Source organism: Magnolia sinica, chromosome 1 (genome assembly GCF_029962835.1).
Source record: "Magnolia sinica isolate HGM2019 chromosome 1, MsV1, whole genome shotgun sequence".
Lineage (NCBI taxonomy): Eukaryota > Viridiplantae > Streptophyta > Magnoliopsida > Magnoliales > Magnoliaceae > Magnolia > Magnolia sinica.
Window position 1 is genome coordinate 77901732 of NC_080573.1, and position 72089 is coordinate 77973820.

The following is a 72089-nucleotide window of genomic DNA, read 5'->3' on the forward strand; positions in this document are numbered from 1 at the left end:
GTGTGATCTCAGATAATTATGTATGAAAGTAATTAAGGAAATCACATAGTCAAATGAAAGACAACAACAATCTCAAACACAGTCATTTTTATAGTGGTTCGACTACTTGTCTACTCCACTCCCGGTAACAGCACTCAACCCTTGAGTATATCAGATTTCACTAAGGAGGTTTTACAGTGGTTCACCTCAAACCTAAGGTTTTAAATCAAGTTCACCTTCAACCTTTACAACCTACACCTAGGCTGACTGTTTATGCTCCCTGAGCAAGGGTCAACACATAGCACCCCGTTTTAGGCACACTGGCCAAGGATCCACACAAGGAACCTCACTGTTTATGCTCTCATGAGCAAGGGTCAACACAACACACCCACCACGTACACTCCTGCCGGAGGCCTCCTACGAGGGCTTGAAGGGGTGAGAAACACCTTAGATCCAATCCTAAAAAGAAATGATCACAAGTGTCCTTTGGACTCTAATAACTTATAGATAAGTGGATGAGTCTCATTCGGCACGTTGTCGAAGATCTCCTCCTTTGTTGATGAAGAATCTTCTGCTTCCTTGATCCGCAACACAAATGATGTACCAATACAAGGCTTCGGGTTGGGTCAAGGTGAAGACGAAATCCTACTCTATAAAATATTTTCCTATAAGGAAGATAGAGTGATTCCAGTCATCTATGCATTCAAGGCATCCCAGCTTAATAATTTACCATTAAGGTAGTAACTGGAGGATCCTTGAATGCGGAAGTTCATTCCCCAATCCACTCTATTGAATATCAATGATGAGGGTGGATTGGAGGATGAACTCCCTTGAGAGAAAGGGCTTTGGGTAAATGATCTAAGGTTAAACGCTCAAAAGCACTCTCTTCTTTCTCTGTCAGTAACTAAAGACAAGCTCTCTATATATAAGCAAAAAGTTCCAACGGATATAAAACGTTCACATTTATGACAGAGTTTGATATCATTGAGCAGGGTCAATATCATCGAGTGTATACTCTCGATTGTATCGATTTGCTGCTCGATGACACAAACTCAAATCTCATACACTATTGAAACTTTTTGCCAACTAATCAAGGGCATCAAAACACGTGTCGATGTCATCGGATTTCGAACTCTAATATTATCGATACGAGGATCAATTCCTCGATATTTGAAAAATGAGAGAAACTGGCTTCGAAATTTTTCAGGCCAAAAGATATGATCGAGGTACACTCAATATCATCGGAATTTGAATACCGATGATATCGAAGGTAGTGTCGATGCATCGATAAATTCAAAGAATTTTTCAGTAAGCTTGCTGAACAAGTTTATGTCCACTCTCAATGTCATCGATCCTGCCTCGATATCATCGATATTTGAATATCGATTCTATCGAGTGACCCTCGATCAGAAATAAAAACCACCTGAAAAATATTGTTAAAAAGACTATGTCCAAGACCGATATCATCAAAGGCTTTCTGATATCGTCTTTGAATTCTGAGGATATCGAGGGTACTTCAATATATCGAAGGTTTCATGATTTTCCTATAAAAAAATAGGGACACAAATACTCTACTGTCGATTATATTGAGTCTACTTCGATAAACTCGAGATTCAAATATCGATGATATCGATATTGGAATCGATGCATCGATAATTCCGTCCAAATGTATATGCAGTTGTTGGACACTTTATCTCCTCATTCGATTTTATCGATTGGGTTTTTGAGGACATCGATAACACATCTCGATTTTATCGAACCTGATATCGATAAATTGACAGAGCTAGAAAACTTAGAGATTTTCTGATTTTGTAAAAAAAGTTTTCTAACCTTAAAAACCCTATGATGTTCTAATTTGTTTTAAGGGTTTTTATATACCTGGTGTTTTGGGACATGGGATGTGAAGCTTAGATTTACCTATGACGAGTTCATGCACACATCAGGTTAAGGCAGACGCTTTGATCAATCTTCCTATAAGGCTCTGCATCTAGCTGACTCAACACTCACGCTAATTGACAAACCAGGGCACTTTCAAGACTCGTATCCTAAACCGTACCATTTCGTAGATTCCCGCGGTCGTCCCGGTCGAATTCCAGCGACCCGCGATGCATAAATAGCATTTACATGAGACCCTGAGTTACACCTTTTCAACTCGAATCGGCTCGACTCGAAACTTGTGCCCTAGCGATCGCAGTTCCAACCTCACGTCTCGCGCGCCAATACGATACCCAGGTCAGGAGTTGTGAGCCCAGTTTCCAAGTTTGGTGTGTAACAGAAGTTGGTATTAGAGCATAACTTGGAATACCTGAGGATAACATCATATATCTACTGATAGTTATCCTACACTCTATGATTGTTGAGAACTTAGAATGATTAGGTCCCCGAGTTTGAATAACTTAGAAACTTTTTGATATAGCTCCCTACTGTTGAGATTGTGAGGCTACAAGGTATTCCAGTTTCGATCATTTCTAATCTAGGGTCCAAGGTTTGGTAGGGGTCACCATTCTGTTGATGAGGCGTCTTAGGAGCACGAGGTGAGATTCGAGAGCGCTATCCTCATCTCTTTGATGATTGATTATATGTTGTATTATTTATATTGTCTTCGATTTTATATGATGATGTTATGTTTCCTCTTTCATTATGAGTTATGTCTGGTTGCGATGTTAGAGTAAATTTTGAGGACAAAATTTTTATTAGAAGGGGAGAGCTGTAAAACCTGTATCCTAGACTATACCATTCCATAGACTCCCGTGGTCCTCCTGGTTGAATTCCGGTGACCTACGACGCGTAGATAGCATTTACACGCAACCCTGAGTCGCACCCTGTCAACTCGAATCGGCTCAACTCAAAACTTGTACCCTAATGACCGCGTCGTCGCTGCAGTTCTAACGCCGCGTCTCGCGCGCCGATGCAATACCCAAGTTAGGAGTTGTGAATACGGGTTCTGAGTTTGGGGTGTGACAGAAAAAAATAGGCTTACATCTTCGCTTTCCAATATGTCATATATTGTGTTAAACCTCTAACCCTTCCAGCTTCGATATTGAATGAAATGTGGAATTTGGGAGGGAACAAATGAGGGTTGGTACTCTTTCAACGGCTCATATCTGTTACAATGAAATGAAATTGCATAAGGTTAACAACTATATTTTAATACATACACTAGTTATGTGGAACAAAGAAAGAATCCTCACTTGCAATGAAAATATGCAGTCATAAATGTTTTAGGTTTTTCCTGTCCTACGTGATGCCTTGGCCGCTCCTAAAACCCCTTTAGTCATTGTATTGAATGCCAGACTACCCCAAGGATACTTGTGGAACCCTTCTAAAGAGTCAGCCAAGTCAATGTATTCTAACTTGCAGTAATACTTGGTGTTCGTCTCCCTAATGAATCACTTTACACACATTAATAAGGCAATTTACCATATCTTTGTGCCTATTAGTGTCGATGATCATATCAAACACCTTTGTTATATGTTTCTTTAATATCGAATATTGTTTCTTCAAGTGCTTCTTTCTTATGAACTTCTTACAAGTTACTATCTCAGGAATAGAAAGGTTTTCGGTCTTAAGCTCTGTTATAAGGGTAAAGTCCATCTCAATAAACTTTAAAAGTTTTCCCCATATCTCAAATAAATCTAACCTCATCCTATTATTGTCTAAACTAGTCTTCACTTTATTAAACCACCATATTAAGTGAACATTTGGCGGACACGTTTAGAATGATATCGCTTCCCTTCTTAGGAGATTCTTCAATTTCTACAAAAAAGAATGAAATACAATATATATATATATATATATATAAATAGTTCACAAGACAGTTCACAATTCACAGTTCACAAAAAAGATCACAAGTAAATAGGTCACAGTAGAAGAATATCTTGTGTAAATAGATCACAAGTAAATAGGACATAAGAAAAATCAGTTTGGTTGAACAAGTAGTCTGAGCAAAGTTCAAAACACACTTCAATTGACCAAGTAATTGGTAAATTTCCACTGAGTACAGAGATGTTTGACCGAGTACTTGGTCAAAATTTCAATGTACTCAATAAATTTTCACTAATTACAAAAATATTTAACCGAGTACTTGGTCAAAATTACAAGGTACTCAGTGAATTTTCACCGAGTACAGATATGTTCAACGTACTCAGTGAATTTTCACGTATATAGATGTTTGACTAGGTACTCTATGAATTTTCATCGAGTACATGGATGGTTGACCGAGTGTTCAGTCAAAATTACAAGGTACTTAGTGAATTTTTACCGATTACAGAGATGTTTGGTTGAGTACTTGGTCAAAATTACAAGGTACTCAATGAATTTCATTTAGTACAGAGATGTTTAACCAAGTACTTAGTCAAAATTAGGTTTAACCTAGTACTCGGTTAAAATTATAAGGTGCTCAATGAATTTTCACCGAGTACAAAGCTGTTTGAGCGAGTACTCGATTAAAATTACAGGGTACTCAGTGAATTTTCTGTTTGGTTTTTTCAAAATAAGAAAAAAAAAAGAATTTTAATTTATAAAAGAGAATCTAAAGAAAGAGTTGTGGCTTTTGGTGATTGTTGGTGACTATTCATTTGTGAATGGTGGTGCCTCTTGATAAAAGAAGCATCATTTGAATTGAAAATGGTGGAGGGATGCCATTGTTAAAAAGACACCACCATTGTTGAAAAGACATCATAGAAGAAGATGTCTTTTCATGAAAATGGTCTTAAAGCATCACTTGTGATTTTATATAAACCCATCTTTGGGTCAATCCAAAAATTACAATTACAACAATTTCCTCTCCATCTTCTTCTTGTTCTCCATTTTTCTTTTTGGATGGCTTTTGGAAAGTTATAGTTTTTGGGCACTAAACTGTAAACAGTTTTTTAAGCACTAAATTACAAACAGTTTTCAGGAGGTAAATTGTAACAGCACAGAAGTCAGGGGTGTACGTTGTAAAAGTGTGTTCGAGGTATAGTTTTTCAATTTTGTAGGCCAAAACCCACATTTATCCAGCCTTGGAGAAGATGTTTATCGTATTCTGTAGACGGATTTGTTGTAACCTTCTTGCAAATTGGTTTAATCACTAGTAGGGTGAGAATATCGCCTTAAAGATAACGACAATGTAATGTGCCTTAAACCTATCTTTAAGTGATTAATTTTCTATCTTTTCGCCTCAACCCTAACAATTTTAAGGCGATATCATGACCTCTTCTATGGATCATCCTGACTTTGTTTGAATTACGCAGTTCGACGACTTAAATTTTCTTCGATGGCAATCGAAGGTGCATCTATTCCTCACATCACTCAAGTTGGATCACGTGCTCACTCAAGATCCTCCTTCACCACCATCTAACAATGATACGGTGGAACAAATTCAAAAGAAACAAGATTGAGAGCATAACGACTACATATGCAAAAGTCATATCTTTAACTCTCTTTCTGACTTATTGTATGCTGTTTACTGTTAAAAGAAGACCGCTAAGGATTTGTGGCAGACGTTTCTCAACAAATACACATCAGAGGATGAAGGCAACAAAAAATTCCTTGTAAGTCTGTTTTTAGAATTTAAAATGTTGGATGAAAAATATATCCTTAATTAAGTACATAAGTTACAGGTCATCATCCAATAGATTATTACTGATAGCACTAACTCGACGAGTCCTTCCAAGTATCAACCATTATAACTAAACTTCCACCTAAATGGAAGGATACTAGAAAATCTTTGAAATAGAAACAAAAAAAAAAAGAAAAATGTCCTTAGAGGACCTCTTAATGTTTCTTCGAATAGAAGAAGAATCTAGACTCTGTGACAAAAAGGAAGAATAACATGAGGCCCTAAGTAATGCTAATATAGTCAAGAATAGTGTGAACTAGGAATCAGGGAAGCCATATTTCAAGAAAGATAATAAGTTTAAACCTAATAACTAAATGTTCAAAAAGAACACATTTAAGAAAGGTCCATGCTTCTTTTGCAAAATCCCTAGTCACTTTAAGAAAAACTACTGAAAATACAATAAGAAAATGCATGAAAATAAACGACAAGTCAATATGACGAAAGACATGAGTCTGACAGTTGTCGTCTCTGAAGTTAAATGGTAAATGGGGATATTGAATGGTGGGTAGATTCTAGCGCTACCAGATATGTTTGTAGAAATTACAACATGTTCAATTCCTACAAAATAATGGGAGATAATCAAGAACTATATATGGGGAATGCTTCTACATCCAAGGTTGTAAGAAAATAGAAGGTACGTCTTAATCTAACTTTCACAAAAGTCCTTACTTTAAACGATGTGTTACATGTACCGGATATTAGAAGGAATCTTATATCAACTAGTCTATTGACTAAGTTTGGATTCAGACTCCTATTTGAATATGATAAATTGATTGTGTCTAAAAATGGAGAATATGTAAGGAAGGGATATGTATCCAATGAAATGCTCAAATTGAACCTTATAAATGAAAATTTTTCTTCCGTTTATATGCTCGATTTACATGATGTTTGGCATACTAGATTAGGACATATTAGTTATCGTAGAATGGATAATATGTTTAATTTTAATCTAATTCCTAAGTATACAAAACCTAATAACAAATATAATATTCGTGTACACTCTAAAATAACTAGAAAACCATTTTCAATGGTGGAAAGAGAATCACAACTCCTAAACCTAGTTCATATTGACATATGTGAAATGCGCAGTTGAACAACAAGAGGGGAAAAGAGGTACTTCATAACCTTTATAGATGATTTCTCCTATTATACCCTAGTACACCTATTGAAGAATAAAAATGAAGCATTACAAAAATTTAAGATATATAAGGCAGAAGTAGAGAACCAGTTAGACCGAAATATTAAAATCCTAAGGTCAGATAGGGGAGGAGAATATCTATGCTTAGAATTCTCGGAGTTTTATAAAACTCATGGTATAATTCACCAAATTACAGCTCCCTGTTCACCCCAATAAAATGGGATAACAGAACGGAAAAACAGGTCTCTCATAGACATGGTAAACTTTATGCTAAATATTGCAGGTTTAAGTTCAGGATTTTGGAGAGAAGTCCTATTAACTGCCTACCATATTTTTAACAGGATACCTCACTCTAAGACTCATAAGACTCCATATGAATTATTGAAGAATATGATTCCTAACATCTCATACTTCAAGATATGGGGTTGTAAAGCCTTAGTTAGGCTTACTGATCATAAAAAACCCAAGATAGAGTTGAGATCTCTTGAGTGTATTTTCATGGGATATGCACAAAATAGTAAGGCTTATAAGTTTCTAATTGTAGAATCTAATCATGAGAACCCGGTAAATACCATAATAAAAACTCATTCTCTTCTATAACTAAAGATGCCGAGTTTTATGAAAACTCATTCTCTTCTATAATTAGAAAAGAGATAAGATCTCAAGATCCTAATACAATCAGTAGTTCTTAGATACTTGATTAAGATATCAGTAGTCTCGATAAAGAGGGCATAGAACCTAGAAGGACTAAGAGGATCAGAACAAGTATATCTTTTGGACCCGACTTCTACCTTCTACTAATAGAAGGAGATAAATATAACATAACAGAGGAAACCATATTGGTATGTAACATAAAGAATGATCTGATAACAATAGATGATGCCCTTAGAATTTAGGATGCTTCTTTTTGGAAGAAAGCTATAAATGATGAGATGAATTAGATATTGCAAAATAGAATATGAAAACTTGTTGATCTGCTCCCATGATTAAAATCAATAAGTTGTAAATGGATTTTCAAAAGAAAATTAAGACTAAATGGAACCATAAAAAGGTTTAAAGCCAGATTAGCGGCTAGAGGATTTGTACAAAAAGAATGTATTAATTTTTTTGATAATCATGCTCCAGTAGCAAGGATATCAATTATCCGAGTTTTAGTTGCTCTAACATCAATTTATAAGTTAAAAATCCATCAGATGGATATAAAAACAGTTTTTCTAAATGATGACCTCGATGAAGAGGTTTATATGGAGTAACCAGAAGGTTTTATAGTTCTAGGATAGGAAAATAAAGTATGTAAATTGATCAAGTCGCTATATGGACTTAAACAAACACCTAAGCAATGACATGAAAAATTCGATAAAGTAGTCACCTCATATGACTTTAAGATTAATAAATCTGATAAATGTATATATTCAAAATTCTCTGATAATAAAGAAGTAATTATATATCTTTATGTAGATGATATGTTAATATTTGGTACATGTTTAGAAGTTATAAATAATACTAAAAGATTTTTATTATCTAATTTTAACATAAATGATATAGTTGAAGCTAATGTGATTTTAGGTATCGAGCTTTTAAGAAGCAATAATGGTATAACTCTATCTCAATCACATTATATTGAAGAGATACTTAAAAAATTTAATCACTATTATAAGAAACCAGTTTCTACTCCTTTTGATTCTAATATCAAGTTAATTAAAAATGAAGGCCGCAATGTATCTCAGTTAGAGTATTCCAAGGTGATTGACAGTCTTATCTATGCTATGATTTCTACTCGACCTGATATTACTTTCGCAGTAGGTAAATTGAGTAGGTTTACAAGTAATTTAAGTTTAGATCATTGGAATGTTGTCTCTAGAGTACTCAGATACTTGAGGAAAATAATTAATTATGGTTTACATTTTTCTAGTTACCCTAGTGTGCTTGAAGGGTATAGCGATGCAAGTTGGGTCACTGATTTTAATGAATCCAAGTCTACCAATGGATAAGTTTTTACACTTAGAGGAGCTGTCATTTATTGGGCATCCAATAAGAAAACTTGTATATCTCACTCTACCATGGAATCTGAATTAATAACTTTGGTGGCTAGTAGTTATTAAGGGTCAAATATTGCATATTATCCCCCATTTATATCTTGATTTTATTAACATGATAATGCTTAATGATCTATTTTACTCATGTTTGTGTTGCAATGTAAATTTAAGAGCTTGAATTGAAAATGGTGCTAAGAGCATGAATTTGATGCTCAAGAATCACCAAGGCAAAGGATGAATCTTAGGAGACCAAGATTGAAGAATTCACATGCCAAAGATCCAAGAAAACTAAGGAATGAGAGAATTAAATATTTGAAGTGAAGAAAAGGAATCTTGAAATCGTTCAGAAAAAACATATTCTGAAACTCCGGTCATTTTGTGAAATTGTGCAGAGTTAGGTCTATTTTGGAAAACTGCATGGAGTGAAGTCTATTTTAGCAAACTGCGTAAATTTGAAGCGATTTTCAAAATTTTCAAATCATTTTGAAGGAGGGAGTTCTTCACTTATAAATAGGGCTTCTCAGGGTATTCTTGGGTAACATTTAAAGCATTTAAGAGTAAGATTTAGGGTTTTTAGAGAGTTTTCAATTTTATTAAATTTTATAAATTGTTTTTTTCTTTTAGATCTTTTGTATTTGCATTTATTTCTTTCTTGTTGCTTTTCTATTTTGCAATTTAGTTATGTTTTTCTAGTTCCCTCTAACCCAAGCCAGAAGGGAAGCGCATTGGTTTAATGATTTTATAAATTATGATGATTGATTGTTTTTAATGATGAGATGAATGGTGTATGCATGTTATCAATTATTTAGGTTTAGGTTTTTGATCCTCATGTGAGATCCATATGTTTTCATCATATGAGATCCATATTGATGGATAGACTTAACATGGATTAGTTAGATTTCCTAGATGGAAGATGTTCTCAACCTGCTACATTTCTTTGATTCATTATCTCATGAATATTAAATGCTTAAAATCACTGGCGCTTGGGAATATATATCAACGATGCTAATATATGATTCTCTAATCTTTTTTATCATTTATTAAAATATTTAAACTATTTTATTTTTCGATTAGGCTGACCATAGTGCTCAGATCCTAGTTGTGTTATCAAAGTCATCATGACTTATGGAACATTAACCTATGTGTAGAACTTTGAAGCTTGTGTGTTGTTTTCAAATCGATTGAATTCCATGCATACAAAATCTTCAAAATCATTTCATTTGTTTAGTTTCCATTACTTAGTTAATTTTGCATTTGATTTTCTCATTCTCATAAATCATCTCCTTGTGGGATTGACCCTATATTCACAAGATATTACTTACGAACATCTACGCTTGGAGGCAAACAATTAGTAGTAAAGAAGCATAATAGTTAAGAAACTTGTTATTAGAAATACCATTATTGGTAAGGCCTTTGTCATCGGTCTCTATCTATTATGATAGTGAAGAGATACTATCAGAGACATATAACAAGACTTATAATGAAAAATTCAGACATATTAGTCTAAAGCATAGTTTTGTGTGACAACTACTTGGTGACGGTGTTATAACAATACAGTATATGCGATCTATCAAGAATCTAACAGACCCATTCACAAAGGCACTGAGAAGGGATATTGTCAGTAGAATATCAAGAGGAATGGGACTTAAGCCAATTTTACAGACACTAGATGAGGGAAACCAAATCTAAGTCAAAAGGTTCAATGGGCAAAATATCTCACAGGAAGTGTCTGAAGCAGCACTATACGTTTTCTATCTGTCTCATTCCTAAATATATGTATAATGTTAGGTACCTATAATGATAAAAAGGAGGATGAACTGCTGCTCTTAATGAGTCATTTCAAGGGTACTATAGTTATAAGGGCATTCATAAGGACTCATATATATGAGTATTGGAAGTGGGGCCGCTTCTTGATGTTCAAGAGTTTTGGCTACTCTTATGAACTCATGAATCCAGGATAGAGCACAAGGCCAGGGCCGTTAATGTACTATAATTTTAGAACACGTGGCAATTGAAATATATGTGTGTGTAATATATTTGGTTGTATCATTTAGAATACTTAGTTCAAAACCATAGTCACTAAGGATTTTGATACAACTTTGATTTGTTTACACTAAGTAAATGTTTATGTTTATAAGACACCTTCTTTTATGCATATATTTTCCTTACATATCTTGATTTCTTTATTTTAAAAAATAATGGGGGATTGTTGGGTTTTTTCAAAATAAGAAGAAAACGAATTTTAATTTATAAAAGAGAATTTAGAGAAAGAGTTGTGGCTTTTGGTGATTGTTGGTGACCATTCATTTGTGAATGGTATTGTCTCTTGATAAAAGAAACATTATTTGAATTTGAAATGGTGGAGGGATGCCATTGTTGAAAAGACACTACTATTGTTGAAAAGACATCATGGAAGAAGATGTCTTTTTATGACAATGGTCTTAAAGCATCTCTTGTGATTTTATATAAACCCATCTTTAGGTCAATCCAAAAATCACAATTCCAACAATCTCCTCTCCATTTTCTTCTTTTTCTCCATTTTTGTTATTGGAAAGTTACAGTTTTCAGGCGTTAAACTGTAAACAGTTTTTCAAGTAGCAAATTGCAAATAGTTTTCAAGGGGTAAATTGTAACAGCACAGAAGTCAGGGTGTATGCTATAAAAGTGTCTTCGCGGTGCGGTTTTTCAGTTTTGTAGGCCGAAACCCACATTTATCCGGTTTTGAAGAAGTTGCTTATTGTATCATTGAGGCGGATTTGCTGTAACCATCTTGCAAATTGGTTTAATCAATAGTATGGTGCGAATATCACCTTAAAGATAGCGACATCGTAACGCACCTTAAGCCTATCTTTAAGTGATTAATTTTCTATCTTTCCGCCTCAACCCTAATATTTTCACAAAGTACAGAGATGTTTGATAAGTACTTTGTCAAAATTTCAAAGTACTCAGTGAATTAACCAAGTTCGTAAGACAATTCACAATTCAAGGACCGGGTGAAGACCAAATTCAACATTCAAACTCATCATTCCCATTCACCATTCAAAATCACTATTCCCATTCACCATCCACCATACCCAAATCACTATTCAACATTCGAAATCACCATTCCTATTCACCACTTTTTGGACGGAAGAGCCATCTTCTCCCTCTTCTTCCTCTTCAAAACCCTTCGTCGGAGTTGGGGATGAGATCCGTGGAGTGGAGGCAACGTCATTTGAGATTTGCAGTGGGGACTCTTGAGCTTGAGGGTATTTTCATCTAAAAAAAAAATTATCCATACAAATCAAGTTTAGCAGTGAAAAGTTGGGACTCGCTTGAGGGTATTTTCATCCGAAAAAAATTATCGGTAAAAATTAAGTTTAACAGTGAAAAGTGGATATTAGAGTTTTACTTTGAACGGTGGGTTAAAATTAAAATTCACGTGGGGAAAATTTTCTGTATACAATGGTTTACTTTCGTACGAACGGTGTGAAATCCCTGTACCTACAAGTGCCTCTTGCCGTGTAGAATCCCTCATCTACAAGTGTCTCTTGCAATGTAGAATCCCTGATCTACGGTGTGGAATTCTTATCCTCTTGCCAAGTGCCAAATCTACAATTTGACCTCTACCGATGAACGGTAAGGATGAACTGATCAGGCAGAAGGAGTGAGCGGACGTGGAATTGCTGCCAAAGCCATGCGCAGGAACTCTATGCGACGGTAAGCTAGGTGGGGCCGGACGCGGATTGCGTCCTACCCCCGCCCGTCTTTAGGCCCGAATGATGTATCTGTTTATCTAAGCCGTCCATACCTTTTCTCAGATCAGTTTAAGGCATGAGTACAAAAATGAGGCAGATCCAACGCTCAAGTGGACCACACCATAGATAACTCTTGCATTTAATGCAACCAAACTTATTATTTGGTGTGGTCCAGGATCTGCCTATTTTTTTTGCTCATGCCTTAAAATGATACGAGAAAAAAGATGAACGGCTTGGATAAACAGATACATCACGGTGGGCCTGCCCACGTAACTTCCTGTTCACGGCTAGAGATGGGCGGGGGTAGGACGGCTTCCGCGTCCAGTGAGGCCCACCGTGATGTTTGCGAGAAAGGCACCCAGCCCATCCGTTTTTCCAGATCATGTTACGACACGGCAAGAAACAAGGCATATTTAAAAATAAGGGGGCCGTACGAAAGGAAAAAAACTGGATAAGATAATGCCTACCATTGAAACCATCCTTGGTCCACCGTGATGTTTATATGCCATCTATACCGTTCACAAGGACATACCTGCTAGGATGAACCAAAAACGGAAAAATATTAGCCTGATTTAGAACTTCTGTTGCCGGCATTAATGTTTCAACAGTGAACGTCCAATCCTCACTGTCTCCTGTCATACGGACCGCTTGAGTATTAGATCTGACTCGTTTTTTGCCCCCCGTTGTAATATGATGTGGAAAAACGAATGGACGGAGTGGATTTCTCACAAACATCATGGTGGACCCCGATATATTGTCGCAGAAGTTCCTGCGAAAGACAGGCGATCCGCGCCCGGAGCGAGCAAGCATGGGCGAGCCTTTCCAACAACGCCCAGCCTCTCTCTGATTTCTCTATATATAGGGTGGCTAGCGGTGTTCTCTTCCAACAGGAGAGGAGAGAAGAAAGGAGATTTTCTCTTCTCCTACTACGAAAGCCTCGAATAAAAAGAGGGAAAATGGAGGTATCCGAAAAGATCATCATAGATACAGATCCTGGGATCGGTAAATTCTCTTCTCTTATCTTTTTCTCGATTTTTATTTTTATTTCTGCCTTTTATATTTTTAGAAAAGTTCATTCTTTCTCATCTTATTGTTGAATCTGTTTTTCAGTAGACCAATGCTTTTATGATGTACGGTTGTTAGTAATGCACACGCTGCATGTGTGCATGGTGATGGTGGGCCACCATGTGAATTGACGTTCTGACTGATTGGCAGAAGTTTAGTGGGCCATTGCCCTTTTTGGTTCGCTGATAGGAGGGATACTGCGGTCGGATCTGTTTTCCCTTTGGGCTCTGGCTTACCAACATGGTGGCTTACTAGATAAGCGGTCCTTATTACTGCATACAAGTTCCAATTGTATTGCAAGGATTCCATGAGGAGGCCCTGAGAATGGTTTGTTTGATTTGATCGAGTTATCGTGTTGCTTCGCATGCATGGCAGACATTGAAATTACTCTTGTTATTTTAAAAAAAATTGAACTTTTAGATACTAATAAGAAAATCAAAAGCGGATTCTAATTGGGTTCTTTTTGGCATCTTGCAATGCTAAAAATGTTAATGCTCCTTGCATATGCGCATCTGTGTGTGCCAAACTGGCAGATGCTTGGAAGATCTGGTCATCCATCAGGTGTGTCCTGCTGTAGTTTTTACCTGGCCCAAATATAGGCTTGTCTGCTGCTCATTAGGTGGGCTTGCAGATTCATGAACACATCCTGAGCCTAAAATTCCAATGGAAGATCACATAACTGAAACCGGACGTCTTCCCACCATAAGGAAGATCAATCTTCCCATTTACAGATTGCCAACACCAAGCTGTCCCTAAAAGAAGTTGTCTTCAAGGAGGATTCTTTCAATGTTTGCCTTCCGCTGTAGTGAAATCAAAACCTGACTCACTCAGATGCTTATTCACTTTTTCTGCTTCCTTCACTACACAATTGTGCTCGAGCCACTCCACCACCGTTACTAATGAAGCCCTGGCTTTTGACTGACCACTACCAGGCATCATTGGAATGCCGACGAAGCATTCTTAAGGACGTTCAAGTGGACATTAACTGTTGGACCTTCAGCCTCCAACCCCCTCCACACCCACCTTCCTTTGTCCAGATCCGTAGCACCAACCTCCTTTGAGCTCACTCCTTGTGTTTCCTCCTGGCTCAAATCCTTCCTAGCCACAACATCCCTGAATGATCTGGTCTTCCCTTGATTTGTTTCTCCTTCTGTCTGCTTGATTGATCCCACTAGCATTCCTCTCTCCCGTTCTACTTTCCTCCCCCATCTGGTCTTTGAGAAGCCACTGGTTCGCAACCTTCAGTCCATATTTTACTTTCTTCACTGAGAGGTGTCTTCCACCGAACCAGCTTTTGTTCAAGGTCATAACCGCCTCATCTTTCTTTATTCTAACAAATGCAAAACCACGAGCAACACCCCTCAGATGTGGAATGACCACTTCTCTTACTTTCTCCAACGAATCAAACTTCCTGATGAAATTCAACTCCAACCACCCATTTGGAAAATTCTCGACAAACAATGTTGGTAACTCCGGTAAGACACATCCGTCCCTTCCCTCCTTACCCTATCCCAATGTCTTTCCCTTTCTCTAGACCTAGACCAAGTTCCTAACTCCCCCATGTTGTCACCTACCAGATTCCCACTGTCACCTAGAGCCTTCTTCTTGTCAGCCCTAACCCATAACTCTCTCCTCCTCTTGGCTTCAAACTCCTTCCCCTCTCATTTCTTTTTCCTTAACCCTTCCTCATCTACAAATCCCACCCCAATTGGCAATCTCCCTTTTTCTACTCTTGACTCTCCTTGTCTTCTTCCTCGTCCCCCTCGATCAGCCCTCTCATCCCTCAACTATGATCTACTTGTTATCTCTCTCACCCCTTTTCGATCGCTTCCTCTCACTCCTCGCCCACCCCTCTCGCTCCATACATTTGATCTACTGACTGGGCTTCAGCGGCTTTGGATGTATTAGGAGCATTACAGACGTGCAGTCTCATCAAGCCCTCATAGGCCTCATGGGACGACGACAAAGTCACTTGAAGAAGGCTTCTTAGGAGCAGTCATCCATGGAGATTGTTTAAAAACACTTGAGACACTACTAGCCAAGGATACACTAACCCACAAAGGTAGCCCACCGAGGTCCCAACATCTATCAACTATGTGGTTTGTGCTCCCATAATGCGTACAAGTGCGGGGCCCGTCACGACCACCACGTCCTTATCAATTGTAACCACAACTGCCGCGGCCACCACGCTCACCTTCATGGCCCCTACCTTGATTACTAGGACCAAAATCACGATCACGTCCCTGTGTACCCCATATTGGAGCTCAAAATCCATGGCTAAAAGAAGAACGGTCTCCAATTGCATATTCTGATCGATCAGGAGGGATAAACGTAAAGGAGGTTGAGGCAGTGAACCTCTAACACATGGCATAAATAGGTGTCAGAAGAACGGTCTCCAACTGCCCTCCCCTTCTCGAACATTGTGGTACTCAGAGTTTAGGTCATCAAGGAATTGCATGCTTTGAGTGTCTTCATGTTGCTTTCATGCATGATCATAATCTGTTGTACAGTAGGAGGGAAGGGGTTGATAGAGATCTAGCTCATCCCATATACCCCGAAGAGCGGAAAAATACTCTTTCAGGGATCTTGAATCTTGTTGAAACTTGTCAATATCAGAGATCAATTTAAACACTCTGGATATATTCTGTTCCTCTGAATACATGTCATGGAGGGTGTCCCAGATTCTTTTGGCCAATGTCAGGAACATAACAGAGTTGCTTACAGTGGAATCCATACTATTAAGGAGCCAAGCCATGACTTGATAGTTTTCCTTGGTCCAAGTCTTGAAATTTCCATCGACGGGTCTGGGGCTTCATCCAATATGTAAGATAGTATATCTCTACCGCCTAAAAACAACTTTACGGATTGGGCCCATTGTAGATAGTTGTTACCATTCAGCTTGAATGTAGTAATCATCAAGGGATTCGATTTCGAAGATTCCACACCGGATCTAGAGGAGTTTTTGTCGTCCACATGGATCCACAAATAAGAAAATCAAGCAACAACAACTCAAGTAAGGCACACACTGTATAAGAACCTTAGATCCACCCAAATTTGAGTTCTAGATGAGGGCCTGAGCTCTAACAACTGCCTTAGGACTGAAAAACTCTCCAAGAACCAGAAATAGACTTCATTTTGATGTGAAAAACAACTCACACACCAAAAACACCCACCTAGACATAAACCGAAGTTCTGATGTATGTTTAGAATCCTTACGGCCCTAAAAATGGCCCAACCAAACCACCTTGGGCCTCATAACTCACCCAAATCTCTCCCTTAATGCAAAACAATACCTTGGGCTGCCAAATAGGGCAAAACCAACCCATCATGTGCAGAGGATTCGAAGAAATTTCCACCGATTTGAGTAAAATTGTCGAAAAATGAAGATTGGTTTTTTTATTTTTATTTTTTTGTCAGATGAAAGAAGTGGCTCCAACATACCTCAAATGACTTCAAAAAGTTCCACAAAAATCAGCACAAATCTTCTAAAATTGAGACGCATCAAACCATGTTCTTCTCGACCGAAAATAGTCCGTACGGATTGTACATTTTGATGTCAGCCGTACGGTTCCTGACGTTAGCAAGTCCTTGTAGCTCTGATCAACTCGAAAGTTGCTTTGATACCAAGTTGAGGTTAGATAATCTTAAGAGAGAATAGGAAGGAGAGAGAAGAAAGAAGAAAGGGTTTTGAAGAAAATGTGTTTTGCGTGTGTTAGGTTCAAAAAACCCAAGCACACTCTTTTATTGTAATGCTACAACACAACTACATACTCCTCAGGATAACCGAGCATTGTGCACATTCACACACCCAAAGAACCCATATATACAATGTAAAAATACACATTCACATGCACCATAAACGTACACCCTACTAACTCTCTATAGAAATATCCTCTTGTCATTTGTGACTCCTTGCGTTAGTTCGTTCATGTCCTCCTAGAAATTTCTCTTGTTTCTATCCTTCAACCCTTCTTGTAGTGCATATATGCTGATGACATTGATTATCTTTCCTTTCAACATAAGCTTTATTAATTAAATCCTATCACTTACTCTCTTAACATCTACAATTTTATACTTCAGATATTTGTCTACCACTGCCTACCCTCATTTCTATGGTTGTCATGTCCTTAGTTTTTGCCCCTTCCCAATTGGTCTCTTGTATGTAGGTTATGTTAACTCCACTTCGTTTCATCATATCCACTAGCTTTGTATAGTCTTCCTGTCAATGTTCCTACATTCCATGTTGTAAGACAAATCTTATTCTCCTAGACTAGCTTTGTTATCCACATTGTGGAAAATGGTGTGAGAACTCTTGCTTACTTCTCATTGCAATTGGCAAGGGTTGCCATGCGCCACTTGGAATTCCCTATGAAATTTCAGATTGTCAAGAATCATGGGAATAGTTATGGCTAAGTTTTAATTAGGCTGACAACTTGACGCAACCTTGTTTTATTCAGGCTTGGGACTGAAAATGAGAGAACAAACTCCCTTTGTTAGAGTTATATAAAAGTAAAATAAAATAGGAAACATTAAAATTTTTTAGAAAAATTTGGAAAAAATCAAAAACTTAAAAAAATAAAAATAAGAACACAGAGAGAAACAAATTTAGCAGAAATTGGGGGAAATTTAGATAGATTTATAGGCATTAGACAACTTACACAAGTCCAAAATGAATAGTGTATTCACAAAAGTGCAAAGTGTAAAATATAGATTCATTTGCATCATGAAACAAAATGAAGATTACAAATTATGATTTACACAACATAGGCACGCACACGTGACTACATAAGTCTAGAAGATAAGGGTCAAGATTTAAGACTATTGAATATATATATACACACACACACACACACACACACACACACACACACACACACACACACATGTGTTGATCAATACAAAAGGGAACTGTGTGCCGGCTTAAACCCATTGGCATTCCATCTCTTTATGATGTTGGTAAGGGTGATGTCCTCTCTATCATATCCAAGAGCATATTAAATTATTAATGTACCTGCTTTCTGGTTAGGAGTGAGTTGGTTCAAGTGGAAGGTTCTAAAAGGGCAAGAGGAAAGCCCAAAAGGGACATGGATGGAGGTAGTAAGAAAAGATTCGACAACCCATGGTTCAATTGAGGATTCAATCCTTGATAGAGTGGAATAGCGGAATTAGATTTGTGTACCTGAACCGAATTAGTTGGGGTGAGGCTCAACTGAAGATGATGATATTAATGTGGCAACTATTCCCTCCACCTTGGGAGTGAGACAATTTTATGAGTTGAAAACTATATCAATTTTAGAAAACAGAAACTTTTAACTCAGATTTCAAAAACCCCAAAATGGGTTTGTATGTCAGAAACTAGGGATGACAAATATGAAGACTTCGATGCGTTTTTCTTTCAATTGACGGCAACAATATTTGAAAGCACATCTTCTCTTTTACCCAACCCTTGAAAACCAAGAAAAACTGAGTGAAAGATGAGTTTTGAAAACCCACATTTCAATATATATGCTTCGGATGAGTTGCACAGTCTGATTCATCCCGATATGGTATGTATCTAGGCCGACTTGTCTCGATTTAGGCTGGCCTATCCGAGTCTAAATGAGTCAAACCAAATTGAAGTTGAGTTGGCCATTTTTACACACTGACACGCTACAACTCATGTGATACCAAGTCATAGTGGACGTTCTTTAAAGCCATCCATGCCAATCTCCAAGGACCCATCATTCAATGGTCATCCTCAACCAAGTGATGGCATGACAATGATGATCAATCTATAAACCTTCTAGGAGAGCTCTAGCCTTTTGTTCATTTTAATCCTTGATACAAATAAGCCTATAGAAAGCTAATCATTTGCTAGTTTTGTGTCCCAATTGAACTTTCATCAAAATTCGTGTTGAGGAAACTTATCGGTGGTTCTTTTCCATCTTCCCACCCATCTTCCTTTTATAACTCCAATATTGGCCACCATATTATCAACGTCTTGAAAATTTGCCTTCTAAAATTCCTTCCTTGTTTGTAATTTGCTTGCTTGACATACACCCTTGCTAATAGATACATTTACATGAAAAGTAGAGATTAGCTTGCCCCACATTCATTGTTGTCCACACATATATTTACATGCATCACACATCCCAATCTCGCAACCATCATGTACACTTGAGTGGTGATAAGTGGTGTTGCCATGAATATGAGCCTAGATAAAAAATTAGGATGGTGCACTGATCGGTGGGCCACATGTATTGAATGTGGTTGGGACCAGTGTTACGTAGATCATGGGTTGCTTTGGTACGTGATACGGGAATGAGTAGGTAGTATGCTACTTCCTGAAATACAGTGGTACGTTAGGGGTAGGATCATGTCTCATTCCAATACATACACTTTATGCAATATAATTTTATATACGAACTCATATTGCAATTTATACATGAAATGGTGAATGTTATTTTATAGTCCCCACACGTTTAGTGTTATCATTGATTGCAATAGTATCGACCGATACTATCAATATTGCAGCTCCCCAATACGAAACTGGGCTGAAGTTGTTAAACTCACTAGCATTGGTTGATACATCATGATATATCGTGATGTATCAACAAACATTGAATATTGCAATTATGTAATATCACAATTGCATAAAACCCACCGCCCACCTCCCCCCCCCCCTTCCCTTTTTGCTGTGGTTACAATCGTAAGGGGATTTCAATCAACGCTTGTCATTTGTTTTGAGAGAAAATGGGATATGGATGCAGAAATCAAGATCGAAGAGCATGTGATGCTGGAAACCCAATCGTTAGGTTTTTGCTAATGTAAATGATTTTCTCTTGTTTAAAATGTTTAGGTGGTATGAAGTTAGTAATCCATGATTCTACATGTTTTGCATGCTCAATCATGGACTTTGACTTTCAATTTTTTATTTTGGAGAAAATGAGTGAATTCAGGAAAAAAAATCGCAATTTCATCCATTTAAGTTAACTTGCAATTAGATTGTGAAAAAAATAATGTGAGAGTGCTTGGAGGCCGATCTAATCTACAGATTGATGGAACATTTGGATTTTTTTTTTTGTAAAATTATTATTATTATTAATTAAAAATTAAAATAAATAAATACATTTACTAGTATTGGTGCCTAATATTTACTTATTTATGAGTGTTTGCTTATCTTAACATTAGTCACACTCATCTATTTATTTTTAAAAAATAATTAAGGTTATAAAAAATTATAAGAAATAAAAAAAAATAATAAATGCACCATATATTGTAGGACAGATTTAGTACAACTTAATACATTGTATGGGTTAATAAATGGCATGAATATAGAAATATTAGTGACTTATATATATTTTTTTTAGTTTTTAATTTAAAAATAATTAAAAATTGTGAAAATATTTGAGAAGATATGACTTATTCGTAACATTCTTTTTTTGGCTTTTGAATGTGTTGCTTGTGTTTTCATACATATCTTCTTAGATTTATAAATGATACAAATTGAATTTGAATATAGTTGCATCACTTTTGTCTGAAAACATATTGTAGGACCCTATGCAAAAGAAACTTATTATGTGCATTTGTTTTTTTGTGATATTTTGATTTCTAATTTTGTAATGATGTCTTTTTTAAGCATCTCCTGAAGTTTCATTGAAAAACCCAACCAATTTCATAATGTTTCCCAAAATAGTGATATGTTACGTGATACATCCGATAGTTCCCATGCGATACCCAAAATGTTTCCATATCCAAAGGGTGCAATACATTTGTCGATATTGATACTGAAAGCACAAAGTGTTATATTATAAGTAAATACATGAAAGTATAAATCTTGACATATAAATTTGCATTGACTTAATCAATAATAAGAATATATAGTTATAATTTTAGGTTGCCAAAAATAGGGATCTGGATGGCAAATGATCCATAATCTGAAATGGAAGACATGGGGGTTTCTGTTTTAGGTAACATTGAATTGCCCATTCTTTTTGTATAGGGGCAGCCCACTTGGTGAGGGGAGTAAACTTGATTTGTGGTAGTCATCTTCATGGTGGACCCACCTTATGTGTTGTTTGGATGTTGCACATACCTGCTATGTTGGCAAATTGGCTGTGTTTGAATGTATGTATGAAATGGCATCCAATGGAGAAGTGGTGGGAAGAAGGTGAGAGAACGAGAGAGAGTGGTAACTATAGTTGTAATAAGCAAAAACCCTAGTCGGCTACTTTTTATAATAACATTTTCGTGTACATATCGTGTTTGGGCCCTGGACTGGGCTCAAGAGCCAAAGGCCAAGGTCCAAGGTCCAACTACTTATTGAACTCATGCTACATAACTTATTCAACTCACTAAAAAAATCTATTCAAGTAGCTACATATTTTCCTTTCTACACTCCCCCTCAAGCTAGAGCATGTATATCCAGCATGCCCAATTTGTTATTAATATACGAGCTTTGCCCATGAGGCAAAGGTTTGGTGAAGATATTCATTAATTGGATCTTTGAAGGAATGTGCTTCATCACAACTTCTTGGGAGGCAATCTTTTCCTTGATGAAGTGGCAACCCACCTTTGTGTTTTGTATGTTCATGGAATACTGGATTGCTTGCTATATGAGATGCTGCTTGGTTGTCACAGAAGAGAGTCACTAGACAACCATTAAATAATAAGAGTTTTTGGAGAAGTGACCAGACCCACAAAAGTTCACAAACAGCAAGGCCCATGGCCCTATATTCTGCCTCAACACTGAATCTGGCAACGACTGTTTGTTTCTTACTCTTCCATGTAACTAGGTTGCCTCCAACTTATCTGCAGTAACTGAAGTAGACTTTCTGTTAGTTATTGAACCAACCCAACCTTCATCGGCATAAGATTCGACCAAGAGAGGTTTATTAGATCTGTAGACAAGCCCTATTTCTGGAGCATATTTTAGATACCAGAGAATTCACAAGTCTGCATCCCAATGTTGGACCCGCGGCATAAAACAGCTTACCATGTCGATGACAAATGATATGTTAGGACTGACGAGTAATAGTTAAATAAATTAACTTGTCAACAAGTTTCCTGTATTTCTATGGATTGTCAAAGAACTCACATTTATCATTTGATAATTTGCTAGTTGTATCCATTGGGGTATCACTTGGCTTACAACCCATTGGTTCAGTTTCTTCCACCAGGTCCAGAGTATATTTCCTTTGGGACAGGTGAATCCCAGTAGACGATTGTTTTACTTCAATTCTAAGAAAATACTGAAGAGGACCAAGATCTTTGGTTTGGAATTGATTCTTGATGTGGTTTTTAGTCTGCTAAATGCTAACTTTATTGCTTCCAATGATGATTATATTGTCAATGTAGATGATCAAAACCACCATTGCTCTGTATTTCTGCTTTACAAATATCGTGTGATCAACTTGACACCTATGGAAGCCATGTTCCCCACCATAACACGACTGAATTTCTTGATCCAATCTTTGGGAGATTGTTTTAGTCCATAAGAAGCCTTTCGTAGCTTGCAGACTTTTCCTTTTTCTCCCTGAGCAACAAACCCCAGTGGTTGCTTACAGGTAGACTTTTTTGGCTAGGTCACCATTGAGGAAAGCGTTCTTGACGTCCAACTGGTATAGGGGCCATGACTTGTTAGCTGCAATAGAAATCAAAGCTTGCACCGAGTTTAGTTTGGTAACAGGAGAGAGTTTTTCATAATCCTACCTAGCATTTTTTTTTTTGAAAGCAACCAGCTGTCCTTTTTCCCCAAAGGAGAGAGACAAGAGACCATATTCCAATGCATTGCATAGCGGCAAGTTCATCTTCCATGGCTTGTCGCCACCTACGATGAGCCAATGCATTTAGGTGTGACTTAGGAACTGCCACATGGGATAAGGCCAATGTAAAAGCATAGGAGCGAGCAGTAAGATAGTGGTATGAGACACAGTTAGAAATGGGGTGCAAAGTACAGGAACATGTACCTTTCCGGAGAGCAATAGGAAGATCAAGGTTGGATGGTGGTGGCACAAGTGCAGGATCCTCAACTAAAGGTATGGCAGGTGAACGTGAAGGACATGACTCATCTCCAGTACCATGGGATGTTGAGGTTGGAGTAGACGGAAGAGGTACATCTAGAGGTCGAGGGAAAACATGGTGAAGCTCAAAACGATCCTCCCCCTCATGAGAAAAATAGGGAATATCCTCGAAAAACATGACATTAACATATATATATATATATATATATATATATATATATATATATATATATATATATATATATATATATATATATATATATAGTTCAAGGATCAAAATATGTGTATCTAGTGTTCGAGTTGTCGGTATCGCTACAAGTTTCGCTGGCCGGAGATAAAGATATAATATCGTTATCGCCGATAATATTGTCGATAACCGGAAATGCAGGGAAAACGGGGGAAACATGGAGAAAATGGTGGAATTTTTCAGTGAAACTTCAAGACATGCCTAATACACATATTTACATATTTAGGAATGAAAAAATTATAAAAAAAATGCATTAAATAACAAGTTTCCATTTAATGGGGGCCAAAAGGCATGTGTTGTCGTAAGAAATCACTCAAATAGTAATCAAAATGAGTTTATATAATACAAATGCAAACTTACAAGAATAATGAGATAAATCTGAAGTTCAAGTGAACCCACCACAGAAAACCGTGGGATCAGTCAACCCATCGTTGAAACATTTATAGGGCCCACCATGATGTATTTTTTTAGATCCAGCCTATTTAGTTGAAACATTTATAGGGCTCACCATGGTGTATTTTTTAGATCTAGCCTAATCACAAGTTAACATAGAGATAGATGAAGTGAAAACAAAAATATAAGCTTGATTGGAAACTTCTGTGGCCCCTAAGAAGTTTTGAACGGTGGATGTCACTGTTTTCTACGGTGGGGTCCACTTAAGCTTTATATCTGTCTCATTATTTTTCTCATGTCATAAAACGATCTCTCCAAATAGATGGATGGTATGGATACAACACATGCATCATGGTTGTATGGAGGTGTGCAAAGCGGAAGCGGATTGGCTGGTGTACCACACACCAGCTATTAAGCTGTTGTAGGTACGTGTCGTGCGAAGACGAGCACTAACGCTCCTCTTGTATGGACGGTTCAAAGTAGATCAAAGTTACATGGGCCTACAGTGATGTATTTATTATATCTATACCGTTCATCTATTTTTATAGATCTTTTTAGAGCATTATCCAAAAAATGAATCATATCCAAAGATCATCTGGACCACACCACAAATAGCAGCAGAGATAATGATTTTCACCGTTAAACAATTCATAGGGCCTGCCATAATGTTTATTTTCCATCCAATCTGTCCATAAGATCACAAAGTTCAGAATGAAGAGGAAAAACAAATTTCGTATTGATCCAAAACTTCTGTGACCCCAAAAAGGGTTTCAATGGTAGACGTTTAATCTCCCACTGCTTTTTTTTTTTTCCAGTGTGGTCTACTTGATAGTTAGATCTATCTTATTTTTCGTCTCAAGCCTTAACACGAGCATGCCAAATGGATGGACGGTTTGGATATAACACATACCTCATGATCAGATCCACAGAACTTGTTGACGTCAATACACCAGATATATATAACTGGTGTGAAGTACACCAGCCAATCCGGTTCTGGTAGGAAGCGGATTGCTTACTGAGTTATTCAGTACCCTTAGTGTACTGAGTAAACACTGTGGGGTCCACTATTATTTATTTATTTTATCCACTCTGTTCATCCATTTTAATACATAATTTTATGGCTTTACCACAAAACGAAAGAATATAAAATGCTCAAGTGGATCACATCACAGGAAACAATGTGATTGAACCTCTACCATTGAAAAATTCGTGGAGGCCACAAAAGCTTTTCCTCAAACTGATATTCGTGTTTTCGCTTCATCGAGGTCCGTTCAACCTTATGAACAGGTTGGATGACAAATAAACATAATCTTGGGCCCTAACAAGGTTTCAACGGTGGAAATCATTATTCCACACTGTTTCCCATGGTATGGTCCATTTGAGCTTTGGATTTACTTAAATTTTGGGATCAACCACTAAAATTAGCAGAAAAAATGGATAGAAGGTGTGGATAAATCACATACATTAACAATGGGCCCAAATGAGTTGACTCACTACCATAAAAGCGTACTAAGTAGCTCAGTACGCAGTTTGATTTAAAGCCTCGCCACTGGCCCATGCTCTGTGGTCCCACCATGATGCATATGTTTAATCCATTCCATCGGTCCATTTTTCTAGATCATTTTATGATAACAGTCCAAAAATGAGATGGATCAAAATCTCAAGTGGACCACACAATGTTGATTGAACGTATACGGTCTACCATTAAAAACTTCTTGCGGGCTATGAAAGTTTTGGATCAAGCTGATATTTCTTTTTTCCCTTTACCCAGGTATTTAAGACCTAATCAACAGCTTGGATATCAAATAAACATTACAGTGGGCCCCAGGAGGTTTTAAATGGTGGACATTTAATGACTACTGTTTTCCTATGGTGTGGTCCACCTGAATTTTAGATCTACCTATTTTTTTGTATCAAGCTCTAAAATTATATTTAAAAATTAATGGACAGAATGGATATAACAAATGCATCATGGTGGGGCCCACAGAGCACTGACCTGCACTGTCAAAACCCAAACCCCCGTTTAAAATGAAATCCCATCCCCAATTTCTGTAAAAACCCGAAAATCCTCTCTTTCCCACAAAAATCTCTAGATTTTCAACCCGAAAATCCCTCTCCCTCATCCCAATTTTTTTTTTTTTTAAACCTTTATTTTCCAACAAAATCTCGAGATTTTCATAGCCCGCAAGCCGATTTTTTCTTAAGAAGCTGCTGGAGGATTTTTCGACGGAAAAGCCAATTTTTTTTGGGTTGAATCTTACCGGAAAGTTGCCGATCCGCACTCAACAGCTGTGAAGCTCTTGAAATTCGTGTTTTCAACTAGATCCGGGTGAAAAACAGGTATTTTCTTGCGTTTTTTGTTTTTTATTTCGACGATTTTATCGCTGAAAACATCTCGTCTCTTGTTGGCTACAGTTCCCACCCTTCGAAAATATCGGCGACATTATCGACGATATCTGGCAGAGATTCGAATAAATGGGTTTTCGGTATCGCTGAGCCAGCGATACCGATATTATCGGTGACAATTCGATATTGTCGCCGATAATTTAAACACTGTGTGTATCCCTTCTGAGTGCGTGAGCATCCAAGGAAGGCACATTTTGTGGCACGTGCACCAAACTTATCAGACTGTGGGTCATGTTTTTGATAAAAAGCTGTACAACCAAAGATGTGGGGTGGCAAGGGAAAGTAACAAGCTTAGGAAAGAGAATAGAAAATGGTGTTTGGCCATGAAGAATGGATGATGGTTGCCAGTTTATTGAATAACATGATGTGAGAATAGTGTAATTCCAAAAATGCTTGGGGACATTCATGTGGGTGGTGAGAGATCTTTCTATTTCAAGGTGTATGTTCTTTCATTTTGCAATCCCATTTTGTTGAGGTGTATAGGCACATGAAGTCTGATGGATGATGTAGGCATCTCAGAGGTAAGATTTGAAGTTGTGGGACATATTCCAAGGCATTACCAAGATGAAGGTATTTGATTTCAGACCTCAGAATGGAAGATCTTAAACATGTCAAAGACCTTGGAATGATCATGCATTAAGAAGGCCCAAGTCATGCCAGAGAAGCCATCGATAAAGGTAATAAAGTTCTGCAATTTATGCACATTCGGTATTAGAATAGCTGAACTAAGGAGAATGGAGGGCAGCTATGATTACCTGATTGCAACAAATAGGTAGAACGAATATTCTTTGCTAACTTACATGCCTCACAGTTGATGGAAGTGACTTTGGATAAATGATGGAACAAGCTTTTTAAGAGAATCAACAGAGGGATGACCAAACCTGGCATGCCATTGCAAAAGTGAGATATCCTTGTCATTCCGAGCAGTAAGAGCTAGTCCAGCATCTCTTGTTTGAAAATAGTAGAGATCATGTAGTTCAGGTCCTCTAATTATAGCCTTTTGTTTTAAAATCCTGAAGAAAATGTGTAGGATAAAAGGGTGATTGAACATTTCAATGTTTTGGTTAATTGGCTGACAGATAATAGATTAAGAGGAAACTTGGGTGCATAAAGAAACACTACCTTTACTAATAACAGGAGAGAGGAAGCCATCAACAGGTGATATGGGAGGGTAGGTAATGGAGGTGTCAACAGACGTGAAAAAGGACTTTTTACTTTTCATGTGGTGGGTAGCACCATAGTCAATCACCCAAGATGCATTTAGCTTATTACCTGAGGTGGCTAGAAAAGTTGTAGAGTGAGGAGTCATGGTGTTCCTTCTCAAAAGTTCTTTGAGATCAGCTGTAGAAATAGTTGCACAATCTGTTGTGAAATCCATGAGCTGTAAGAGACATCCAATAGTGGCAACTGACAGAAATAGATAATGATTATGGAGTAGCAATTCACAATCTATCAATTGTAGTCAGTCATGGCAAAAGTAATGACTCATCTATAGTGATATAACAGGCTGATCCCAAGCAATAGCAACAGTAACAAATTAACCAGGCTGCATGTAATATGCGGGATGGCTTGGCCTTGGGCTGATATGAGCCAAATCTTACAGCACGAACTAGAGGTCCACTCACAGGTATGAAACCAGCAGTGATCTCCAACCTTCAGAAGAGGCCCACCAACATTTTTTACACATTGTTTTATGGTGGTCAGGCAGTGGATGGTGATGAGTTTAGGCCATAGGTGGACTCCAGTCCCAATGATTAACAAACAGCAGGTAAGTAACATCAATGGGTGGCCAACATGCATAAGTAGCAGAGGAGATGATCCCCTGGATCACAGTAGCAGAGATCAGTGACATCCACCAATGATTCAACAACTATTCAGTAGGAGCAATATTCATCTCCTGGAATGGAAGGAAGTCTGCAAGATTTTCCGTGAAGGAGGGGCTAACGTCAAAAACCTGAGAACAATGAACCTTGTGCTGCTCGGCAAATGGACATGGAGGTTAGGTGCAGAACCAGAGGCTTTATGTGCGCTAATTGTCAAAGGGAAGTATGGCTTTACTCAGGGGGGCTGGTGGACCAAGGATTCCTCGTCTTACAGGACCTCTCACCTGTGGAAAGGAATTCTCAGATCCAAACAGGAGGTCCTCCACAACATTAGTTTCAACCTGGGGTGTGGATCCGCCATCCACTTTTGGGAAGACTTATGGGTGGGAGATGAATTACTGAAGACCTGATTCCCTAACATCATCCGGCCCCAGTTAAGAATATATTCATCTCAGATTGTTTTTCCATCTCGGCAACTCAAATAGTTTGGGACGTGAGATGTTCAAGGAACCTCAGAGACAGCGAGCTCTCTGAGTTTACGGACCTGTTGGACTGCATTTCCAGAACGCTGCCGCAGTTATCCAAACCCGACAAGTTGCTCTGGAGGCTAGATAAGTCCAGCTCTTTCATAGTCAAATCTTTGTACTCTTTTCTATTCCCTATTCCGAACTCTTTTGTCCCAGCTTCTCCTTTCATCTGGAAATTCCCGGTGCCCCCCAAGTTCATCTGCTTTGGATGGTTAGTGGACCGCAACAGAATTTTAACGGTTAACAATTTCAGAAAGAGAGGTATGCAGCTAGTCAACATTTGCCTGTGCTGTATGCAAGATGCGGAATCGGTGGACCATCTTCTGGTGCATTGCCCATTTATTTCTCAAATCTGGATAGAGTTTTGTCAGAGGTTCTGCATCTCCTGGTGTATTCCAGACATGGCCCACAACCTTCTTGCGTCGTGGCATGGATTTAGGCTAGGAAGATCCAGATCCTCCATTTGGAAAATGGCCATTTTGGCTATCTGGTGGTCAGTTTGGCTAGAAAGGAACAAGAGATGCTTCAACAACGTTTCGGCTTCAGTTAGTGTATTCGGGGCTAGGGCCAAGAGGCTGCTTGTTGAATGGGGGGCTAATGTCAAGGGTTTGAAAAGTGATTTTTGTTTCTTAGGGTGCTAGCGTCTGTCTGCTATCTCAGCAGATAGCTGTTTTCGTTTTCTTTTCTTTCTTTCCTCTGTTTGTGTTCCTTTTTTCCTGTTTTAATGAAATTCTCTCATTGCCTCTAAAAAAAAAAACAACTATTCAGTAGTTCTGGCCCACCAATGAGATTCACTAGAGAAAGATCATATCATGAATCGGTGATCAACGTTTAGGGTTGTAATAGTCTGGCTACCATGTTTGAGCTTTGTCAACATGGAACCTTTAGCATGGCCAGTAGCCCAGAGCCCTGTGTAACGGAGGAAAGCTGATGTCTGGCTTGCAGCGTAGATTAGAGTTTTTGCCAATCTACGTTTTAACAGCCAACCCCAAATTTGGATAGGGCTAAGAAGATAATGATCATGACAATGAGATGATGATTGGATTTGAGAATATTTAGTTCTATCAAGAGGTTGTCAATGCCCATAATGGGAATGTGGTTCTTAAGTTTAAGCTTACTTTCCATTGAAGTTCAATTCAGAAGGGATATGTAATTGCAATTTGGAGTCGATTTGTAGCTGCATCCAAGTGCACTACTATTTATCTTGGTGAGTTTGGGATTTGAGATCAAAGCAGATATATGGTAGAAGCTTTTATTTGAGATTGAAATATTTGATTTCCTTTATTGTGATGTACTGGGTCTGAGAGCCTTCTGTTTTGTTTAACAGACATTGGTCTCTAAACTAAAATTTGCGAGTTCTGGCAGTAAGCCAAATATTTATAGATTTTTCTAGTTGAAGTATATTCATGGCAATTGCTTTGCTTTCTTTTGTTGTTCAGTAGCATGTTCATATCTACTGTGATGTTTTCTTTTTGTTGTTTGGTATTATAAGCATGCACAAGGGTGAGTTAATATACAATGTGAATATAGAATTTTCCCTTCATTGTCTTTTCTCTCATTGCTTACTTTTTAAAGGTGCATATGGATCAGTTCTTTCATTTATTTTTTAATCTGAGGAAATTTGCTCACATTGTTCACCATTTGTTGCTTTTTCATGTGCCTTATCACAAATGTGATTCAGACTCCATCTAGTAAGCCCACCATGGGATGGTCCAAGTGTAAAAGAGCCCATCGATCATTGATCTTGCCTTTCATACAAGGTGTTGATACATAGACCATTTTTCTAGTCCTTTGTATGGGTGAGATTGATCTCTGACAATGGGATTTCTGTGGTGGGATATACTATATGAACATTTGAATCACTCCATGTTAAGTCACACAAGACACTAGCAAAAATACAGGAGCAAGAAGGGTGAGCTATCTAGCAAAGCTTTTTCCTTGGTATAGTTTTATCGATAAATGTGGAGTTGCAGAATCATTTGCATTTTTCATTCCTGCGTTGGTTGCAGATGATAGCATGGCCATCTTGATGGCTTTTCAAATGCCAAATCTGGAGATCTTGGGTTTGACAACAATATTTGGTAATGTTAGGACAGAAGATGCCACTCGCAATGCATTGCTTCTGGTACGTAGGTATTTCTTATCTTAGTGTGCCAAAATCATGTGCTTTTTATTTTTTGAGATTTTCTAATCCGATAATTGTGTCGAAAGGAACCTCATCTAATTAACACAAACATATGCCGATGTGCCACACGGGTGTGAGATACAAGCTGTCCATCATGTGGGTCTTCCCGTATGGATGAACTGGCCCAAATTTGGACTGGTGGCGATAGATTCTGAAGCAAATGAATTGATGAAAAACTTTGTCCATGTTTTCCCAATCTGTCCATTTGTTCTAACATTAAACTGCACGACTGGCTAGATATTTTGGCCAAGGGCTCTGCACAGTGGAACCTGCTTGCTGGATGACGTGGATCTTACAGCCATTTAGGACATTGGCACATGGGTAGTGTTTAGATGGTCTGGGATTCTTTGTATATGCACGTACGATTAACAAACCTCATATTTTATGGAGATGATTTTGATTTTATGACTCTTAAATTTCTAAGGTTTCCTTTTTCATGTTTTAGGAATGTGTTCTTCATTAATTACTATTTTTAATGTGTCAAAGGATAGTGTGAGATTGCGGGGCACCCTAACATTTCAGTGGCAGAGGGAAGTCATGAACCTTTGAAGGTAAGGGGACATTATAGTCACTTACGATCCTTTGCTTAATCTATATGCATGTTCCTTCATCAAAATTGCTTAATTGGTTGATTTAGACTTCTAGGGCAGTTCTTGTTACATCAGCTTAATGTTTACTTTCGGTACTAAATTTGATTGTTTTCCATATTGCAGTTCTATATTAGGGTAACTTAGCTTCATTACCCCCTTAGACTCTAATGTTCTGTAATCTTCATGCTGATATGATTTTCTTTTTGTTTTTCTTCTCTTTTTCTATGGTTTGCAAAGAATTTGATTCAGAGTGTGAACTCATTTAACTTTTCATTTTTACTTGATTTTGTTGATTGGCAACAGTAATTTATCTAATGAGATGAAAGCATCTCATATAAAAAAGAAGAAGAAAACAGGATGATGGGAGATCATCTCTAGATATTCTAAAGTTCATTACTGCAAACTCTCCCAAGCTCTTATTATTATTATTATTTCTTTTGTTTTTGTGTTGTAGAACCCAACAGAAGTCTTTAGACTAAAAGCCCATGTGTGTAGAGTGGATAGGGTGTGTAGGAAGAGACTAGAAAGAAGAAGAAAGTAAAAGAATAATCTCACTTCACACTTCAAACTACCATCAATCTATGCCATGCCATCTACAAAATCACACACACATACACAGATATGTAACATATGTTATATTCATAAGCATAACCTACACTTAGTCTCAACCACTAAACTCTGTTAAATCCAGACCCCTATCCCTAAATCAAAATTGTCCCCTTGCGTCCTAGCATTTCAGTGATGGAGGGAAGCCATAGAACTTCAAAGATATGGGGACAAATTATGCATGGCCATTCATCGAAAGTGCATAATTAGACTTCTATGTAGTTCTTTGAGTGCCATCTTAATGTTTTCTTCAATAACTACAACCCTTAATATTTTCTTCAAGTACTTTGGTTGTATTTTGTTTTAAGTTTGGGTTCACAACTTAGATTCATAAACATCTAATGTTGTGTTTGGTAGACGTCTAAAAATGAGTTCATCTTGTTTTTAGTTAATAGTAACTATATTTTAGGGACCTTTCAAAAAAAAAAAAAAAGTAACTATATTTTAGGGATCTTGATCTCTAATAAGTGATGAGTTCATGTTAATAGTAATTATGTATTAGATCAAGATCTCTAATACATAATTTACTATTAACTAAAATGAGATGAGCTCATTTTTTGCCCAGCCAGTTCTCTAACATACATGCTGATATGATTTTTATTTTTTTTCCTATGGGTTGCAAAGGATTTGATTAATAAGATGAAATCCCTGAAATTCTTTGTTGTTTTCATTTTCTATAGGTAACGATTTATCAAATCCATGACAGCTAGGTATTTGGCCCACCATGCATGTGATTTGGCCTCAAAACCAAGCAAGCTATACCATCTGTTGCGCTGCACATATACAAAGATACCGCATATAATCATTGTTCATAGTATTGATATCGTTACATGTGTCGCTAGCTGGGGATATGGAAACATGTATTGATATCGCTAATATCATCACCGATACCCAGAAATGCATCACAGACTGAGGGAAACATGTGAAAATAGTGGAATTTCTCAATGAAACTTCAGGAGATGCTAAAGTACACATATTTGCATATTTAGGAATCAAATAATTGTTAAAAAGAGGCATAATAATAAGTTTTCTTTTAATGGGGGCCTAAAATCATGTAACGTCGACTCGGAAACATTGGGAAAATTGTGAAATTTTTCAATGATACTTCAAGAGCTGCTAAAATATACATATTTGCATATTTAAGAGTCAAATAATAGCGAAAAAGACACATATTTGCATATTTATGAATCAAAGACATGAGTTTGATTCCCCTCCTCGTGGATTACCACATGCACGTGGTTGGTAGGTGATTGCGTGCATCCATAGGGAATAGTCTCACCTTAAAAAGTGGCAGGGACACCCAGTCGTCATAAAAAAAAAGTTTCCCTTTTGATGGTGGCCTAAAAGTATGTATCGTTGGCTTAGGGAAACATTGGTAAACATGGGGAAATTGATGGGTCCATCCATGCATGCATGCACATACATTCATACAATCACATGCATGATCCATCCATCCTTCTAACCAACCATCTATCCATCCAACCATCTATGCATACATGCATGCTTACACACATATACACATATGTACATCCATCCATCATCCATGATCCATCTGTATACACAGACACAGACATGCATTTCATCATACAACCATGCACACGTAAGCAAAATTTGAAATTGATTTTTTTAATTGGCGACGTTAGGCCATATTATCAAAATAATACCGATACATTGGCTATACAAGCGACACCTGGAATTTACACAGTTGAAAATATTGGCGATATTGATACATTGGCGATACTTTGGTAATATACCGCCGATACTTCGAATTTCTGATATTACCGGTGTTATCTGTATCGCCTACCTAGTGATATTGATACTATCGCCGACACTCAGAACGATGCATATAATATCTACATACGTGGTATATTACAAAATGCCCTCAAAGTCCTAAACTGGCGAGGCTCAGGCTAGGCTGATGGGCTTTTAGACACAGCCTCAGCCCGGCTGGATAAATGACTTGAAGTTTAGGCCCAGGGCCAGCCCTCCAGACTGATATGCCAGCTAAAGCCCGGCCCCAAGCAGGCCATGCCTGAAAGCCTGACGGGCCAGCCCTGGCCATTGACAGCCAATTTCTCAGCAATTTGGACTTAACTAACAAATGAAAAGTTTTGTTCCAGTGCTTGGCCCTCTTTCCATAAAGTCGGTTTTCATTTTGAACTTTTGAATGGTCAAGCGCGAACATTGATTTAAAATCCTTTCTTTTTCTTATTCTTTTCTTTTGATGCAACTTCAAGAATCTGGCCTGTCTATTACCAACATGTTCTACATAAAACAAAAAAAATAAAATAAAATTTCTTTATTGCCCCTCTCTGCCCCTACCAGTGGGATATTGAAACATGTTAGCTTTCCCTTTGTCAAATGGTCCTATGGAGCATATAGTCATAATTCCCACCTGAAAACACACATGAATAAGATAGTCAGGAAAATTAAAACTTGTTACCAGTTTTGTTGCTATTTTGGTAGTAATGTATTTTATTATATTTTCACATCTGGAGATGTGCACATTTTCACATATCTTAGGTAGGGTATGGCATACTGCTGATTGGTGGGATTTCTGAGTTAAGGTTTGGAAACAGAGCCTGCATCAAAGCGATGTTCCATTTTCCCATGTTTCTTTTCCAAATCACATTCGAGATAGGTATGTGAAGGTCTTCAACATGTGAAGCTTGGTATGGGAAGGCTTCGAATGTGTGAAGCTTGTTAACCTTGACAAACTGAAATTTCCAAACATACCCTTTAAGATTATTTATATATATATATATATATATATATATATATATATATATGTTTGCATGTTTGTGATAATAATGCATCAATTATCGGTATTAAATATTTTTGTGGACATGTACGTCTGTCGGATTTCATGTGTGTTGTTTGACACCTTGTGACAATGTCTGGTTCACATCTTGTGATATTGATTGATGGTGCTTCTCTAACCTTTATATGGTTGTCTTATAAGTTCTTGTTATTTGTTACAAACAGGTTCCTGAATGCTTTGAAATTTTCTGTAAATATGCATTAGTTTCCAACTTAACCCCGGATATGCTATCGTTCCTTGATAAATATTTCCAGGAAATTTGCATGCTTTAGTGTTTAGGGAAGCATGAAAATTGCACAATATCTTTTGCATAAGCCTAAATTTTGAATAGTACTACTTTTTCATTTTACTGTTGCATTTTGGAATAGGGTGGAAAGCCTCGTGTTGCCGACTTTGTTCATGGTTCTGATGGATTGGGGAACATATTTCTACCATCCCCCAAGGGAAAGAAAATTGGGAAAAGTGCATCCGAATTCTTGGTCGATAAGGTGTTGGAATACCCTGGTGTTGTATCCATACTTGCATTAGGACCACTGACGAATTTGGCATTAGTAAGTTGTAACCAAGAATTTTCTTCTGTCATGTGCATTTAATGGTCCGTGCTGATTATACTTGTAACTCGAGTTACTTGAATTTGTGCAAGATTGTTCGCTGATCCATACTGTTAATCGGGTGGCCCCCTCTGTGCATGCAGATGCTTAAAAGATCTTTTAGATTGGAAGATCTAGCTCTGGCTTATTTTTCCTTCCAATGTGAACTGGACTGTTTTCACATTTACCTATTTGTAGGCTACTGATGAAGGGTGGTTCAGAATATCCTGATCTTAGAGTATTTGTGGGCAGGCCCCAATGCATGGTGTGGTGCCCATAAGATTAGCATTTTGTATCACTGTACCATGGGTCCCACATGTACGAAATCCTATTCTGCAGAAAAATGATACATATACATATACTGATGCTCAACACTCTATAACCATTTTAAACGAACTGTTTGTCTCCAATGCACTATCCATTGTAATCAGACGTAAATTTTGGATTATTTTTTTTATTTTTTTTTTAATTTTTTTGTTTCATCAGGCAATTAAAAGGGATTCATCCTTCGCTAGCAAGGTGAAGAGAATTGTCATACTTGGTGGGGCTTTCTTTGCCTCTGGAAATGTGAACCCTGCTGCCGAAGCAAATGTAAGTTTATCTTTTTAGCCTATCCTTCTTGGAGTATCAATGAAAGTAATGCTCCTACAATCTTTTATTAAAAAACCTTGGTGACACATCTGCAATTCACTTCTGATCAAGAAATATACACACACAGCATTTTGAAATTTCAATCTGTTTTTGTCTAAGACAAAGCTATAATGGTAAAAATTGAGATATTGATTTCTATTTGATATTCGATTTTCAGAAGTTTTCCTTGATTTTCATTAACACTGCATCTTGAAATAGTGTTGTCTGTGACAAAGCTGCAACGATAACAATTGATATAATGATTTTTATTGATATCTAATTTTTAGAAAAGTTCATCTCTCAAACCTTTTTTTTTTTTTTTAATTTTTAATTTTTTTTTAAAATTATAGAAAAGTTCGTCCTATGATACAGAAAAAAAGGGAAGAAAACGGAAAGTATTTAGTGTTGACATATTGCTGCTTCTTGGATGAAGTAAGAGCTTCAAACTGAACTCTTGAACTCCTCCAACTTGAATTATCACATAATGGTATGGTCCCCATGAAATTTGGCGTTAGCCACCTATCTTGTTTCTGAAGTAGAGAGCCCATTGGACACGGTGAAAGAAGAAACAAGGCCAAGGGATGGGATCACTAGGACTCATGATCTGATGGCATTACTATGATCCAATGTTTTAAATAGCGTGGCATTTGGCCCTCTATAGCGCATAAGCTACATAGCATGTAGTGTATGCTACACAATCCTTAATATTTTAAATTAAAATAATAGAAAATATGATAAAATTTGCAAAATGCATAATTTCTATGAGTTCTTGACTACGAATCTGGATCATCAACCACTTATTTCCATGCAAACTCTCTCTCTCTCTCTCTCTCTCTCTCTCTCTGCCTTTAGACATCTCTAAGTATGACCAATGTTTTAAATATTGTTATTGCGTAATATATCTCACCCTTGGGATATGGATAAATATCGGTTATTGCATGGGATAATATCGGTTGTATCGCGTAATGTATTGTTGTTGTTGGGAAACATGGGAACATAGGGAAATTGGTCAAAATTTTCAATGAAACTTCAAGGATTGTTGAAAAAGACATCAATACACACTTAGAAAGCAATACATTACAAAAATAAAAATAAAAAATACACATAATAGGGGTTTCCTTTATATGGGGGTTCTATTACATGCATTGTCCAACTAAACCGATGCAAGTATATTCAAAGTCTATTCATATAATTTATAAATGTAAGAAGACATGTATGGAACACAAGCAATATGTTCAAAAGCAAAAGAAGAATCACTAGATCAGGTTACATTCACGTTTGATTGTGTTTTGATACAAAGATTGCAAATGATTTGCAAGAAATTGAAAATTTTCGATTTTTTTCAATTTTCCGCAACTTGGCCCATCTCCCCCAAATCTCGAAATCAAAGCTCTAAATCCATGATTTTTCATGGAAAACATGAAGAATCATATATTTGTAACAATTTGACACCGATTTAATGTGATTTACAGCAAAAAAATGAATCGAAAATCGAAAATTGTTCACTGAATTGAATAGGTTGGATATATTGGCACTACCTGTGCATTTCGTATCGCATAGGTGGGATACAAGATATATCGTGGGATATATCGGCTGATATTGTCGATATTTAAAACACTGAGTATGACTTCTTATTTATTTATTGAAACATCATAAATTCATGATATAGACCAGAATTTGGATGGTCCGGATTGATCTAAGTGCTCTATCTACGATATGTACCACAATTGGATGGTCCAGATTAGTTTAATATAATGCCATCTGTCATAGGTATTAGTTATCACCATTTTAAAATAGGTGTGAAATTAACATAGAAAAAACACTTTAAAAAATGAGATTTCAGGTAGCTTATACTATCCACGCTACACACTATGCCACGCTACCAGCACTGTAGCTTACGCTACCAGGGAATTATGCTACTTGCGTATGCTATGTAGCGTTTTCGCTACGCTACACTACATAGCGTACACTACACACTACGCTACAGCACTACTAAAAACACTGTATGATCTGATGACGTTACCATGAAATGTTGCTGACATTACAGTGGGTCATCCCACTTCTGGTGGGACCAAAATTCTTAGGGCCAACTGTTCTTAATTTCCAAGAAGTATTGTTACTTTATGTTATTCTTAGGGAGTCTTAGTTGATTCCAGTGTTAGAAATTAGCTTAGGATTTTGGAGTCCTTTCATTTTTTGAGTCTGGGAAGGATTTGTAGATTTGTTTTAGTCTAAAGGTGCATTTGGTGGCAGCCTCTTTTTCAAAATAGAAGCCATTCTACACTTTAATATACCTTCTATTTTGTAAGAGAAGCTGCCAGAAGTAGCTTCTTGTGGTATCATCAAATTCCCGGTAAAAGTAGCTTCTGATGGTATTATCAAATTCCCTGTAAAAGTAGCTTCTAAGTGTTGTAGTTCGCTTACAATTCAGAAAGACATGTATATTTTCAAGATGAGTTTCATTGTGCTTACTCGGTTTTGGGCGAGTTGGAACCAGAAACAGCAGCTTTGATACCTGAGCCAGCTGCACTCCAAAATCTAGTTTTAATTCCTTGTTCGAGAATTATTGTGTTCTTTTTATTTTTAATTTTATTTTTTATCCTCTTTTCTTTTTCTGCAGCTGAATCTCAACCAGAAGTAGATGACTGAATACTGATTTATGGTTGGTTTTGGCTCCCTATTTGGGCTTCTAGATCTTACTTGCACCATTTCTATCAGTTCCCCAGGTGCTTGATCAGAAAGAGCCTAAAGCTGTGAGCCATGGCTAAATGGATACGATGTAGATTGCACTAGTCATATCTGTGGCCCCCCGAACTTTTGAGTTGAAATATAATGCATCTGAGAAATTCAATAACCAGACAGTTTATTTAAGGCATGAAGCACCTTTTACTTCCAGTCTTCTGTGAATTGCTGACAGCAGGGGACTTGCGCGTTGCTTCAGTGCCCAAGCATTTATTTGCCACTTTTTATTTAGTTTTTACATGACTTGACACTCTTTAAAACTATATTTGTACATAGAAATACAAAACCCTAAGGCCAGAATATCCTGACATCACAGGCCCCACACACGGTACATTTACCTTTAACCCACTGTATTGAAGAGGAAATACATTTGAATTTCTCACTTTTTTGGGATTTCCTCAGCAAAATGACAAGTTAAAGCTGACGTGTCGGGTGTGTGCCCTACAAATCCACGATATTGTGGCAGTCTGGATTTTAGGCCTTTCTACATCCAAATTTAGCTTAATCGGTCAATTGAGCTCTTTATCATTTCCACTCGTATGCAAGTCATTATTAGTTTTTTCCAATATTTTCAGGCTTTCTGCTTGAAATGGTATTTTGCATTGCGAAGGATAACCCTTCTGTCTTTGCAGATATATGGGGACCCAGAAGCAGCAGATGTTGTGTTCACTAGTGGTGCAGATATCGTTGTTGTTGGCATAAACATCACCACCCAAGTCACACTAACAGGTTTCAACTCTGTCTTCTACTTTGTTTCATGACTTGATGCCACTATTTCTTAGTTAACATTGTATGGCAGGACGGTGGTCAATTTTCCATGTTCCAGACCATTGATCTTATGTTTCCCACCATGAATGGGGGATGCCCCAAAAGTTTCCTAGACTGAAAACACCTAATCCTTTGAACTTTGTCCTACTTCTTTGAATGTTGACCTTAGCTTTATTCTTTTCTAAACCTTCTAATTGTAGGCCTAACTTAAAAAAGGATTTTTTTTTTTAAAAAAAAAAAAAAAAAAAAACCAACTATATGTAGGCCACTGATTGAAGAGTTTTTGATCTTCCAATCTGAGTGATTTTATGGGCATCAAGCCCATCTTGGGGCCAAAAGAGCAACGGTCTAAACCACCAAACCATGTGGAGTTATTCTTCTTCCAGTCTTGAGGGATTTTGTGGGCGTCAACCCCATCTTGGGGCCCATCAGAAGAGCAGTCCAAAGCCCCAAAATATGGCCTCCACATGTATGGAATCATGTGCATCAGCAAACCATATGTTTGCTAAAGCTCAATATCCAAAATTTCTCACGTGGCGTACTCATTGCTCATGCTATATGCCTATAGTTGGGTCACAGATGCAGCTTTTTTACTCTTTATCTTCAACTTGCTACCTTCTTTTTGCTGTTTCAGATGAGGCCCTCGCTGAATTGAAGGCATCAAACGGAAGATATGCACAATTCATATCTAACATGTGCCAGTTCTATAGAGACTGGCATGTGAAATCCGATGGCGTTTATGGTATCTCTCCTTAATTACTTAAACTTATCTAAGTTACTTGTATTGACTTTATTTCTTACTGCTGCTATGATGTGCATGCTTCTTTGAGTTACATAAAGTTTGCATAAAATGAATCTCCACCATGCATGTAGCACTTGAGCATGGTGATGACTGTTGATACAGCAGGATGTCACGTTTATGGTCTGCAGTCCAAAAATCATGGTGATTGAACTATTATGGTCGTCTGATTGATATCTTGCAACAAGAACTGAGCAACATGACATTTAACGCATGGAGGTCCAACTGCTAGGATTGCAGCATTGCATCACCATTCCATACACATTCACTACCTCTGTGGTGGGGAATACAGTTCATATGATTATGAAATGCACAACATAATTGCACATCTCTATATCCATTGATACTTTAAACAAGCCCTTGTGTTGTGTAATTCAGGGATTTTTCTCCACGACCCTGTCAGTTTCACTGCACTTGTACGGCCCGATCTTTTCACATTCAAGAAGGGAGTGGTGAGGGTGGAGACACAGGGCATCTGTTTAGGACATACCTTGATGGACCAAGGGCTGAAAAGGTACAATCCAACTGGTTTCTTGTGCTGCCTCTTGCCAATGGGATGTTTGAGTGCACTTGTAGCTCACATGTGCCAATGTGGCGTACCTGTGTGAGATCCAAGCTACTCATCGGGCTGGCCCACTGTATAGATGCCCTGGACGAAAAACAAGGAAGGTCATCTCATTGATGATGAAAATGGATGGTTGAAGAACGTCGTCCATTGTTTCCCATCCAGCATACATGTATGGCTCACAAGCTGATAGGACTGACCTGAGGGCCTATCACATGAGCAGGCCTGGTTTGAGTTTTTGCCAAGGCATCTACATGGTGGGCCCAGCCTGGCAATAGACTTGGATCTTGCACACGTGGCCCCATTGGGACATCTGCCATTTCACCTGTCCGAATCCTGTTTGCATTTCTGATTCTGTTGAACTTTCTGCGCAGATGGAATGTTAGTAACCCTTGGTCAGACTATTCACCGGTCTCGGTTGCATGGACAGTTGACATCCAAGGAGTCCTTGCATTTATCAAGAATCTGCTAATGAAACAGTAATATTATCTCAAGGCCTTTCCTACACAACGCCATCAGGAAAAGGCTGAAAACGGAGGTGAAGAGGTTGGATTCATTCCAAGACATTAGAAGATTCTCCTTTGTTAGTTCATATCCATTCGGCATCTTTCTATTTTCTCCTACTCTTGCTTGTTGGTGAGGCCCATATCGCAGTTGTGAGGGTGTTAACTTCAACGAGAAGGGATTTCTTAACGAGTTAGAAAGTGCAACTGGTTCATGTGTCATTTATTGTTCATTTGAATTTCGGTATAAGTACCCTTACTGAATTATGTAGTTGAAATGTTCTTGCTTCAAATAAACTCGTCATTTATCATTTGCTTTGTTGGGAAATATCCAGTTGCTAATGAACCAGTAGCATGATGTCGATGACCTTACATTACATGAGGCAATGAATTGGAGGATAGCCTGGTAATCCTTGCCAAGTAGGGTCCACATTTCATCTCTGTAGACCTGATGGCTTCTAATGTGGACGACCATCTGGGCTATTGGCTATTTTCTGTTGAGTGTGGACCGTTGTTGTGTTCTCTTTTCTTAATTGTCAATCTTCAACCTGCCAATCAAATGATGAGGATTGGTGCTACTGATGAGGCCTGGTGGCATAAATATGGGGGATCTGGCCCGCCCCCAAATCTGTCTAATAATCAACCGAATGAACTGGAATCTCTGCTTATTAGACGTATTCAAGGAACCCCTTGAAAATTTAAGAAGCAATGATCGGAGCCATCAATTGAATTGATCCCCTACAGCTGGCTGTCTGGCTCACCCGATGAGTGGGTAGGCTTGAATTTGACAGAGATTCTTTGTGGTGGGGCTCACTGTTTACATGGCTCATATTTCCTGAACAATTTATAATTTGGCAAGAAAGTGTTATAATATTGGCCCACAGGTAAATCCATAGTGGGGGCAACAGATGATTTCAAACTTATTCTTTCACCAGAAGCTATTGATGTTGCCATTCCAAATTAAGAGGGAGAAAAAAGCTTTTGAAACTCTGAAAAAGGGTGATGATTGATACGAATGCAACAAAAAGTTGCAATTGTGGCTAATAGGTAAACCAACTGTCTAAATCATGGGTCGCTATTTTAGATGGCTCACAAACCAAAAATTGCACTGATTTTATTTCCTTGCTAATTTGTTGACATTTAGGGGGCGTTTGATAATAAGTTACTTTAAATAAGCTACTTATGCCATAAGTAGCTTGTCTTGATACGAATGCAACAAAAATAAAAAAACATGTTTATGGGCTAAAAAAAATAGAAAGAGCATGTTTAGTTCCCAACATCGTGAGTATTTATCCCTCTGGACTGTTCATTGTGTGAGCCCCACTTTTTGACATGGGCCATCCATCATGCAGGGCCCCGCCTCAGATGTGGTCCATTCATCATTAGGAGCCAACCTTTAACTTGAACTGTTCATTATGTAAGGCCCACCTTTGATGTTGGTCGTTCATCTTGTGGGCGCCACCATCAATGTTATTGTCCATCATGTGGGGCCCACCTCCAATATTCACTGCCCATCATATGGAGTCCACCTTTGATGTGGACTGTCCATCACGTGGGCCCCACCTCTGATGTGGGCCATCCATCATGCGGGGCCTACCTTGGATTTGGACTACTCATTATTAGGGCCGACTTTTGATGTGGACCATCTGTCATGTGGGGCCCATCCTAGTGTGGATCATCCATCATGTGGGGCCCACAATTATTAATTGCCCATCATGTAGAGCCCACCATTGATGCAGACTATCCATCATGTGGGCCCGACCTTCAATGTGGGTTGCCATCATGCGGGCTCACCCTAGATGTAGGCCATTCATCATTAGGGTCCGACCTTTGATGTAGACTATCCGTCATGTGGGGCCACCTTAATATGGACCATTCATCATGTGGGGCTAGCTTCATTCTTTGCTACTCATCATGTGGAGCCCACCTTTGATGTCGACCGTCCATCGTGTAGGCATCACCTTTTAAGTGGGTCATCCATCATTCCTGCTCGCTTTGAATATGGGCTATGTATCATTATGGGTCGACCTTTGATGTAGACCATCCATTATGTTGGCCCCTATTAATATGGGGTCATCAATCATGTGGGTCCCACATTTGATGTGGACCGTCCATTGTGTGAACCCCACCTTCGATGTGGACCGTTCATCATATGGGGCCTTCATTGATATGGACAGCGAGAGAGCCTTCTTTGACATGGACAATGAGAGAGAAGTAAAAAATTACTAGTTACTTATAATTGATCTTAAACCAAATGTACTTATCTCGAATAAATTATTTATTTACTGTTGTAAGTAGAAAAAGTAACTTATGGTGGCATCCAAACAGGTCTTTAATGGACGGCCAAAATAGAAAACAATCAACGTCAGTATTTTTTTTTAAAAACGCCCATTAATCAGGTGTTAGGATCCTTCAATTAATCTGACTTTTGTAAGATCACCTATGCACGAGGCCTCCCACAATATTCACAGTTTATTTGATTAGTGCATGTCTGCATGAACAATTATAGAATGGCTACGTGTTGACCATCAAAATCTTCTCCTTAAAAAATGCAAGCGAGCTCTAGGAGAATACATCTGAAGTATCAAATTACAAGGATGCAATTGCTAATAGCTGCTCGATTTTTGCACCTGCCAATCTACTTTTATTATAATGACCAATATACATGACTATCACACGGATAAGCCAATGTTATTGGGTTAGAATCTACTTAGAAAGTAATAAATGAAGACTATAAAGACACCTGCTCCAGAGAAGGGTATCACAAGAACAACTGCAAACCATGAGGCCAACAAAATGATATAAATACACCTAAGTTGAGGAGCTTGTTGACACGTACGTATTTCTCTACATAACTTAAGAATTTCCCAAAAAATCAACAAGTTCACAGGAAAGGCTCTTAATTAATAATGTAGAGAAATACATTCCCCATGTAAATCCGGCGAATTTAAACCTCAAGAGTATACACTCAAAACGGTATGCCATCATCTTCCAAAGGAGGACATGCTTCTTGGGGATGTGAAACGTAGCACCTAGGCCACTCTATCTCAGGGGTTATATTGTCTAAAAAAGACTGCCATGGATACGGATCGATTTGAGCTCATGGTGAATCTGATGCCACTCCATGCTCTCATGTACCTTGGAATTCCTAACAGAAATTAAGCTACATAAAAGTCTCAATCCAAGGCTACCATGCAACACCCAAATTGCAATCAGAAAAATCATACTCGAAAATGCCGGACAAGAGCTTTAAAGAGGGAAATCACAAGCTATTTCATCGACTCTTAAATGTCATACAATCTCCTCCAAGTTTGACCTTGGGCATATTATATGGTCCTGTTGTCGACAATTTATCAAATGTTTTAAGTACGTCAATGGAAACGTGCAGGTGCATTGAGTCTTTGCTGGACAAGAAAATCTTTCCGAGGCAAAGCATACTGCACAGACGCCCAGCCAAATAAACGTGATTTCAAGGATGAATTTCTGACTCGTGTTCAAAATCTAGCAACTTCCATGGCAACGCAGGAAAAAAGAAATAAGAAAAAAAGGAGACATTCTCCTCAACGATTCATGATAAAGATGCTATAATGGGATTGACTAAAGGAGTGCAAACTGGTGGCACATGGTACAACTTTCCCACATTTTGGTTTAGCCAATCACTCAAGTTTGAACTTGTTGATCCTAGAATTCGAACGCGTGTGGAACACATGCAAGGGTTTCGGGAGTGTCAAAATCGATTGGGTCCGATTCAAACCTTGACCACCAACCCCTAGTGTCAAGATAACGTGGGATTCGATCGTGACTCAACCGTTTGTCTATTCAGCCAACTGTCGTGCGCTCGTTACTCAGGTGATTGGCGGATGTTGGGGCTCTTCCTCCAAATGAACTCCTTTTGCCTTCGATATTCAAGGACTTTCGAAGGTGTAACAATTATATGGTCAGAATGAAAAGTAAAAAAAGATGAATACAATGAGAATGTGTGAATAAATTACCACTATAGAAGAACTGCACACCTGGCTGAGAGTAGCAGGTCGCTTCTGAGAGCAACGTGCTGATGAGTTAAGCAAATGCAATGGTGAAAATTACAACTATGGTCGGTCTACCATAGGAGCATAGGCGGATGGGTTCATGATATATTGTCTTCCTTCAAATCCTACACACAGGCACAAATGGAAGGTAATTACAATTATTGGGTAAGACCTAAGTCGATCTAGCACATGCACAAGGACAGACTAAACGTAATTCTATGCTAAGGATCTGTTGCTACTGAGCAGGGAGATACCAAACCTAGATACACAACATTGTGATGGATTGATGGTTGTGTTTTTTGCTGGATTTTTTGGAGATCTTTTTCTTAGATATGCTTTTGATATTTATAGACTTTAGAAAGAAAGACGACAGAATAACCATCCATCCATATGGATTTATTATGTACAACCAACTGTGAAAATAATGGTTACACTTTATCGACCATGATTTCATCTATGATTATGCGCTTTAAGGCTGACATGGTTGAAACAACCGTTTGTCTTTATCTAGGAGAACTAAAATGTCAAAAATGCCCAAAGACGAGCCAATCCTTGAATTCATGCTATCTGTCTCTTGAATATCTTCTGTGCTACGTGACAACATCAGCGCCATTTATTTAATCTGCATGGATTTTGATACAAACAATGCCCCCTCACATTTTTGGCTATTCGACAAAGAATAGCTGAAACTGTCGAAACTGTCGTCATGTATTGATTTTTTTTAACAACACATCAAATTTTCTGCTTCTGAAAATATCAGACGGCGTCACCATCCTTCATTCTCTCTATAGCAACTATTGTTTCAGAATTCACTCCAATCATCATGTAACAATTAATGCTTCACTTGCTTAAGCTTTATATATGCCATCTCTTCTTCCTTGCTGGCTTCTTTTCTAAAACCCTAAGTTCTATTTTCTCGTATTTTACGGCTATGGAACCAAAGACAGCGAATCTCTCTGATATTTCATCATTTCTGACCTCTTCTTTCAGTACTCTGCTAGAATCACTTCTCCCCTTTGCTTCTTCGTAGACTATTCTTTCTTCTGATTAGGATTTTTCCTTATACCTTGGTTCGGCTGCCAATTCATCTTCCTCTCCAAACTTTACTCCCATTGCCAACTTCTTTCCGGCAAATAAGAGAGAATGATTTCTGATTTATCATAAATTCTTTGATTGAAAATATTAGGAGAAAGTTCCTCGGTGATGACCCAAGCCCCTCGAGGGCTGGCCTGAATGGAACATTTGAGTTAAAAGCAAGTTTCTAGTTCATTGGACAGAGAACGCCATCACCGAATGCATTTATCTATCCGCTCGCGAAATTGCACCACATTCGACCTTGATTATTGCAACCACTTATTTTTAGAGCCACTTAACCAATTCCTTTCATTTTCGATGTGGTCCGATGGGCTCTATAGTAATAGATATTTGTGCCCTCGCATCTCTCCTTCCATTGGGCCATTAGTTTTACCTAGGATGCGTGTTTGGTAAACCTACATTTGATGTTGGTGACATCCGTGTATCTTATGTAATATGTATGGTAAGAGAGCGCAAAACCGAAGGAGAGGTTAGTCATCAAGAACATTGCACTTTCATGTTAATGTGGATTTGTTGGCCACTTCTTTGCGTCAAAGCCGACAAAATAACTAATGGTTTAGTCGATTTACTTGCATATGGGACAGGAGTTACACTTGCTCCATTTTTTGCTTGGCCATCTTTACCATATCATGCATACCTTGACTTGTGTCAATCCACAGTTAGACAATGGTCGTTTTTTGGTTCTCCAACTATGGATCTGCGAATACTTCCACGAATTTAGCGATAAAGTTATAGGGGTTATCAAAAAATTTACATCTTATGGATATCGCCAGATAAAAGCTTTCATAAAAATTACTTCTTTTAATGAATGTGTCACGCCCCAAACTCGGAAACCGGGCTCACAAAATTCCCGATCGCCGAATCCGACGTCGACAGCATCCGTAGTACCCCATTCTTGCTCCTGGCACCCATTACCAGGTTCCAATCCTGGGATCCTATAAGGAGGATTTTCAATATCAATTTATTTCACAATAAGCATAACCACAAGCATAACCCACGAACAATAACTAAAACTCCATCACAAATTTCACTATGATAAAAAACTTTAAGATACAATGCGCATAAAGGGAAATACAATGATAATAATAACACAACTCCAGAAGCTCTACGGCACGCTCCTGCTCTTACTCAGCTACGGCCTAGCGTCACCTGCACGCATCAATCGTGCATAAGCTTATAGAAAGCTTAGAGGGTGGTGAAAGTGTGTGTGCAATATAAGCGTGCTTAGAATGCAATATCAGAGTAATGCGGAATATATTGGTAAGTCCATGAATGCAATCAGCTGTACCAAGGCTATGCGATGTAAGACATGAATGCTATCGGCCACAACAAGGCCATGTGATGAAAGGCATGAATGCTATCAACCGCACTAAGGCCATACGATGCAAGGCCTACATAGCCAATGCCATGTGTAAGATGCAGCTCAAGTATATAAATCAACATATCAATCCAGCTCATCTCTGGAGCATCATATATCAATACAGTTCTCTCTAGATAATCACCGGGGGTCTAATATACTATACACCACATTGTCGTCCTACACTGGACGCACAACCGTGCAAGCAGAAGAGACCTCACTATCTGCCTGGCCAATAGTCAGCTAACATCTATCCGACATGTCGATAGTAGACATATTTATGAGCTGGTCATACTCAGCCAAGCAATTGCCCTCTCCCCTCGAGCGGGTAAGGCCATACCCCCTTCCAACCGACTACAACATAGTGGGAGACGCGGCCTCCTGGTATTTGGCCCTCATGCGCTCATGCAGCCACTCGGTCTAGGCATTAGAGTATCTTCCAATATCGTCAGGTTTAGGGATTTTCACCTCGGGACATCTTTCGCGCCCCATGTAAAGAGAAGATTTCCGGTGTCCAAACCTTCCATCCACGATATGCCTATGGAGGTTATGACCCTGATGTTGCTAGGGCGTACAACAATCACAACACACGATACAAAATGCATGAGTCACACAGTTCAATCATACATCAATCCTGCGCATACCGTGTACTCATGTGGGATGACTCTGCCTATTAGGGAGTCTTATAAACAACCTGCCCTATGGCATATGCAATGGTCAACCACATCTCATAACAAACATGCAGATGATGCATATGGGCATGTATTATGATGCTATGTTGTCACATACTCATAAGCGGTACTAATAACCGGCCTATATATAAGGCAGAGTCCATAGATGAACAACCGATCTAAACCATAACATAAGAATCAACCCTCAACGGTGGATATACCAAATCCGATAGCACAGATCCACCCATTTATGACGATGATGAACTCTCCTCATATTAAGGTTGGGCTTAGGTGGCCTACATATATTCTAAAGATCCAGAACGACTTCCTTCATCATACTATCATGTGGCCCGCTAGATGCCCTAGGGGGCCCAAATGAGTCCTAGATGGACTCTAAAATTAGAATAATCTACTAGCAACCAATGGGGGCCCAACATTTTAGGCTAGCCTAAGAAGAATAGATGGATCATGCAATATCAATGGGGCCCAATGATTTGGGTCAACCCACTTAGAGAATGATGAGAATGGGCCTAACAAGGCCTAAGGTGTAACATCCCGAATTTTCACGGCCAGAGTTTATACTCATGCTCGAGGAAACTGGGTGTTAATGATGTATACATTAGATGCTTTAGAAAATCGCAGCCATTTTTTTTTCATTTGTTTATATTCGAATACATTCATGAAGGTAACATTTATGAGAATAAAATCAACTGTATTGATTATATTTCATTAGAGTAAAAAAATAAACAAATGACCTCATAATAGGAGGTTTATTACAGCATCATAGTTCACAGCGGAAGTCTAAAACTAATAGTAAAATTGTCTCCTTAATCTTTCAAGATAATCTTCTATAGGGAAGTAGTCCTCTAAGTCTTCAATCTGTACGTCACCTGCATCACTTGTACAGTTGGGAGTGGGTCAATGCCTTACTCATAGTGAAGGTTATCCTTTAAGATTAACAATAATTCAAGAGATTCATAAAAGGTAAAGGGTTTTGATACGTCTCGTACTCCACTAATACATGAGATATCAGTATGCGTAAACAATCTATACGGGATGCATGCCTAGCATAGTGTGTGTGGCTCATCATTCGCAGTGATCGTCACAATGTGGAATATAGTTTATAGAAAATCCAACTTGACCCGCATCCCATAACTATGGATATTCGCTGGTATGGCCAACGCTAACGTGGATTTATGCGAATATTGAAGGCAACACAACATGCGGTTGAAGGATTTACGTAACATGATGTGTTCATAGAGCGACAATTTACGACATCCAATCCTGAAAAGTTGATGTAACACGTATGCCGATTTACATATATCGATTATGCACCACGCCAACCAACCCACGGGATTACGTGCTGACCAAGAGGGCCACTACCCATAACGCATTACGTCCATGATAAGATAATTGATTCACTAGTTGTGATACCTCTTAATACATCACTTGCACTCATAAAGAATGTGAACTGAATCATAAAGAATATAAATTGAATCATGAATAATATAATCTGAATCATGAAGAATATAAACTAAATCATGGAGGTTATGGAATAACAAGACACATGCCCATGCCTTTAAAGATAGATGGCACAAGGCCAACATAATAAAGAGAAGAGTGACAATGGTCAACTCAACAAAAGTGGCAATGGCCAACATAATAAGAGGAGAGTGAAAATGGTCAACTCAATAATAAAGAGAGTGGTAATGGCCAACTTAATACAGAGACGAGTGGCAGAGCAAACTCAAATGAAAAGACGAGTGGCAAGGCAGGCCAACTCAAATAAAAAGATGGATGGCAGGGCCAACTTAATAAATTTGATAAGGCAAGGGCAAGGCTTGTATCCGTGGCCTTACATAAATTTAGAGAATTCACTTGTATTTGACATCATGTCATAATCCCAAAAGGGCCAATGATATAAAATAAATCAATTGATAGGATAATTCCCAGAAAACATGTAAACATGAAATACAGGATAATTCATATCATAAAAAGGCATGAAAGAGGCCAGATGAAATAATAGGAATACAGGTAAATGACAGAATAAATAAATCAACTTAAAGTACTGTAAGCTTAAAGGATAAAACCCTCACCTGTTGAATTCAATCGCTCTCTACATTGCTAGACTCAAATGGATGCGTTATAGTTCCCACTTCTAGTATAGTTAATGTGATCCTCACGGTTAGATCGTCATAATACTGGGGTTGAACCATAAGTGTAGGCTTAAGATCATTGTTAGGGACTTGGGTTGGGTATCACTTACCTTGCTCAATTGTCGTTCTCTACCCATGCAGACCGAACTTGACAAAACATCTTGGTTGAGTCGACTCACTGAGTCAACTCAGCCCAACTTTCCTTCCTTTCCTTCTTCTTCTCCCTTCTTTCTTTCCTTTCTTTGCTTTTCTTTCTCCTTCTCCTTTTTCTTTTCTTTCTTTTCTTGCTGCAATGTCCAGCAAGGCGACTCGGCCCGTGCAGCAGCCTTCGGCCAGAATCTCCCTCTCTCTTTCTTTCTTTTCTTTTCTGACTTGCGGACGGCAGGGCGTCCCCTTTTATAGCCTACCTGAAATCCTGAAACTTCTATGTAAGCGAGTTTATGTAGTAGGGATAAGGCGGGACTCTTCTTGTGCACGCAGTCCGGCTTCTTGCGTCCGACGTCCCATACACGTGTCTGCTCGAAATCACGTGAGGAGGCTTATGTTCGGTTGGTTTTATCTGGTCTTTGAGATGGATGGCTCGGATCGTCCCTTTGGGCGTTGATGGTAGGGCACATCGTCTCCAACGGACGATGTCTGTTTACGCAACGTAAAACCTCCGAGCTCCGGTTTTCTTGCTGGGATCGTTGGGGTTCACGATCCCTAGTCTTAGAGAAATCTGCACCATCCACTATTCTCAGCGTATGATTTCGTCCTAAGAAGAGGTGTTTTTGGTGCAGCCCATTGGATCATCTCATCACGGGGGTGCGATTGCAGGGAGTTGATGCGGATGATTGGACGTCGTGGTTCGATCAGGTCAGGGTAGGAAATCCTGTCCGATTCCAATGGATGGCTTGGATCATCCGAATGGATGATTCTGGTGGCCCAACAATCATCACCACGCGTTTGGTTTTCTTGGCGAGAACAGGGGTGGAGAGAGAGCCTCTCTTTGATTTAAACTCTTTCGGGTCAATCGGCTTTGACCGAAAGCCCAGGTCCAGTGCACGTCTAGTACATGCGCAGGATGTGCGCATGCATCACAGGTGGGGTCCACCGGGAGGTGTTTTATGAAATCCACATTGTCCATTCATTTTCCCATCTGATATAAGGGGTTAAGCCCAAATTTGAAGTATGTCCATAGATCCGATGGGCCCAAATTCAAGGGTTACATCTTATCCTACCCATCGGTCACTTATACACTGATCCAAGAGATGAAATTTGGCATGAACGACTAATTTATGATTCCTAGGTTTGCTATAAAATTTCACGCTGATCGGATGATGGGAATTTCATGTCTAGGATTCAGTGGCCTAGGTTAATGGCAATTATGTAATTATTGCTGATCTGAGTGCGTTATGAAATCTTATGGGTCTACATGGTAGTAGGCACGTTCCTAAGTAATTCTTAAAAATAATTTTCATCTAATTTACTATAAATAAGGAGTCATTTATTGATTTAGTCAAAGGATGATACCTGTATCCAATCACATGATCAACGGTCCGATGTTTTGGTCTATGAATGGGGATTCTTCTTAACGGTCAGATAAGTTATGGACTAGGTGTAGGACCAAGATTGCTAAGTCGGTATCGTTTACGTATTAAATTCTTGGTAATGCTTGAGGACTTTCGATGCTCGAGTATCGAAAAGTTCGGGGCGTTACATAAGGGAAGGTCACAATGTGGACATTTAACCATCATTGCCCATCAACGTGGACATTTAACCAACATTGGTCCCAAGGAGTGGCTCACATAGAGCCTAACACATAGTGGGGCCCATGGCCTCACGCAATGGCCTCATACACAATATAATGGGCCTCACACAAAGGGCATAATATACATCATGATGGGCCTTACTCGTGGGCCACATATGCATCACATTGGGCCTCACTCATGGGCCAGATATACATCATAATGGGCCTTATCACATGGGCCATATATACATTACATCGGGCCTCATCATAAAGGCCTCATATACTACACATTGGGCCTCATTATAAGAGCCTCATACACATTAGATTGGGCCTCACATATGGGCCTCATTATACATCACTATGAGGTGGGCCCTACACATCCCAAATGGGTCCCATCAGATGGACGGTTTGGATCAAACATGTACATTACGTGGGGCCCACGTCCCATGAGGACGGACAGCATGGAGAAATACATACATCATGGTTGGGTTCCACGTAGCACACCGTCCAGATGGATGGTGTGGATACAAAATTCATATATCAAGGTGGGTCCCACCCCCACACGTGCCACACATGTGGGGTGGGCCCACGTCTAAAATGAATGGACGGAGTGTATTAAACACGTTCATAACAAGGGGCCCCGCACCACCCGTCTAGATGGATGGGTGTGGATATAGAACAGATACATCAAGGTGGGTCCCACCTGCCCACACGTGTCACACGTGTGGGGTGGGTCCACACCTCAAGCAAATGGACAGTGTGTATATAAACACATACATCTCGGTGCGTCCCACCTGGACGGACGCTTAGGATATAACCATACCTCATGATCTACCACAGAACTTGCTGACGTCACTACAGCAGGCCCACTGTCCTGAAAACGGACGGACGACTGGGATGAAATACATATATCAAGGTGGGTCCCATCCCACATGTGCAACACATGTGGGGTGGGCCCCACACATCTAAAAATGGACGGACGGTTATGGATATAACACATACCATATGATCAGACCCCCAGAACTTGCTGATGTCAAGTATAGCAGCCATGTGTTACTGGCCGTCCAACAGATGGACGACCCAGATATAACACATGCATGAGATGGGTCCACATGCATGGGACCCACCAGTAGCTTGAATAAGGCTAATATTTGTGTTTTCTCTCCATTTGGCTGGCCCGAAATGGATAGCAAGTGGGCCTCATCTGCTGGACGTCCAAAAAATTTGGACGTTCTGGATTTTTGATCACATCAGGTGGGCCACACACATATATCATTATCATCATTAAAATAAGGGAGAGAGAGAAAGAGAGAAAGAGAGAACGGTGAGATGGAGAGGCCCCGCCACTATTGGCCCCTCTAATACATGCATCAATACATATATCAAGTTGGGTCCCATACATGCACGGGCCCATAATAGCAAAATAAAAATCTGAGGAGGGGATGCCATCCCCACCATGCAAATGAGGGGTCTAGATGACCCTTAGAAGGCATGGATTAGAATAGAAATAATCATGGTGGGGTCTATGGAGAATGGACCCACCATGGGTCATGTATGCAAGAAGATGGGCCAAAGGCCACATCAAGGGGGTCATGGAGGATCTCCACCATGGATTGGTGGGTCCTTCAAGTCCCTAAGCAAAGAAAAGAAGGAGATCAAATGTATAGAATGAAATCTAACCCTAGAGTGCACCCACCTTCAAATCACAAGCTTCTTCTTCCACCAATGGAGTCCTAGTAGGCCAAGGATGCATGATGTTTCAAGGGTTGAGATTGATTTTTGAGGGGTGGATTTGGGGGTGGAGAGCTTGTAAAGGGCTGAAATTTTTTGGGAGCTCTCTTCTCTCTTGCAATAGAGGATAAAAAATGAGAAAGGAATGGAGGGAAAGAGAGATAAGAGAGAGAGAGAGAGAGAGAGAGAGAGAGAGAGAGAGAGAGAGAGAGATTTGTTGTAAGGTAATGATGATAGGTGTAAGGCATGCTCTCATGGGAAAGGAAAAAAGTAATTATGGGCTAGGGACTAGGGTGGCTAGGGTAGGTAGGGTAGGTAGGTTAGGGTGATGATTGCTTGTTAGAGAATAATCATATCTGGGACAGGTGGGTCCCACAATCAAGGGATCAACAACCATAATAATGCGCGGCCCACATCTTATGATCTAGACATTGGATTGACGCACGAGATACAACGTTAGAACTGTGGCGACAGCGCAGTTACAATGGCATAGGTCTTGGGCTGAGTCAACTCAGGTTAACAGGATGTGACTTAAGGTCATGTGCAAATGCAATATACGGGTCGTGGGTCGCCGGAATTTGACCAGGAGGACCGCGGGATCCTATGGAACGGAATGGACACTAGGACATGGGCCTGACAGAATGTCTTCACTACTTTTCTTCCCTTTGTTTAGATAAACCTGATTGTCTGTTTTGCCCATACATGAATAGAGAACTTAGTCCAAATTGGTTTATCGATACAGAATTCAATACAACTGACCCAGAATTGGTTGATGCTCGATATGCAATATAGGCCAGCTATTTGTTAGCTTGGGATATCCCAATAAGTGGGTTCAACAAGAACAAAGGGAAGTATTAGAAGAATGTCATTGAAATTTATCGCCTAATTTCCTTACTCGTCAATTTGGTTTTGGCTAGGCCATTCCATTTTCATGATGTATGCTCTCCTTGAGCCAACTAATATATACATGCTGACATATTAAGGATATTTCAGAGATAATCACTGCTCTTACCTCTTATATCAACACTTCCAACTTATATTCCTTGGTTTCTCTTCCCCGGTGTTCTTATACTAACGATGGGAGAGGCTTATCTAAAATGTTTCCAATAAACTATCATTTTCTTTTCTTCCTACTAATCTAATAACAGAAGCTTCTACTTCCACAGTTCAACAAAAACGATCGAAATTCAAATGAGTGGGGCCTTCTACAAGTAGATCAGCATCAGCTCAGCAACAAGAACCATCGAAGAAAAAGTAGAAACAAATTGCTCCAGCCTTGACAATCCTAGGTAACCTTGAGCATATCTTGGCCATACAACGTTTCGAGCACTATATATGCTTGCATTTGCGATTGTCATTTAAGTACAATTCTTTTCATGCTTAAGTGTTTGCTTAATTAAATCATATGAATGCTTGAATTGAATTGTATGTTAGGCACTTTACTTGTAAGCACACACAAGTTCAGTATCTATCTTCATAGATTACTTGCTCGAACATCATTTGTAGTCTATGTGATTTGACTCACTTTGACTTGGTAGCCTTAATGTTAATTTGCCTTCTTAGCTCTAATTGGAAAATTAATTTTAGTAGGCAATTGTGTTTTTAATTAGTCTTAATCACCCCCTATAAGACTTAACCATAATTCTATAGATCTGCCAAGCTTCCGCATGTGTCGTGGTAGACTATTTGATGCAATTTCAAAAATGACTCCAAAACAATAATCAACCGTGTTCCATCATATATCACACATAAATTGCTTGAGTCTTAAGCTGATATAGAATGAAGGAATATTGGATTGTGCAGGATAAAATCTCATAGCCTTGAAAATGATACATGATGTGAGATATAATTTTGAAAATCATAAAGGTCTTAAAAGAAAGGAGAAAGATCCAAACATGGTTTCAGTCGTACATTATATCATACAAGAATTTCTAGAAGAAATTGGTATTTGGTCACTTGGTATTATATTTTAGGGTATCCCTCTAATTCAAGTTTAGGGATATAATTGAGGTTGCATTAAATGGAAGGAACACAAAATGCATTAAATCTAACTTAAGTTCTATAATTAAAATGAAATGATGAGTCCTTGTTGCTTCTACTTTAAACTTCAACTGTTTGCCCATTAGGATTGCGTATTCGGCTTTTCTTGGACTTAGAATTAAAATAAATCCTTACATATAATTAAAAATATGGACCATGACACCTAAGTTAAAATGAGATTAGTTGCAAAATACCTTAAAATTGAACTTTTACTTTTACTTTTACTTTTCTCTATTTGGGATATTCCTTTTTGTGATTTCTCTTCATGTAAAAGCAAGAGCTTAGATCGCTTCCACTATTTCTTTCATCCTATGTACCTTCAACATACTTATTGCCCATATTTGGTGGGCACTTGCCTTCACCGTGCCTCTTTCTTATCATGCTATATTTTGCAACAATATCCGTTGTATCTAAAATGTTCTAATAAAAATCTTAAATTTCATTATATCTCATGGTGGTAAGTCATACCATTAAAGTACCTATTAAATACTTACCAAAGGTAAAAAAAAAAAGATCTGCTTTGGTGTTAATCGGAAATTTTAGATTGGATATAAATATTAAATAAATATTATATCATTGATCACATTCATTGTCATTCATCTATAAGACACTTACAAACATTCTTATCACATTGCCATTCCTACAAGAGAGATAAGAACACATGTAGTTAGAAATTCTTTATTATTATCTGTATTCTTATTATATTTCAGGCCATGATTGATCACAAACCCAAAATTACATCTCTTTATAATACACTTGATTTTAAGGTAAAATATGATATAATGACAAAATAGTAATAAATAAATTACTTAATAAGATACAAGGAATGCATGATATACAAGAATGTATGCACTTATGATTATTCTTTGACAGTTTTGGGATTGTCTGTGCGATCCATGTTTGAAGCTCTATGGCTTCTTTACATGGTGAGGTATCAAGATAATGACTCTTGTTGGTATTCTCCTTTCCATTATGAATCCATGATTATTCAAGGGATAAGGGAATGTACACTTGTCGCATATTAATATCCTAAACAACAAGTGTATCACTATCTCTATTATTGGAGAACATATTGCTCACACATTAAAAGAATAGTGCTAGAGCACTATATTGAATATTGTATGCGAGATGTATCCACATATCTATATTGGATTAGAGCATGGAGATTATTTCCTTTTCATGATTTGTTTGAATCACCATATACTAGGCACAGAGCTAGCTTTAGTGAATTAATTGTCTAACATTGTGAAAGCATAGAGCAATAAGCAAGTAATGCTGAAGAATGTATGTGAGATGCATCCATAGATCTGTATTGGATTAGAGAATGAAGATTATTTCCCTTTTATGATTTGTTTGAATCACCATATACTAGGCATAGAGCTAGCTTTAGTGAATTAATTGTCTAACATTGTGAAAGCATAAAGAAATAAGCAAGTAATGCTGAAGAATGAGTTAAATATGAACTATATGGGGGATGACGTAGCCGTGCAATCACCTTGGATGATATTTTGGATAAGGGATTTGCTCAAATGCTAATAATACAACATAATGACGAAATATGCGGCTTTTCCCCAGCTTGAAGGGGGTAGCGTGGCTTTTCCTTCAGGTCAAGATGGTGGCATGGCTTCATCTTCACCAGAGATGATGGAATTAGTGCATTTGTTCTGAAATATCACTTGAGGAAAGTCGTTTAATTGACAATGCTCAGAACTCAAAGAAAATAAAGAAATGAAATGATTAAGTGCCTAAAGAGAGACTCCCATGGGGTATTTATAAAATTACTTGGGATTGTAATTGTAAGTGCTAAAATGATTAAAGCACACTTTAGTTGTCAAATTTCGTATAGCCAAAACAACTTGACAAGAGTCTTCAAGACCGGTCCATAATCGAGAAAAGATCAAGCTCAAGATCAAGAGAAATTAAGCTCAAGACTGGTACATTCTCAAGAGAAGATCAATCTAAAGATCAACTGATGTTCAAGAATAGATCAAGGTCAAAAGTTAAGATGAAGTTCATAATCGAGTTCAAGTCAAAGAAGTTCAGACATTTCCTATATCTTAGGTAGTATAAAACCCTAGAAAGACCTTAGGATTAGGTGCTTTCAAAAATGTTTAAAATTGAATTTTTATATTTGTTTTTGCTTAAAATTCGACCAGCCTAAGGTTTGGTTTGACTAGTATAAGTTTTCTCAGCCAGTCTAAGTTCAAGTAGAAGAAAAACCATTTTTTGGTTGCAAATTTGATTAGTCGAATTTTTAGTTTGACCAATCGAAACTTGACCTTCGACCAGCTTGAGAAAATTCGGCTCTAAGTCCAGCAACTACATCTTTTCGGATTTTCAAAACTTTGACTAGTCAAAGACCAAATTCGACTAGTCGAATTTTTGGTTCGACTAATCGAAACTTGACCTTCGACCAGCCCGAGAAAATTTAGCTCCAAGTCCAGCAACTACATCTTTTCGAATTTTTGAAACTTTGACCAGTCGAAGACCAAATTCGACTAGTCGAACTGAGCTCTTCGGCTAGTCGAACTGGTCCTCAGGCTAGTCGAAGTTTAGATAGATCTTATTCCACGCGATCTGAAATTCGATGAACAAAATCCGGTCTACTCGGGTTAGTCGAAGATTCAACTTCTTTGCCTATAAATTGAGTTCCTCTTTTAATCCAAAATATCTATTATTGTTATTATTATCAAAATCCTTTTACAAGAGAGAGAGAAGCTCAAGTTATTAGCAAGCTATTTCAATGACATTTATAAATTTTATTTATAACTTTTGTTTAATTCTCTTAATCTCAGATCTTTCCATTCTGATTATAAAGAGAGTAAACTATACTTTTCTTTTGAGATTTAAGAGAATTAAATCAAGTAGCCATTGGTTTGAAGTTAATTAAAATTAATAGAACCCTAGATCCTTTTCTATCTGACTGAATATTGAACAATCGACATTCAAGAAAACGGTTCTTCGGCTACAGCTTTTGATACGTTTTCTACGGTGAAGATAAGTATACATTCTTATTGTTTATTTGGTTTTTCTGAGATAGTTAGAAATCTCAGTGTAGGTTTTGTCTAAGATAGCCTAAAAATCTTAGTGAGGGGTTTGATTGTGATAGCCCGGTAAATTCACAAGAATTATATCAGGTTTTAAGGTGACTCTGAGAAAACCTTTTTAGTAAAATGCAAAATTATGATGAGAGTAATTTTGGTAGTGGAGTAGGTGTGGCTGTTTTTAGATAGTTTTTAGAACATCAAACCACTATAATTCTCTATGTTATGTGGTGAATACTTTTACTTTTTATGTGGTGAATGGTTGTAATTTATTTTCAGTTAAAGTGGTGAATGTTGTAATATTTACTTTTATTTACTCTAGCAAAGTTTGAGGTTTTTATTTTAAAGAAATTCGTGAAATAAGGTTGTCCTACCTAAAAATTTAGGTGAAGGTTGTCCTACGAATTATTTGGAATTAATGTTTCAATACTTAAGCAATTGAGATCTCTGATTTATTTACTTATTCAGCACTTATTTCTATTATTTGACAGTCCTATTCACCCCCTCTAGGACTTCTTAAGCTCTCCTCTTCACTAATGATGATGTGATGTTCCCCCATTAGATAAGGTCTGTGCCAAATTGCAAATGTACCCTTAAATGATGTTGCGATGACGTGGTAAGAAATGGGTTCATGCCGGTCCATGTGGTAGAGGATGGTGTGGACTTGGCCACAGGGTCATGCCATGTTGCAAATGCACCCTCTAAAATGACGTTGGGATGACATGATAAGAGATGGGTTCAGGTCGGTCTAAGTGGTAGGGGATGGTGCGGACTTGGCCATAGGGTTACCCCATGTTGCAAATGCACCCTCTAAAATGATGTTGGGATGATGTGGTAAGATATGAGTTCAGATCAGTCCACGTGGGAGGGGATGGTGGAGATTTGGCTATAGGGCCGTGCCATATTGCAAATGCACCCTCTAAAATGACATTGGGTTGACATGGTGAGAGATGAGTTAAGGTCGGTCCATGTGGCATGGGATGGTGCAGACTTGGCCATAGGGCTGCGCCTTCTTGCAAATATACCCTCTAAAATGATGTTGGGATGATGTGGTAAGAGATGGGTTTAGGTTGGTCCACGTGGCAGGAGATGGTGCAGACTTGGCCACAGGGTTGCGTGATGCAAGGAAGGACATGAGGTCGAGCATCGTCTTCCTCAAGGGGGGATAACTATTCCGAATCCACCAAACTTCTCTGGACTCCTCACAGAGATGCCTTGAATCCATGAGGAAAATAAGAAAAATAGAATAATTTCTATAAAGTCATAATAAATTAATTGATAATTGTTTGATTTGTGTGTCTCCCTGTTATACCATTAATATACAAAAAAAAACTAAATTTCATAATTACCAAAAATAGCAAAATCCTAACTCTACTAAAAATCCTAATTCTAATAAAACTCTTCTAAAGCCTAATTTTTAAAAATAAAAATTCCAAATAAACTTTTACTAAAAGAGTCCCATCATGATTACAAGTTATTTTTAAAGAAGAAAAAAAATCTAAAACTTTAAAAATAAAAAAATTATTAAAAATTGAAATTACTAAAAATAGTAATTTTCCTTAAAAATTCATTTTTGAGCTGAAAGCGCGTATTTTCTGACGAAATGGATATATGTGACCTACTTTGTGGGTCGGTTCACCTTGGATGGCCCCTTTCAGTAAAGATTGATAGGTTAACGATACCCGGATTAAAAGTTACAATCAATTTACGGTCCACCTTCTTTTGGCCCAACCATGCTAGGAATGTATCTGTGACACGTTATACATCACTGCGCCATCATAATTTCAGGTTGTGTCATTGGGCTGAGCTTTTAATACTTAAGTCCATGCCTTCGAAACATGTCACCATAACTTCAGGGCCGCACTTTCCATTGACTTATAATTATTTTGCACTTTTTAGACTCCAACACCTAGATTTCAAGTATTCATTCACTTTAGTAAAAAGTGTTATAAATGTCCTATTGTTATTTATTTTAATAATCTTAATAAGCATCAAGCTCAACCAATTTAGTTTATCCAAATTCTTATAATTTTTTGTCCTCCATCAATGTTACATCAGTAGGCCTCGAGGCTTATTGATCTAGAGAGCCAAGACCACTCCAATATACCCAAGTATTTGCTCAAGCCACTAAAAACAGTTCAATCAAGTGAAGATTAAAAAAAGGAGAAGTGCACAAATATAGTAGTTGTAACCAATAAATGTTCATATTTTAATCATAAAAGAATTAAATCTAAATTTTTTTATCATATTGTAGTGTGCAACCAAAGATATCATGACAATATCTTCTTTTAGTTAAGATTGCAAAATGCAAGAAATTTACTCAATTGGATTAGTCATCCATCCAAGAGGATTAATTTAATGACACATACTTCATTAAGTAGGGCATATAACTTTTAGGAATCATACAAGTCAAGATTACGATACACACCCAATCACTTTAAATCAATTTCTCATTTGTAACCCTTTAAGTTGATCCCCATTTTATTAGTAAGAGGGAAAATATATTACTTTTTCACACAATCATACTATAATGCATTCTATAATCTATAGATCTTTCTAATTGGGCTACTTCGATGGAAACATAATTAGTCCAACCTGTTGGTGTTGTGTGCCCTGCCAAGCCAATGATGACAACTATGATAGTGTATATGGATGACCAATTTTTTTTTTTTTGGGCGACATCATGAATGTCATAATAAGTGTGTGGGAAACTCATAGTAGTTATGATTTTATGGGTTATAGGGAGAGACTCCTCTACTTGTCCTAGGTGATTGTGAGTTTAGGTATAGTAACAACTGGCCAAGGGAGACTTATGTTTCATGCATTTTAATATCCTAAATTCCATGACCATGATAGCAAAATTAGGTAATTTACGTAAATGTTATGTAGTTGTCTTATGTGTGGGAACTAATGTCGAGTTGAGATATTTTTAGGACTTTCAAAGCGCCATGAAATATAGAAAATTTGAAATAAATATATAGTTTTAATGTTATGATCCTTATCCAGATGTTATTAAGTTACAAAAAAAAAACAGAGAATTCTGCAACTAGAATTACCTGTTTGATTGATGCCATTAAGTCAGATGATGAGTCAATGTCAATCTTCCAAAGGTCTCTTCCTAATCTTGATAAGATGAAGGAGAAGAATGAACAAATTAAGAATAACCATAAGTTTGTTGTAGAACTTGCTATGTGGCCAACCCCTAACCTTAATCCTATCATCTCTCTCTCTCTCTCTCTCTCTCTCTCTCTCTCTCTCTCTCTCTCTCTCTCTGTAACTACTTTCTTCAAGAAGAACCATAAGAAGCATGGCCACATCAGCACAAGCTACAAATCATATTATAAAGCACCCAGGTGGCTGCAGACATACTAGTGATGTGCACCCACCATCGTAATCTCTTCAATAATGATGTAGGACATGACACAAATACATTCCTGGCATGGTTGGACTAACAAAAGCGAAAGTAATTCATCAGATCTAGCTCTAATCCTACATAGGGCATGGCGTAATTGAGCCCCACGCGCATCCGGTTTGAAGAAATTCAATTCAGATAGAGAGAAATTGACATTTGAAGTGTGAGTTGTAAATCGGCCATAACTTTTCATCCGGGTATCGTTATGGGATGCATGACCTATCAATCTTTACTGTAATGAGCCGTTCGGGGTCAACAAATCAACATAGTGGGTCGCGTCCATCCGTTTCATGAGAAAACACATTCTTACAGTTTAAAAAAGGATTTTAGGAAAAAAATTACTATTTTTAGTAATTTCAATTTTTGTCGTAATTCCATATTTTTAAAGTTTTAGATTTTTAGATTTTTAAAAAATTACTTGTCATAATGCTAGGACTCAAGAAAAGTTTATGTAAACTTTCTATTTTTGACAAATTATACTTGAGATGAGTTTTACTATTTTGGATAACTTTTGTTATTGTTAGAATTTTGCTATTTTTTGTAATTACAAATTAGCGTATATTTTTCTTTATTAATGATATAATGGAAAAATCATACGCATTAGATAAATTATTCAATAAAAATATTTGATTTTTTTTTTTTTTTTTTTTCCTTGTAGATTTTAAGGTTTTAACTAATTGAGAAAGAGGGGGATCTTTCCCATTATCTCCCCACGCTCTTCCTGTGTCTGATAAGCACCACATGGACTATTTTAGGAAAGTTGGCATACGTTACCTTTACAAGTTCCACAGCCAATTCTACCTACTGATCCTTAACCTTGACCAATGCCAAGCCTCGCAGCATAGGGACGTGGCAAAAGAGAAGGCCTTCCTAGATTGTAGAAAAGACAATCGGTTATATAAACTTTGCTTATCCATTTCTACAGCTCATTTTAACTCACGTAGACCATATGACAAGAAATAAAGGGGATTGATGACCAGGATTTTAAACTTGTTGGGGTTTTGAATCAAGCTGATATTTGTGTTTTCAATTCATAATTTAGGTTGGAGTTACCCTTGCGAATGATTCGATGTCTAAAAAACTTCACGGTTGGCCTTAAGATGGTTTCAATAGGGGCATCATTATCCCAATTGTTTCCTGTGGTGTGGTTCACCCAAGCTTTGGACATGCCTCATGTTTGGGCTCCTTTCCTAAAATGAATTGTCCAAACGGATGGACAGCACGGATATATAACACAGATATTAAAGTAGAGCCCCACAGAGCTCTGGGTTGCTGGGATCCTCTGCAGTCCGCAGGTAACCAGCGTCCTTTGCCAAGTCCCAAACACCGTGCTTTTCCTTGGATGAATGGCCAGAAATGTGGGTGGTAGCCTGACCATGGGGCCTACCTTGATGCATGCGTTGTATATGCCGTGCAGCCCTTCTGCCAACTCATTTTATAACACGAGTGCAAAAATGAAGTAGATAAACATCTCAGGTGGGCCACACTACAGGAAACAGTTATCATTAAAAGCCAACCATTAAAAACTTCTTAGGGGTCGCTGTAATATTTATTTGCTATACATCCAAAACTTTTGTGGCCCACGTAAAACTTTTAATAGTTATTCACCACTGTTTCCTGTAATGTGGTCCAACTGAGATTTGTATCTACTTTGTTTTTGTGCTCATGCCATAAAATGAGTTAGCAAAAAGGATGCTGCACCGCATAGATATACAGCGGATGCATCGAGGTGGGCCCCACGGTCAGGGTACTACTCACATTGCTGGTTCCCGCTCAGTCACAACTTTAACTTTATTTTTAATTCTATCGTACATGAACATGTACCTCAAATTCATGCCACCCAAATGATGGGACCCACTATGCACGGATCATAGGAAAAAAAATAGAATGAAAGCACGACCCCAACTGATCTATCAATGGAAATCTAACTAATAGTGAGAATGAAAGCAATAAATGATCCAAATTCAACAAAAAAAGGTTTCGATTATTAATCAATGGTGCGGATTCATCCCATCGATTATTAATCAATGGTGCGGATTGCATTAGTGGGGAGTCCATAGTGGCGTGGAAATAGAAATATTGGATTCTGAAAATCAAGAAGTTGATGTCCAAAGGGTCCTTTATCATTGTCCTCATTCATAGAGAGGCCAATGGCCCGACAGACGGTTTGGCTAAGCAGAGTAGCATGTCATAAGAGTCCAAGACCCTCTCAGCTCCCTTTGATCCCTCCCCTCTTGCTAGAGGTTCCTTTGTTTTGGACAGAACGGGGCTGGGAGCTATTAGGAAGAAAAAGATAGGAGGTGTATAGGATATAATAGGTGGGCCAGCCTTTTTGTTGCTAGGCTTCGCCCAAATGATATTTGTTTATTTTCTCCATCAATGAAATTCTCCTTCTCCAAAAAAGAAAAAAGAAAAAAAAAGGAATTTGATCACGAGGACAATCCTGAAGTGGGTCCCACTATTTGAGCTGCTAGGATTTGAGATTATCTCTTCCGTAGATATGCCCACAAAAGACCCTTAAGTCACCAGGTACAATACATACAGAGATCCTTACCACTTTTTGAATTGACTCGTGAAGACCGTCAAGAAAAGGGAAATTGACCGTATTGACCTCCATGTACTGTCAAATTTCCTGAAGAGATACAACCTTTCACCCTTTAAGAAATCAAACCTCGACCATTGACAGTGACAACCATGACACTTTATAGTTGACAACCACGACCCTTCGTGTTGTAAAACAACGACCCAGACGAAGGGTCGTGGTTCACATGCACATTGGATCCTGGTTGTCATGCATCGAGGGCAGTGCGAAGGGTCGTGGTTGTGAAGAGCAATAGATCGTGGTTCACATGCACATTGGATCGTGGTTGTCAACCACGACAACCATATGTGGATGACAACCACGACCTAGATGAAGGGTCGTGGTTATGATGAACAATGGATCGTGGTTGTCATCCACGTTGTATTGTGGTTGACAACCACGATCCACTTTGGATGACAACCACTACAAAAAATTGGCTTTTTACCGATAAACTTATTTCTGATGAAATAAATTTTTTGAATTTTGAAAGTAAATGAAACCGAGAAGAAATAGACTATTATCGACGAAATATTTCGTCCAAAACTTATACAGACAAAATCTTTCGTCGGTAAAAATTAATACAAAAATTTATACCAACTATCTATATGAGATATGTTGACGAATTATTTCGTTGGTAATAGAGGACTTATGCCGACGAACATACTCGTTGGTATTATTGTTTTACCGACGAACGTACTCGTCGGTAATATCATTAATCCACAGTTTTATCGATGAAGATATTCATTGGTATAAGCTATGTTTATCGACGAAATATATTATTTTTTCCTAGCAAAAGTAACATGTTTTGCCAATGATTTTAGTCGTCGGTATTTGTTTTATCATTTCTGACGAAGTCATATTTCGTCAGGAAAAGCCTTTAGCCACGGTCTTATTGTGATTATCTTTCCGACGACAGATTTCGTGTAGTGAATAACGATCCATTGTTCATCATAACCACGACCTTCATCCGGGTCGTAGTTGTCATACACACTGGGTCGTGGTTCACAACCACAATCCAACGTGAATGACAACCAAGATCCATTGTTCATCATAACCACGACCCTTTGTCTGGGTTGTGGTTGTCATCCACATATGGTCGTCATGGTTGACAACCACAACTCATTGTTCTTCACAACCATGACCCTTCGCACTGCCCTCAATGCATGGTCAAATTCTTTAATTAGGTACTACCTTCCAAATATTTCGAGGGTAGCCTTCTGACAACTTTTATAAATTGTTTCGGATGAAAATGCTGGTCCTTGGATTAGTAGTTGTACAGTTTCAGAGTGCAGAAGATATTACCTGTTGTTTTAATCCCGAGAATGTGACGTGGATGGAAGCCTTTTTGAGCAATGGATCATGGTTTCGTCTAAAGTGGGTTGTGGTTGACAACCACGATCCCATGTGGATGACAACCACAACCCATTGTTTGTAATAACCATGACCCTTCATATGGGTCGTGTTTGTCATCCACAATGGGTCGTGGTTGGTTGTGGTTGACAACCACGACCCATTGTTCGTTATAACCACAATGCTTTGATTGGATCGTGGTTCAACCACGACCCATTGTTCGTTATAACCACAACGCTTCGACTGGATCGTGGTTGTCATCAACCACAACCCACTATGGATGATAACCACGATCCAGAGTGGACGATAACTATGACCTTTTACAGATGACAACCATCGACCTTTATTTCTGACAAACTGTACCCATTCATTTTTATTGCAAGTCAACCAATATTAGAAGAATATGGGTTGTAGGCCCATACTATGCTATTATGACGGAGATAGTGTATATGACAAGTGAATTTTTACGTACGACAGTGGAGACTTGAAAGGATTTGTTGTGAGTAATGATATTACGTAACGACAGCTCCTAGATAAAATCATCAGATTACGAAGACTACATCGGATGAATTTGATTTGTTAATTAAAGTTGTGTACGGTGATGCACTACATGGATTCCTCTGTCCACATAGAATCAAATACGATGAAGATATCAAAGCATATATGTTATTCTGTGGACAAACTCCACCAACACAAATACCATTGCATGTAGAGAAAGTCAGGCGTAGACCTCTCATTGAAAATAATAACATACATTCTACTTTACATTCGAACATATCGTATCTTGATTTGAAACCTTCAAGCAATGATCAGAGAGTCGATGATTCTGATATACCTAGTCCTTCAAGTAATGATAGATATCACAATCGAGGACTCAATGATTGCAATACACTCGGCCCTTCATGTAATGATACACATCATGATCGAGGAAATGATGATTGTGATATATCTGGCCCATCAAGTAATGATAGATATCATGATCGAGGACTCGACGATCGCGATATATTAGGCCCTTTAAGTAACGATCAATTTCAAGGAACAGCTGACGACTGCAATCTCCAAATCCTATCTGTCATTGATGCGTCTTTTAATCCATCTATGCTGTTCAATCCATACCCTATAAACTTAAATTTACCCATACCGATCTATGAAGAAAATGGAGATATTGCTAGATCATTGTATAATGTCTTTGCTCCATCTGATGAAGCTTTTGTCAATTTAAATAAACAAGGATATCCGGAATTGGTGGAAGATCTAATCGAAATATCTGTTAGACAAGTGTCTAAGGATAAAGGTCGAATATAACATTTTTTATGTAAACATGCGATGCGTCACAACTTCCAGTATAAGGTCTTAAAGTCTAATAAGTTGAGATATACGATTAGATGCATTATAGGAAATTATAGTTGGAGGATGCATGCTTCAAAATTCGACGGTTCAGGGATGTTCAAGATAAAGATTTACAACTCCAAGCATTCATGCAACATGCTGTTTGAGGCGATACGCTGCTCTAAGTCGACGATCGTGGATGACGAACGTGATATAGTAACTTCGAAGAGGAAGGGAAGAGATCATCGCTAAGCCACCAGTTTGATAAGTAGTAAATTTGGTGTTAGTCGTATGAGTTCGGGACTGACTTATATGCCAAAAGAAATTCAATATCGAATGAGTGAGATGTACGGGGTTGAGATCAGCTACAAGAAAGCATAGAAAGGTAAAGAGATTACAAGGGAGCAAGTCTTGGGATCTTATGAGGGTTCTTATAATGAGCTTCCAGCCTATCTTCATGAGTTGAGAAATGCCAATTTAGGGACTGTGACGGTGTAACGCCCTGAAATTTGGGGGTCGAGCATAACTCAGCTCCCGAGCTTCAAAACATCACTTATGCAAGATATTGAATGATGGATGTATGCTGTTTGTATGAGTGCATAAAACATGAAATAGATTAAGCCAAACTGCAAACATAATTCAGCGATAAGTGAAAGACGCAAGCGGAAGACTTAAAGAAACATATGTGTACATGTGTAAGTCCCTGAAATACGTATACTCTGCCAGGTCATAATTATAAGTGTTGATTTCAAAATATAAGTATCAAAATGACATCATCTATTACAATTACAAGAAAACTCAGAATCCCCGCATATCAGGACATGGCTCACATGAACCCGCCTGAGAACTGCATAAAAGAAAACGCGTCCTCATCATCCTCATACTCCGGCTCTGCCTCAGGGGTCGCAGCGTCATCTGCATCTAAGACAGAGTCTGGTTGGTGTTGAAACACCGTCCCAGAATGTGGGAGTGAGTGATCAACTCAGTGGAACTATACAGTAAAAGTTAACATGCTATCAAATCAATCAAGCAGTAATGATAAGGCAATACAATCAAACACGCCCTAACTATTCTTGTTAATGCAAGAATGTATGTAGGAATGATGCATGCTCTCGCCTGCACTCCCTCAGCGTCTTTATCTTACGGTACGCATGACAACCTTCCACAGTGCCAACGACTCCTACGCACATGCAATGCGGTGCATGAACATGATTACCAAGTTATTATTAGTCATTTTCATATAGCAGGATTAGGAAGCAAAGGTACCTTCCTCATATCACTTTCCAAACAGTAATCCATTCTAGGATCGTCAGTCCTAGACAATCTCATACGATCATATGGTTTTAGGTCGTTGCAAAGGGCTCGTCACCAATTAATGCATACCTATCATACCTTAGTTACTACCCTAAGGCTCGTCGCCTCAATGCAGTAGCAAGGTATGCTCGAGGTCACTACAAAGGGCTCGTCACCAATCAATGTAGGCCGACAACACGAATATAGTGTCCCATACCACCATAATCGGCTCACTAGTCTGGTGTGCTCACTGGTCACTACGGGGAGGTTCGTCACCCCAACGTAGGCCGACAGCTCGACCACAGTGTCCCATACGACCATGCCCGGCTCATGAGTCTTAGCGGATCAAGGTACAATGGTTAACGGAATTACAATGGTAAGTTTGGTACCCTAGATTCAAGCAATAGCGTCCATACATGGTGTACATCCATCGGAACAATCGGGTTACTTGACGAACTCGACTAGCACGAGCGCATGTTGAGTTAGACGACATAGAGTGCGCAAACACTCCGTGTGGCTAAACCACTGTCGAAAACCCTAATACGACTTGGTTTCGTCAAACACGTCTTACGTGGCAAAATCAACCTCGGCCACGAACTCAAGGATTGTTACCGATTTCCTGGACTATTCCATAGTCCCAAACATGTTCAATTATAACAGAGATTCATAATAACAATTTAGAACAGTAATGGAACAACAATTCTAATCATACAATATGGAAGCATGTGATGAATATCAACTTAGCATGAATTACACATAAATAGTGCTTAAAGTTAAACAACAAAGAATGTGAATTGCACGTAGGAAATCCTACACACCAATAGGATAGTTGAGAATCTCTTCTCAACGCTCATAATAGGTTAATATAATACACACTAGATCATTCAGACATTTCTACAAACACTTAGACTGCATAGGCCAACATACATGATGTATGTTGGTGATAACACACATTTGGACAATTCCTTTCGCCAAGGAGTTGACGCACATACAACTAGCACAAGTACACGACAATTAATCATGGCAAACACATGTTCATATTTTATACGTATACGATACTTCCTACATATACATAGAATACACAAATCACAATATAACACATACATATCAGGAACACAAAATAAACATCACAGTTGGCATGTGAAATTTCATCCATAACAATAATAAACCATTACCCAACATTGAAAGCCTTGAAAACCATAACCTATACGAATATAGTCCGCACCTTAAACCAGAAAAACACAATAGATCTGATTCAGACGATAAGTCTTCGTCAACGGCGACTAGAAAACCTAAGGCAAGAATAGAAATGAGCTACATCAACACTTAGACAAGTCTAAGCTCTAAAAAAGACTAGGGTTTGATTAACTTACCCAAGAAGGAACTTAAAATTGCCGGAATAACGATTCAAAAGTGACGATTTAGGTATGCAGAACAACAGGAAAGAATCTCAAGATGATTCACCAACTTCTCTCTCACTTTCTCTCTCTTTTCCTCTCTCTTTCTTAGCTAGGGTTAGGAAATTCGTATGGAAAAGAGAGTGAAGGTTTTAAGGTCCTTATATAGGCCTAAAATAGATGAAAATAGCCCCAAGGCCAAGGTATACTTAGGTTATAACCAAATCAGGCCTATTCCGATCCAACGGAACACTTCTGGTGGTCCTTTCTCCACGTGCGATCGGACTTAAGCTCACTGACCATGGATCTCGGTCAGGCTGAGTTTTCGTACCGATCGGATTTACAGATCAGCCATGGCGGACCACTCTCAATTCAACGGTCATCGAAACTCGATCAGGTCCACCGGCCCTTGGACATGCTTGGGCCATCTTCCCTGATCCGAGGGTGAAATTGGGTTAGAATCCAACGGTCAAAAAGCTTAGAATCGGTGCGCAAGCGACACGACTCAGATTTCATAAATTATATTTAATTTCTCAGCTTTCTCACACTCTTTACTCCGGACTCAAGCAAAACGACCCGGGACATCATCTGGTCTTGATTTTTAAGGTGATGGTCAAGCCCAACAAGATGACCAAAATTGTCTAAGATTGTCGCCATTGGACTTTCGACGCGCGGTCCAAGTTCGATACAAAGTTTTCCAGTACTCCCGAGAGCAAATTGGCTTTAGCGTTGAATCCTAGATTTCAGGGTAACATAGCGTTAACGATTCTACAGGTTTTGAGTCCTGCAGATCAAATTTAAAGTGATTGATACTAATTTCACAAGCAATCGAGTTTACTGCTAATTAACCAACATTAACTTATAAGAAAAAAATAGAGGTAGTACTCGGGTCTTGGCATGAAATTTTTCGGGTTATTACAATCTACCCCCCTTAAAGAAAAATTTCATCCTCGAAATTCGTACCTTCTCATACTCCTCAAGGATTTGAGGGTAGCTCTTTCTGACCTCAGCTTCAGTCTCCCAAGTTGCCTCTTCTTCACTATGATGCGCCCATAGTACTTTCAAAAGAGGGATAACCTTGCTACGCAATACCCCCTCCTTCCTGTCTAGAATACGCGTCGGT

At 38.4% G+C, this 72089-nt stretch overlaps 1 protein-coding gene across 2 annotated transcripts; it reads left to right on the forward strand.

Annotated features, from left to right (window-relative positions):
• The first annotated feature begins 13184 nt into the window (after positions 1-13184).
• Positions 13185-42064, forward strand: LOC131251131 (probable uridine nucleosidase 1). 2 transcript variants are annotated; one of them, XM_058251669.1, is made up of 10 exons: positions 13185-13494; positions 30964-31079; positions 31631-31690; positions 35525-35707; positions 36233-36337; positions 39751-39847; positions 40521-40628; positions 41064-41199; positions 41625-41903; positions 41952-42064. In XM_058251669.1, the coding sequence occupies exons 1-9, from the start codon at positions 13200-13202 to the stop codon at positions 41731-41733; spliced, it is 1209 nt and encodes a 402-aa protein (XP_058107652.1). In that variant the 5' UTR covers positions 13185-13199; the 3' UTR covers positions 41734-41903; positions 41952-42064. The 2 variants fall into 2 exon arrangements, with proteins under 2 accessions (XP_058107652.1, XP_058107657.1); XM_058251674.1 differs by lacking the exon at positions 35525-35707.
• Positions 42065-72089: the final 30025 nt, after the last annotated feature.

What these genes read in the sequence shown, in the direction of transcription:
- LOC131251131 (XM_058251669.1), top strand. Translation starts at nt 13,200, where the DNA reads ATGGACGGAGTGGATTTCTCACAAACATCATGGTGGACCCCGATATAT. An exon ending in CACTGACGAATTTGGCATTA is followed by an intron (nt 35,708 to 36,232) that starts GTAAGTTGTAAC and finishes TTGTTTCATCAG; the next exon opens with GCAATTAAAAGGGATTCATC. An exon ending in GAAATCCGATGGCGTTTATG is followed by an intron (nt 40,629 to 41,063) that starts GTATCTCTCCTT and finishes TGTGTAATTCAG; the next exon opens with GGATTTTTCTCCACGACCCT.